This window comes from Pongo pygmaeus, chromosome 1, assembly GCF_028885625.2.
Source record: "Pongo pygmaeus isolate AG05252 chromosome 1, NHGRI_mPonPyg2-v2.0_pri, whole genome shotgun sequence".
NCBI classification, from domain to species: Eukaryota; Metazoa; Chordata; class Mammalia; order Primates; family Hominidae; genus Pongo; species Pongo pygmaeus.
In genome coordinates, this window is record NC_072373.2 from 119,227,159 (window position 1) to 119,298,432 (window position 71,274).

The following is a 71,274-nucleotide window of genomic DNA, read 5'->3' on the forward strand; positions in this document are numbered from 1 at the left end:
ACTGCCCTTTGCCAAGAAGCACTCCGTGGGATGCAGAAAGCCATTTTTCTCCCTCTTGGGTCCAAATAAAATCTTTCAAGCCCAGTCCAAATCCATACCCAGGCTGCCACCCAGTGATAGAGTGTCCACGGGGCACTTTCTGCACCAGGCGTAATCAGTTCATTCATCAGACTTTCAAGCCGAATAATAATTTCTGAAGATTCTCAGATTCCCTGTCCACTCTCACCCTGACTGGTCTGTGTCTGGGACTCCCAGGAAAAGTGTGGACTCAGGAAAGCACTTGGAGATTCTCTACTCTTTGCGTATCATCCACTCTACAAGGGGCATGAGCCCAGGTGGTGGAAGTCAGGCCAAGCATCCCTTCAGCTTGAGGCCACCTGCCTTCCTAACTCAGGAGCTGAGGCCGAGAGACTGGCCACCAGCATAACTCGGGAGGTCCCAGGGCACTGACTTAAGCCTAGGCATCTGGACAGCCAGTTTGCCCACATCCACCTCATTGCATAAGAGCTATGCTCTCGATGAGAAATGTGCACCCCAGGGAGCGGATATGGGGGTGTGGCTGAGATTTGGCACTGGACTTCCAAAGCTGCAGGAGGTTTGGCTGGCACCTGTGGGCCCAGGACCCTCCCTGACACATGGGAAGCCTGTCTCCAGAGGCTCCTTGTTCCCTCTTACAGGCCCTAAAAATAAAGCTACCAGGACACAGTTATTCTGGCCTCGATGTTAAACAGAGCCCTGGGAAAGAAAGGCGCTCTCAGGTTTCTTGGAAGGGGTTAGAGGAGAGAGCAAGGACAAAAGGTAGGGGAGGCTCAGTGCCCAGGAATGGAGCTTCAGCTTTGGCTTTGAAGATACAAGGCCACCAGCACAGAGAAGGTGGCCAGGGCCATGAGAAGTCCTCAAAAAGAGGCACAATTCCACCAGCCAGAATGGGGCGACAAGTTTGGTCTGCATGTTATCTAGCCAGCGTCAGCCTCAGCTCTGAAACTCCATGGAGTGCCTAGTGGACCAGAGCCTAGCTGTCTTCCAAGACCCCTCCACTACTACAGAATGATGGGCTAATCTGCTGACCTGGAAAGCTAATGCTGTTCCCAAGCCCCTCAGTCACACACAGCATGCACATCCTCACCCAGCCAGCCCTAGCTCAAAATGTAATTCCAGTATTACAGATGATCCAGAAAGATCAGAAAGGGGGGATTATCGGAGAGCAAAGATTGAGAAGGAAATGGTTAACCAGAGAGATGTCCAGTGAGTGAGGGATTTGAGGGCAGGGACCATATATCCTGAGTCTGCATGCTTCGTGTAGAAGCTGCCGCTGTGCCCTGCACATAGGAGACACTTAGTTAATTCTTTTTTTTTTTTTTTTTTTTTTTTTTTTTTTTTTTTTTTGTATACACATTTAATTGTTTTGTCCAAAGTGATATAGGGGATTTTTTAAAATTTGTATTGAAAAGCTTATAATGAAAAATAGGCAGTGGTTTACTTCATTCTTCCTACTCTCTTCTTCTCATAGTCAGCCACTTTTAACTTTTTTTAGTTCTTTTTTTTTTTTTTTTTTTTTTTTTTTTCTTCTTTTATTATTATTTATTATTATTAAACTTTAGGTTTTATGGTACATGTGCGCAATGTGCAGGTAAGTTACATATGTATACATGTGCCATGCTGGTGCGCTGCACCCACCAACTCGTCATCTAGCATTAGGTATATCTCCCAGTGCTATCCCTCCCCCCTCCCCCCACCCCACAACAGTCCCCAGAGTGTGATGTTCCCCTTCCTGTGTCCATGTGTTCTCATTGTTCAATTCCCACCTATGAGTGAGAATATGCGGTGTTTGGTTTTTTGTTCTTGCGATAGTTTACTGAGAATGATGATTTCCAATTTCATCCATGTCCCTACAAAGGACGTGAACTCATCATTTTTTATGGCTGCATAGTATTCCATGGTGTATATGTGCCACATTTTCTTAATCCAGTCTATCATTGTTGGACATTTGGGTTGGTTCCAAGTCTTTGCTATTGTGAATAATGCCGCAATAAACATACGTGTGCATGTGTCTTTATAGCAGCATGATTTATAGTCCTTTGGGTATATACCCAGTAATGGGATGGCACTTAGTTAATTCTATTGATTTGCTGGCCACTGTCCCTAAGTTCTCCTGGGGTGGGAAGGAGAAATGTTACAGGATGTAAACAAGATGTACAAAGCTGGCGTCTGAGATTTGGTCACTAGAGGGCGCTCCAGGACAAGAGCTGACTCCTGGGCAGCCCTCACCACGGCTAAGGGGTTTAGAGGGAGACAGTTTGGAGCTTGTTTATTCATTCAACATACATCTACTGAACAGTTATTCCGTGTCAAACACTAAGTGCTATAAAGGATGCAAAACGATTGAGATGCAACTTATCTTTCATTAGAAAGATAACCGGCATAAGCAAAAAATAATGTATCCATATGTATCCACCTGTAGCTTCTCTTTATTAAATGCTGATGTGTTTAGTCTTTAAACACCGTCCCTGCCCCCATATCTGCATGGCTGACCCATCTTTCGTGTCTTTTCTCAGATGTCACCTTCTCACTGAGCCTGCCCTTCCTACCTCATTTCAAAGCAAAGCGTGTTCCCTCACTACTCCACTTTTCCCATGTGCTTCTAACCACCCAGAAGCCACGTAATTATGCATCTATGATCTCATTGTTTGTGTCCCCCCAGGACATAAGTCCCATGAAGATGGAGGGTCTGTTTGTGTTCACCAATGGACACAGTGCCTAGAACAGCATTTTGCACACAGCAAGTATGCAATGCATATTTTTAATGAGTAAGATAGGCAACAATTCTAATTAGCCCCAAGTAAATCAAGGAACTAGGGATCAGCCAATGAGTACTCCTATGGTTTAGGGAGTTTGGGTGAAGCAGGCCTCATGTACAATAGGAGTCTTCTCAGAGGAGGTAACATATCAGATGGTCTTGAAGGATGAAGAACAGTTTGCAGGTTAGAGAAGGTGGAGTCATAACAGGCAAAGGAACAGCATGCACAGAGGCTCAGAGATGAGCCCCTGCAGGGTGTTGAGTACGGCAGCCTTGGCAGAAGGACGGATCAGATGTCCCTCCTGGTCTTCACAGACCCTACCTCCTCCAGACAGCCATGGTATGCTCTGGCCAGTCGGGCCCCAGCCATGACCGGAGCTACTGGACAGTAGCTAGGCCGTGTCCCTCTGCCTGTTCTGCAGTTTCCCCTCGCTCCATGTTCCCGGGGTGTTTCACCCGCACTCCTCGCCATCTGGGGCTTGCTGACATGGGCAGTCTCTGCCACTCCTGTCTCTGTTATACTCTCCCTTCTGCTGCAAGAAAGAAACAAACTGCACAGCTCGGAAAACAATCTATCATTTTGTCATAACATTTCCATTTCAAAGACTTCCTTTCCAAGCTTCTCTCTGCCCAAACGCTTCCTCTCATTAGCATAAGAACTGGCAAGGCGTTGAGTGACAGGGGAGGAGAGGGGCTGGGAATAGGGCTTTAGAACTGGGGCCTGGGTCTGTGTCTACTCAGGGAGGGGCAGGGCATGGGTGTGCATGTGTGTACTTGTGTGTACACGTGTGTGTGCTTGTGCACACATCCACACCTGGTCTTTGTGAGTTCGCATCTCTCAGCACTCATTACTTGTGCTGCATCGGAAAGCATAAGCCACCCTCGGGCACTGGCTGAGCCTCCACAGTGTTCTAGGAACTCTGCTGGGCGCTGAGAATTCAGGGAGGAAGAACGCAGGCACTGTTCGTCAGCAATTCAGTCAGAGAGACAAATGTGTCAGTGAACAACTACGACATGATAAATGCAATGAGAAAGCGGAGGAGTGGGGACCCTAGAGGAGGTGACATTTAGGCTGGCCTTGAAGGAGAAGGAGCACTTCACAGATTAGAGAAGGTGGAAAGGCATAGCAGGCAAAGGGAACAGGGGGCGCAGACTCCCAGAGGCGAACCCTGCAGGTGTTGGGTGTGGCTATGGCAGAAGGACAGATGGCAGGCAACACCTGCTGGGTGGACGTGAATGGCCACCAAGGCTTCCTTAGCTGCCCCTGACTGCTTGGAGCTTATCGGCAGATAGGGCTGGTGGGGGATCCAGAACAAGTCAGCCCCGCTCTGCAAAGGGGCCCCTGTAGACTTGCAGCTCCTCCCTGGCCTCCAGGTAGGCCCTCTTCACAAGCAAACCACCGATATGCTGGTGGCCCCTTCCCGAAGCCTGCTCACTCACCACCTAGCACAGCCCTCAGAAGGCCTGACCACAGAGCCCACTGTGGACCCCTTCCCAGAACCTTAAAGCCCTGGTGGCAGTTTGTCTTTCCAACATGCACAGAGGACTTCCAGGGGGACAGCAAGGGAATGGCCAGGCAGGGGAGTTCGAGAACTCCAGTCAGGAGTTCGAGACCAGCCTGGGAAACATGGCGAAACCCCATCTCTACTAAAAATACAAAAATTAGCTGGGTGTGGCAGCACACGCTTGTAATAACAGCTACTCAGGAGGCTGAGGCAGGATAATTACTTGAACCCAGGAGGCAGAGGTTGCAGCGAGCGGAGACTGCATCACTGCACTCCAGCCTGGGCAACAGAGCGAGACTCTGTCTCAAAAAAAAAAAAAAGAAAAGAAAAAAGAAAAGAAAAAGAAAAAAAAATGAGAAGGGCACAATATCTGTCCTCAGCAAGCTCACAGGCCATGATGAAGACCAACAGGGAAATAAGTGGTACGATACTAAGCCCCCAGGCTCGTCAGGAGCATCCTGAAGAGATGTGGACTGAGTTGAGGTTTGAAGGTTGATTGAAAGTCAGAGGAGTTGGAGAGTAGAGAACACTCCAGGCAGAGAGTTCTCTGCAGCCAGGAACATTGCTGAGGCCACAGGGGTGCTGTGCTACAACACTGAGTTAGCCCCAGTGGGGAGCTGCCCCACACACCAGCCTCGCTGTGCCCTCACTGCCCTCCCAGGACAGGGGTCGCCACCAGGGCCACCTGGGCAGGGGGTGAGACAGGACCCATTTGGTCCAAACCTCACATTTGTGAAAGTCATCATATTTAGACTTTCTACATTATCTCCAGTTGGGATGTGGGTGTTTAAAATACAGTTGCTAAATGTAAACCATTGAAATCTATAACCATTTTTGTAAGCCTATTTGGCATTTTTTTAATATACAAGAAGTGTAAAAATAATGAAAGTGGCCCAATTGTGTCTCGTTCTTGGCAAACAGGCAGTATTGGTCCTAGATAAAACAGCGAGGCTTAGAGAAGCCTCCCAAAGCCAGACTGACTCCTTGGCACCTCGCTCCCCTCGCTGGCCCAGTAAGATTCAAACGTCAAGGCCTGCCCATTGCTGGCACCACCCCCTGTCCTTGAAGTCCTGGGATATTCTCCTGTGGCCTATGCACCATCCCACACCAGGCTCCTCGGCTCACCCAGGAAAGGCAGCCTGAGCCTTCCTGCTCCGTTTCATCCCCACAGCCCAGTCTCTCCCCTGAAGGAGGCCATGGGCTGCCTCTGTGGCCAAGCTGGCTGCACAGCCACAAACCCAGACAGGCACCACAGGCAGCATCTCCACTGCCTGGGTTCCTCATCTCTTTTGTTCTTGGGTACCACTAAGAAAGGCCCCAGGAGATGCCCCCAGATGGCTTGTCAACCGGATCCCATTAGCAGCTGCCGCTGGGAGAAAGAAGTCAGAGCCCACTCTGCTCCTGCCCCTCACCTCACTCCTCATGAAGGACAGTCTCCTTTGTGAAGTGTCACTGCCAAACCTGCAGCTTCCGGTTCCTGGAGACATGGGCGTTACTCACCTGCTCCAGCTGTTTGCAGGGCAGGCCTGTGGTCAGCCTGAGGTAGGGGCAGGGGCTAGATAGCAAGATGGCCCCACCCCCTTCCCAAGGCCTTCTGAAGGTTGAACTACTATAAAGGTGTGACAAAGTCCGATCACTATATTTGGGGTGGGTGAAGCAGAGGGGACAAGGCTAGCTATGACATAGAAAACAAAGGCCTGGTCAATTGTCTTCCCCCTGATGGGAAAAAGACTATCTAAAGCGGGGGGTGCAAAGAAAAAGGGAAAAGGGCTGGAGAGCAGACACATGCAGCTCCCAGCAGAGCACTGTCCAAGGAGCCTGCCAAGAGGACTCCAAGCACTGTGATCTCCCCAAGAGCTGTCCACCTCCCTCCCAAGGTAGCTGAGGGGCCTCAAAGTAGCATCACCGAGAAAAACTTCCTAAAGCCACCTGAATCCCCTTGTGTGACCCGGTAATATTTGGATTTCCTGCGTGGCTCTCTCCTGACCACTGCCAGGACCTGAGCCCCTGAGCCTGAGGATGGGAGTCTGGACTGTGGCTCTCCCCCAGGGTGGATGGCGCCTAGGACTCAGATCTTTCCCCATGCTCTCTGCTCACTCTTTCATCTGGCTTCTTCCAACAGCACTGAGGCCCCTCTCTTAATACAGCTAGAACCTTCCTCTCCAGGGGCCAAGTGTTCTCTATACATCCCCACACCACCATGCCCTTACCTCTCATTCCCCAGAAATAAATGGGTCTTATCGTGCGAGGGTCTCCCCTCTTGTGCCCTTTGCCCAGAAAGCGCTAGAGTGAAGGACAGGTAGGTAAGGCATGCCTTGGTCTTCCCTGACCTGAGCTTGAAATAGTCATTGCCCTCCAGGTAGCCTCCATCCACCAACCCTTCCCACCATGTAGTTCCTGCTGTGCCCACACACCACCTGGCAGTCACATCCACCCCCACAACGGCGCAGAGCTTCAGCCCCAGTGACAACAAGGGAAGTCAGGCTTTGCAGAAATGCGGTGTTTATTGGGAACCATCTGCCTGCACATCTCATCTATGTGCGCGTGTGTGTTTGGTCACATTGAGGTCCATGGCCAGTGATGCAATCAGACAGCCTTCGCCAGCCCCACACAGTTATTGGCTCTGTCAAAGACACTGTAATACTCCCGGATGAAGACATCCCCCAGGATCCACTGCTGGGAACTATAGTCACCCTGGAAACCACTGGTGCAGAAGCCCTGGTCCTGGGGAAGGCAAGGCAGAGATGACGCTGGTCCCAATCCCATTTGCTGTGCCTAAAGATAGGCGTTTATACCTCACCCACAACTCCTCCTCTTCTATGATGTCATTTTATCCTTGAAATGACCTTCCCAGATAAACAAGTATTGGATTCATCTCTCAACAGATGAAGAAATTGAGATTCAAAAAATAAAATGACATAATCCAGGATCACCGGGTGGGGTTCTGGCATCCTGAGTCCTGTTCCCTGCACTGGACCCCACTCCCCATCCCTCATCCTCCCCAGCCCCTGCCTCCTGCTCTCAGTACCTACTGCCCTGATGACCAGCCAGAGCAGACCTGGGGGTGGAGGTCAGTGGTCACTGGGCCAAGGGCTGGGCCCCACAAAGCCCCGGCTAGCTAAGCGAACCCTGCACAGAGCTCTAGGCCCCGGGACTTAGAAGCTTGAGCAGCAGAGGGAGGTTCCCATAGGGAGATGTGGACCTGCCTACCCCACCCTCCCTGACACCTTGGCGCACCGCCCCTCCTGTTCCCCATTTTTCCCAGTATGAGGCTGAAGTGGCCACAAATGAGGCCCCAGGACAACATGGCCCACTCAGAAGGGCTGGTTGGTCCAAACGCATGCCCCTCCATTCTCTGTGGAGTCCATATCACTTCTTATCACCACCATCACTGCCTCACCAGGGGCCCAACTGGGGGGTGGGGGAGGAAGCTGGTGAAGCAGAAGGAGGAGGAGGAGCCCGGGCTTCCCCTCTGAGACTCATACCTGGCTGCTGTAGGCGGAGGGTGGCAGGGGGTACTTCTGGCCGTAGATCTCGAAGACAACCGTGGGCATGCTGCTCAGGCGCCCGCAGTTGATGTCAAACTAAAGAACCAAAGAGGGTCCTCTTGGAAGCGGCGAGTGAGTAAGCTGACTGGAGGGGTTCTGGAAGGGCCCAGCACCCCTCCTGCCAGCCCGTGAGCCATGGGGTAGGAAGGGGGCCCTGCCTACACCTAGGACAACAGGGAGGCTCTCAGGGTGAAGCCTGGTCCCAAGACACGGTTCTCAAAAGAGTCATAGCTGTCATCAACCCAGGGACAGACCCAAGCTTGGGACCCAAGGGGGTTGCCTCTGTGTCTCCCCATCTAGGCCCAGCCAGAGCTCACAGGGATGCTGGGAGCATTTGGCTGTGAAGGGGAGAGGGACAGACTCGGGGGTGGAGGAGGAAGAAGGGGCACAGCACAGGCCAGCGCGTCAGGGAGGGCACCCCTCCCAGAGGAACAGGAGGTCAGACGGCAGCCACTACCTGAGGCATGGAGGCTCCCACAGGAATGAAGCCAAAGCCAAAGGCCCCAGCAGAGGCCTCCGGAGAAACCCCAACCTCAGCTGGGAAACGGGCTCCCTCACCACCCCTGCATCATCTTGTTTGTGTGAAGGGGCCCCCACTTCAAGGCAACCTTGTGGGGCGGTGGGGCCTGGCCTCACCTCATTGTACTGGCCTGCGGTGGCATCCTGCTGGATGTTGAGGATGTTGCTGCCAGGCCCCACCAGCAGGGAGGTGCCGGTGTCCAGGATGGCCTGACAGCCACCGTCACAGGCCACCACCACGCCATCAATGATGACACTTCCGAGGATATGCAGGATGGCCTCATCCAGTCTTCCCTCCCCAGGTCCTTCCTACCCTCCCCTGCCAGGATCTGCAGTAGGGAGGGAAGGCCCCCAGCCCTCAGTCCCTTCCCTGGGGCCCCTTCCTGGAGGCCCCAGTACTTTCTGAGCCCAGAGAAAAAACCTAAAACCATTTTCTTCCAATTCAGTGGCTAAATTGAGGACATCCCACTTTCCATGGGACAGAAACTTCAATAAAACAACAAATTCACTCACATTAAGGAGTAGAGTGAGTACTATACTCATTGCCTGAGATCTGGTTTCAAGTTTTTGCTCTGCCATTTACTTGCTGTGTGTCTCCAGCAAGTTACCCAACCTTTGTGTACTCAGGCTTCCCATCTACAAAACGGGTACATTAATAACCCCTTCCTTGACTTCCTCAAGAGGTGGTCCCAAGGTTCAAACTCAATGTTAGTCCATTATAAAGTGGGGGAATAGTAGCACCCACCTCATGGTGTCTCAGTGAGGAATAAATGAGACAGTCATATAATCATCCAGCATAGCACCTAGCAGGGGGTAGATGCCCCAGAAAGGCAGCTGGTCTTGTTCATAAAGCGCAGGTGAATATGTGGCACTAGCACCGACAAAGGTCACCGACCTTGGAAGTGTCTAGTTCAGATTCTTATGGGTGGTCTTACGAGATACTGTGCTGCAGTCCTCAGAGTGTGGTGGCCTGATGCCCGGGCCCTCACATCCCCACACCTGGATCAGCCTCTGGCTGAGGCCCACACAGGGTGGCTGCTCACTCACCTGTCCACAGTGAACTATCGGTATTCTTGCAGTCATGGGTATCCAGTGCAGGGAGCCTGTGTAGTAGGACAGGTCAATGGCCCCCAGCGTGAGCATGCTCCCCTGGTCATTCCTGAAACCAAGGTGCAGCGCGCTGTTTCAGTGAGGCTCAGAAAAGTGGTGCCCAGCCCCACCCTGGGGTGGACACCACTGAGATCCAGCCCACCCTCCTCCGCCCCACCCCTCCCTACCCCATGCTTCAGATGAGGTCTCTAGCCTCCTCTGACTCCTCCTCCGCTGGGCTTGCTCTGATGTCAGCGGCAGCATCCTTTCTCCTGAGCGCTGCAGCCCCCACCCCAACCCCAGAGGAAGTAACCCACCCCACAGGTCCTGGAACTGCCAGGCTGTGCCCCAGCCACCCTGGAGTGTGCCCAGCTGTCTCCCTATGTGCCTACTCCCTGTCAGCCGCCACCCAGGGCTTTCTGCCTCCAGTAGCAAAGGGGGTCTTCAACAAAATCCACACTTCGGATTGAAACTGCCACCCAAACGCAAATCCCCTCTGTTCCTCCTGGGGCCGTGTCTCACACATGGCTGGGAAACATACACTGTACCCACCCACTTCCGGAACACTGCCTTGGGCTCCTAGAACTCATCCAGCCCATCCCAGCTCCCGGTTCTGGGACACGCTTTCTCCCCAGACAGCACCCACTCCCCCCTCGGCAAAGCCTGCCCTGGCTGCCCTCAGCTGGGGCGTCCCCTGTTATTCAGCCTCTGACACACCCAAATCTCCCCTGCTGCACCCTTATCACACTGTTTGATTACAATAGTGTATGTAATGGTGTGCTGTCTGCTTCTCCTGCTAACATGTTAACCGCCAGTTTGTCTTATCTGCTGATGTGTCCCCATCTCTGGCAGAGCCCCTGCACATAGTAAGGGCCCAGTAAGTATCTACTGGGTGAATAAATGCATGAGTGAATGCACTAATTAGCCTCCTAACTGCATTCCCCTGCCTCACCCTCCTAACTGCTTTCCCCTGCCTCCCTGGGGATGGTCCCTTTCTCTCCTCCCTGCCATCCTCCCCTCTGTCTGAGACAAGCTGCATCATCACAGGGTGCAGGGAGGTAGAGTAGGAAGCACAGGGCTGGGAGCAGAAGCCCCAGGCTCCAGGCCTGGCTCAGCCGCCACCACTCAGGGTGTTGGTCCCTCCCCAAGCCTCAGCTTCCTCCCTAGTGAAAGGAGTAGGTTGGACTCCTTTGGAGTCAGCTCTAAAAGTCTGTATATCTCAATGACATCAGCAAATGGTTATTGAGGCCCTGCCACTTTGGGAAAAAGAACTTGAAGTCTTCTGTGCAGAGGTGGGATTGGGCTTTGTTTTTTGAATGCCAGAAAGGAAAGTCAAATTTTGGTCCAGTGAACTCTGGCTGCATAAATGACTGTATCATGGGCCTTTGGACAAGAGGTTGGATGTGCCTGGAAAGGAGAAGGTTTGCTTGGATGCTGGCGACTACCCTTGAGTGTCCCCAAGGAATGGACGCTCTCCTCAGCCAACAGTCCTTACAAGGACATCAAACTTAGGCTCTGGCTGGGCACAGCTCGTACCTGCTCATGTAGACTGAGAACAGGTCTTGGGCCACCAGGTGCCTCTGCATCATGTTGTCAAACATGGGCACTGACTACTCAGAGGCAAGAGAGGGATAGGCCAGCCCCAGGATCCCATCAAACTCGGAGTAGGTGAAGATGTCGCCAGGTTCCTGGGTGCTCAGGCCCACAGTCTGGTGGGGGTCCACAATGTTGGAGACCTGCAAGAGAATCATGACCTCCACTAGGTCCCGCAGCCAGAGACAGAAACATCCCAGGCATGGAGGCAGCCAGTCCCAGGTCAGGAGCCAGTATCGCAGTTCCAGTTCCTTTCCTCTTATAAGCAACATAGTTATTTGCCCTTAAGAGACAGAAAAAAACAAAAACAAAAAACAACAACAAAAAAAAACCCACCTCTCCTTTCCCGGCAGTTAGTGCAATGATTTTGAGGAATCGTTCTAATGAGGCAGGGGAAGAGGGGAACGGAGGACAAGGTGGGCACAGACACTGGTGCTCGTTGTGCAAAAGTTGGGACTGAGCTCAAAGAAGGGGGCAGAATGAGGGATGCTCCAAGGCCCTCTGCAGGCCTGCAGACCTCCCACCAGCTGTGCCCAGAACACCTCCCAGCAAAAAGCCATAGAAGCAGCAGGAAGTCCAAAAAGAACATGCACACACTTTATATCTCCAAGACCCAGATGTAGGCTCCTGTTCTGCCATGTGCTAACCATGTGACATTGGACAAGTACCTGCCCAAGCTTCAATCCGCTTATCTGTTTAAGGGAATAATAATACCTACATCTCACATCTCAAGGCAGTGCTTAGACGAAATAATACTAACACTGAACATTTATTGACATTTATTAAGTGTTTGATAATTGAATATGGATCAGCACTATGCTAAGAAAGTGGTAACTCCAAAATATTTTCTTAATCTGCCCACTTCTTCAGATGCCCAATGTATCCACCAGCCTACTCTGACCACTACTGCCTCTTGTCCCAAAGTGGTCAGGACACCTGTCCTGCTTCCACATGAGACCCCTGAGGGAGGCTGACCCCGAGGCTCTTTCCCCGACCCCCTGCCCAAGGTAGTGAGTGATAGCAGCCCACTACAGCACTGCTGAGGTTCCAGGCACTGGGCCAGCTCTCCAGTGAAGACGCACCCAAAATAGCAGGGAAGAAAGTGAATGGTTCAGGCCAGCAGAGGAAGTAGGACCAGGCAGGGGAATTGGCTGTCAAAGGCCTGACTGTTTGCCAGCTCAGCAAGCAGCCCTGAGGCCTCTGCTGTCTGGCATGGAATCCTGAGGAGGCCTGAGCAGAGCACCCCGGTGGGCACTTGCCCAGTGAGGAAAATACTGTCCACAGAGAAGGACTGTGCCGTTCTGGACTCAAAGCAAGAAAGGTTTCAGCCAGACCCAAGGAAGAGACCAAGGAAAGTCAAGGTGGTCAGCACTGAGAGACACCACCGGAGTTTTCACGTCAGATGGTGCATGCATGCAGAAAGAAAGAAGCAAATATCCACTGGGTACCTACTATGTGCCCATCACTGTATTAGGTACTTTGGAGGCCAAAAAGAGTCAAGGAAAAGGCGAGCCCTTATCCTAGAGGGACGGGTGCTCTCGGACCTGAAAGAAGATGCTGCTCTGACTTATAAAGCGTGAGGTCAAACCAAGAGCACTGCTCAGAGAGCCAGAGGCGAGGTCCCACACTCAGCTACCCCAGGCACCAGCTGTGTGACTTCAGGTGAGTTATCAACCACAAGCCTCAGTTTCCTCATTTGAACAACAAGGATAATGACATCTTCCTCAAAGGGCTGTTGGAAAAACAAAATTTAAAAATAAGACTATACATAGGACAATGAAGAGCTGAGTCCTGGCACCAGCTCGGAATTCGAAACTAACTGTGTCAAGAATGCATGGAAAACGATCAGGGAGACGGGAACGCGGACCTGAGAGGGCCCTCAGGTGGGGCTCTGGGTGCTGCCATGGGAAGGAGAGGCAGGAGGAAGGGACAGCCGACAGCTGGCTGCTGGCTAAAATCCTTTTCCTTGCCTCCTGAGCCACCAGGGCAGGCAGCACCTAAAGGGCTCCTCAGCACAGTGGAGGTGCAGCCCACCGGACTGTGTGGGAGGAGAGTGGCTGGCGGGAAAGGCACAGTGAGCACTGGCCGGCACAGCACCACTTACGGTGACAGTGTCACAGCCCAGCAAGCCTGCATGCTGCCTGTGCCATACTGGATGGACAGGGACTTGCCCATGTTCTGTGGGTGGAGGACTTGGACGGATCGAAGCACTGGTGGTTTTCTGAAACACAGACCCAGAGTTAGGGGGGCCCTTAGAATCTTCTCACCACTCACGGTGCCAGCCAGGGCCAAAACCCTCAGCAGGCCTTGTAAGAATATGGCCTCAATACTGGCAATTCTCTCTATAGAGAATAAGCAGCCCATTCTCTCTAAAGCCTTGGCCCCACAGTTTAAAAAAGAACATGATTCTTTGCTGCTCGCCCTACCTCTCTGACTTCCAGTGCTACCTACATAGCTTCTACACAAAAATGAAAGGGAAAAGCCCCGTTGAAGATTCCGTGGATGTTTTGCTTTTACCAGCTGAGTAATCTTAGCCAAGTCCCTTTTCCTCTTCGAACCTTGATTTCCTCATCTGTCAAATGGGGATAAAAAGAGCACCAATCTCCCAGGATTGGTGGAGAAATAAATAATTAATGTGTGTTAAGCATGTGCTCATTATTTGTAATAGACCCTCTCACTTTACTCTCCCAGCACTCACTGGCACATCCTAGCCCCATTTTATAGAAAGGAAAATTCAGGATCCAAAATGGTAAGCAGCTTGCCTTGGCTCCCAGTAGAGACAAAAAAATAAAATAAAGGTCCCTAATTTTTAGCTAAAACCCATGATTTTCAAATCTTCCCAGTCTGTGGCCACCAGGAGGCTGGGAAGGTCAGAGCCAGCTGTCCTGCCACCCCACGTTTCCCCCCAGCCACCCTGACCACGCTGGCCACTTGGCAGGGGCATCCAAGCATGAGGGGCTGGGGCAGGAGAGGGCGGTCACTCACAACAGGCATCACTGTTGCAGTAGACAGAGGGCACCCAGAGATCCAAGGAGTCCTTATCAAACACCACGGTGAACTCCTGGGGAGGGGTCCTGACACTGAAGACAGACAGCACTGGGTCAGAGGTGGGAGCACCGGGGGCAGGAAGATATGGGTTAACGGTGGGCGGGGAGCAGAGGCACTTGTGGAGGCCCTGTGCTTTCTGCCCAGAGACCTGGGCGTCTCACGGAGGGGGAAGATACTGCAGAGGGTTCTTGACCTCCAGCCCTCACCTGGGCTCCCACCCCCAGCCACACTTGGCCTCATCCTTCCACAAGCCCTGCAACCACTGCTGGAATCAGCCTCAGAAGCAGACCTGGGTCCTAAACTTAAATCCTGCCTGGGTGGGACATGGGCCACCCCTGCCAGGGCAAAAAGAATCTGGACTGAGAGGTGGGGCATCAGCTGGTTGTGGACCCCATGTCCCGGCCCAAGTGGCTCCTGCCACGTGCGCCTCCCCGCCAGCTCTCCCCACTGTCGGAGCAGAGGCTGGGGGCGGGTGGTGAAGATGACCTAGATAAGGAATGAGAGCACAGAAGAGAAAAAAGGCTGGTTGTTTACTGGCAAGAGTGATGGCTGAGAGAAAGACAAACTCCAGGAAAGAACAGGCACCAGGGGCGCTCCTGCCTGGGTCCTGGGTAGGAGGAAGAGCAAGTTGGCGGCCGCGTCCTGGGCAGCTGCAGAATGGCACCCACTGTCTCCATCCCTGCTGAGCCAGACTAAGACACAACTTCCCTGGCCGAGAAGGCAGGTGCAAGGTTGGGATGGTTGGCGGGGGTGCAGTTCATGCACTCTTGGGGGATGTTGTGTGAGGAAGGCGCCTGAGCTCAGACTCTCCTGGTGGTGGCATTCAGAGCTGGCAGGCAGAAGCACTGCCTTTTCTGGGTTGGCCAGCCCCTTGTGGAGCTGACTGAGGGCAGGGAGACTGCCTCTACCACAGGCTCCAACATTTCTCGAAGAGAAACAGCTGTGGTGAGGCAGGGGCCTAGGGGCACTTTCCACTTCATTAGTGGAAAGGCTGGCAGAGCCACTCACATCCAGGTAGTTGGTCAGAGACTTGCTGGCCACCACTCCAGAAGTGGTCACCACTTCCTGCTGACTGCGTAATGGTGATTCCTCAGGAAGTCCTCCAGGAGCCTGCACTCCTTCAGGGCCCTCCTCAGCGACTTCCTTTTGTGCAGAGGAACCCTGAGGAGATGGGGAAGAATTCGTGAGGAGAGTGTGCATCTCCCACAGGCTGCCCAGCCTCCCAGAAGTGGGCTCCATAAACCACTCCGTACACTCTGTTCCCAGCCAGCCTTCTGATCAATGGCCCACTGACCCCAGGCCAATGGCTTTCAAACTTTTTTTAAATCATAACTCAAAGTAAGAAATGTATTTTACATCAGTTCAAAAATCAATGCCTATCCTTGCTAACTGCAGTGCATTCTCATGTTTTCTATTGCTTTCTCTTTTTCTAATGCTGGTGGAGACCCATTAGAGGCATTTTGCAACCCACTAATAAGTTTCGAAACCCATGGTTTGAAAGGCACCAAGCACATTATCACTCATTCAGTCACCAAATTCTTGCTGTGCCAGACACTGTACAGGGCACAGGGGACACAACACTGGAAAGGACACTGTCTCTGCCCGCCAAGAGCGCACTGTCTGCAGTGAAAAATGGTGTCTCCCACATGCTGACAGATGCTACGACAATGATCCTGCCCTCTGTCAATACCCTTTCTCCGCTCTCTGGATAGCTTTTTCCCTAAGATGAGTGGAAAATTCTCAAAGGGTTTCTCAGCACACAGCCTGGTCTCACAGGGGCCTCCTGAGGGAGCTTGAGTTTTAGATGATGGAGGCAGATCAACAGTGAAGAGCTCAAGAAAGGAAATGCAGAAACTGGTTCTAGACCTGGCGCTGCCCTGTCTGTGTCAACTTGGGTGGCTCCCCAAAGCCCTCTGAGCTTCAGCTCCCTTAGGTTAACCCCTTCCTTTCCAGCCATTCTCCTGGCCCTGCCTTTGACTAGCCCTATGGCTTAACCTCTCTGGATCTTAGTTTCCTCTCCTATAGATAGAAGTAGAACTCAGTGATTCCCACAGTCCCTTTTACCTCTAAGAATCATGTGGACCTCCTCTGTGAGACTGTTGAGATGTGCTTTGAGAGCCATAAATGGCAGCAGTGTTAAAACTCACAGAGAGAATGGATTTTCGCAGGCTGTTCACATCCCAAGTGCTGGGGCAGATAGCGCACCTGGGACCTGAAGGAACTTTATTTTCAGGACTGCCACAAAGATTCCGGGCCAGTTGAAAGCACCCTGACCCCTTTTCAGGGATCCAGCTTTCCCAGGGAGGGATTGGGGCTTCTCTGTGCTCAGGGCTTGAGCAGACTCAAACCTGAGCCCCTGCAGATTACCATGTGATGTCATGGCAAGAGTGCAAATCCACAGAGGCCAAGTCCTAGCTCCTCCATTACTAGCCATGCAGTCTCAGACAGCTCAGGGATCCTCCTTAGGAACCCTTCGTAAACAACAGTGTCTCATCTGTAAAATGCAAATGATAATATCTACTTAATCCATGAGGACTAGTGGCTTAGTGGAGTGCCTGGCACCTAGGAGCAAACAGCTCAATCAATGTCAGTTATTATCTTGGGAAGAGAACCTGGGATCTTCACCCACAAAGGATTAGTACAATAGGGAACTTTATTTTGTTTAACAAATGCATATATAGCTCTTAGAGTGTGCACTGTTTGAAGCATTTTTTAAATATTAACTCCTATAATCCTCACAACATCCCTATGAGATGGACACTACCATTATTCAAATTTTATGAACAGAGGAGGAAACTGAGGCACAGAGAGTTAAGTTAGTGATGGAGCTGGGGATCAAACCCCAGGCAGTTTGACTCCAGAGCCATGCCCTATCCTCCCAGTTGCCCGTCTGGCTCCCTGTTCTTTTCACCACACTGTGAAGTGCTGGGGTAAACAGAAGCAAAGGTCCCAGCATGCAAAGGCAAGACTGACAGGGAGCTATTGTCCTGGGAACTTGCAGCACTTCTCCCAAGACTCCCTGGGGGACCAATGGCTGGAAGACCAAGGACAGACCTCCCAGAGAGGACGATGAGTTGCCCTTGTCCTCCCCTGGGCTCTGACACTCACCTGGTGATGGCATTGACCTCAGAGAGAGCAAAGACTGCAAGGAACACCACAAGGCCCCTCATCCTGGAAAGCAGATTGGCCACTGCTCCAGCCAGAGCCCACTCCACAGCCTTTATAGAGGGAGCCAGGTGCCCTGTGGCTGGAAGCCCAGACTTCAAAGATAGCTCCTGACTGTAGGTCACTCCACAAATACAGTGAGATAACACTCAGGATGCCTAAGACCCATGCTGATAAGGACCACTCACACTGAGTGAGGCCACTTGTGGCCCTTATCAGCATGGGTCTTTGGTATTCTGAGTGTTGTCTCAGAATATCTGTATTCCAGGGACTTCAAAGTTGAAGGATATACATGCCTGGTCTTCAGGCTGAGAAATGTCAACATAGGCCTCTCTGACCTGCTCCCCACTTGCAGACAGGACTTCTCGAGCCAACACAGGAGAGGTGCTGCCAGAAATGTGTTCTATGTTCCACCTTATGCTCTGTAAGAGGCCTGTTCCCCACAGATCCCACTCCAACCTTATCTGCCTCACCTCCCATGATCTGACTCCACTGGAAGCTGGTAGCCTGCCCTATCCATGAATCTGCCCCCAGCCCAATTTTCTAATGGCGGGGGGACTCAGTCTTCCCCCAAAGTGACATCTGCGGCAGAGAGGAACTGTTCATTCTGTCATCCCTGTGAGTGGAGCTTGGGGTTTAGAGCACAGAGCAGGTGTGCCCTCCACTCCTACAGAGCACAGTCTAAGAGAGAAGGCAGGCCCGAGGCACGTGCACCCCTAGGGACATAGGCCCTGTTCCACGGTGGAAGGGTGCTGAGGAGGGGAGGGGTAAATCGATGCCAGATCACACTGGCATTGGAAGAACGGGGCAGGGCTGAACCAGGAAGGCAGACAAGTGCTCCCACATAGAAGAAGAAGGGAAATATGGCAGTGATACAGTAGGGAACAGCTTAGGCCAGGACTCAGCCTCTGAGTCCCATTGGAGTGTACAGAGACAGCCCCTGAGAAGCACATGTGCAGGGGGTGTGTTGAGTAGAGGTCCCTGGAGTCTAGGCCAGAGATTCTCTGAGGCTTGTCGCCAGAGACAGAGTCAGGATAAGAAGGAAAACAAAGGCTGTGGCCATGAAGCTGGAGGAGAAGATCATGTTCCAAGGACCAGGGGAGGCTAACGCTGGCAAATCAGGACTGTGTAAGGGTAAGGTGGGCAAATTAGGAAGGCAAGGGCTTCAGATCCATGGGAGAGCGGGAGAGCAGGGTGCCAGCTGCCCAATGCCTGGCAGGACAGCTGTCCACGTGGAGAGGGAGGCCTGGTGGGAATGTAAGAAAGGGCAGGCAGGAGCAGCCAAAGAGGCTGGCATGTGGTGGCACCAGAAACACTGGTGCCACGGAAAGGGACAGGCTCTGGAGTTGCATACATTTGATTTGCAGGGGCCTCAGGAGGGAGCCTCAGAAGGCCAGTAAACAGAACTGATATTTTGTAACAGAATTAGGAATGCGGCGAGATCTGATCCCCACCATGGCAATGCCTCCCACTCTGCCGCATCCCTTCACAAAGCCAATGGCCAGGTCCCCAGAAGGCCAGGACCCCAGAAGGCCAGGACACTGCCGCTCCTCATGCCCCGGGAAGTGGCCACAAACACATCCACCTGTCTTGTAGCACCCACCCTCCCCAGATGCCAGGAGCAGACATCAAAGTCAACGCTAAGTAGCACAACTTGCTTCCTGATTTCTTCCCTGAGGTGGCCGCCCTGCCAGGCCAGGGCCTGCATGCCCCATGCTGATGGCCCTGCCTCTGAGCAGTGCTCCCTGCCACACAGCACCAAGCGTAATGCATAGTAGGTGCACAAGGAATATTTGGTTAAGCAAATGAATGAGTGCATGGCCTTGCCACTACTTTTGAGAAGCAGCCAGAGAAGCAGCAAGCGACATCCTTATGATGTCCTGCAGACAAGGAGATGGAGGCCCAGAAAGGTCAAAGTGTTGGCCTGTAATGAAGACAGAGCTTGGAACTGTCCTGAGACTCCTAGTCTAACACAATGCACACTACACCACAGGGCCCAGTTGTTTACAAAATCAGGTGTGGAGGCAGCTCTGCTTCAAGCTCACTCCTCCCCACCTCTGGGCACCCCTCAGGATAGTAATATCCATGTGCAATGGGCCCTGTCTGCTGCATCTAGGGCTAGGGCTCTCTGGGATTAGCAAGATCAGGAGGAAGAAGGGCTGTACCGCTTTGCCTCAGGTCACCAGTGACCCAACCTGAACCCAGCAACAAAGTCTCCTGAACAATGACCCTGGACATCAGGCTCAGCCAACTCTTCCACTGGAAGGTGACTCTCAAAGCCAAGAATCAAAGATCCCTTAGCACTGGTTGCTCTGTGTTTGTTCACAAGGTTGGAATCAGTCTAACAGCATTCAAGTGCACACTATTAAGAACCCTGACCCAGAGGACACGAAGCATTAGGAGAGCTTATCCCAGCAGGCCAAGAACTGCAAAAAGCTTTTAGGGTGGAGGGTAGGTCATGTGATAGAATTAAAAAGAGTCAAGGAGACCCAAGTTTATATTCCAGCTCTACTTTTTATTAGCTGGGTGACTTGGAAACTTAGTTAAGCATTCTAAACTTCTGTTTGCTCACCTGTGAAATGGAGATTTTTAAAGAAGTAAATGCATAGTGTCTGACACTAAGTAAATATGCCATAAATATTATAGATTTTTAGTGGGCTGAATAATATTCCGAGAGTCTTACTTATGTAGAAAGTCTGTTTTCTGCTTTCTCTTTATCTCATGAAAGGAAAAGCCTGCTCTGCCTTTCTTTGCCTCACAAAAGGTGTGTGCAGAGCAGAAACAGAAGTCACCTGCAGGGTTTTCAGGGCACTGTTGCCTGAAACCTAAGCCCATATGAGAACCCAAGGCTCCTTGGAGGATGCAGAAGGAAGAAGCAAGAGAGACAGGCAGGTCTTGAGTGGCAGGGCCTTGAGCCCTGCTCCATGGTGGTAGCCCAGGGAAGTGGCAAGCCCAGAGAAGAGTGGCTGTGTGGCCTGTCTGGGGGAGTATGACTAAGGCAGCTTCCAGAAGATTGGGTTGGCCCAGACAGGGCATGGAAGCAACGGGGGCTGGGGCAGGGACAACAAAGACCTGGCATGCTGGAGAGTCACCTGGATCAAAGTACAACAATGGGGCATTGACAAAAATGACCAAGATTAATTTTCCCCTCAACCTTAGGGAGGAAGGCAGGGATAGGCAGGAGGGCCAGTGGGGGAGGAAGGGAAGGATGCACCACCAGCCTGACTCATCAGCAAACTCTCCTGGACAACGGCCCTGGATGCCAGACTCAGCCATCCCTTTCTGTGCTCTCAAAAGACGGGGGCACATGGCAGAAATTCAATTGACTTACAGAAGATGAAAAGACCTGCTGCTCTGTACACACCTGAGATTTGGACTAGCACCATAAGCTTGTAAATCTCACATTTTACAGATGAGGAAATAGAACCAGGGATTGAGATGAGTCATTCAGAGTCACACAACTGTAGTCATTTGTGAGTCACATTTGTAGAAAGCCAAACACATGCAAGCACTTGATACTCTTATCTTTGATCCTTACATGACCCTCTCGGTATCTCTGCCTCAAGCCTTTGGAAGAGGAAAATGAGACACGGAGAAGTAACTTGCTCAAGATCACACCACTTTGCAGTCAGCCCAGGATGGTCACACATGCACTCCCAGAGGCTATACTCCCCTGCCACCTGGCCCTCTGCAGCACGCGGTGTCATCCCTTTGGACTTCCTCCTGAAACGCTTTTCACAGTGGGGTCACACATTAAATCCTTCCATCTCCCATCCAATAGTAGGCTCCCTAGTCTCTGTGTCCATAGCAAATGCATAGAAGATGCTCAAGAAATTGACTTGAATTGGCTTTATTGGTGCTCATATCTGAGTGGAGATCAGAAGCTCATGTCAAGCTGTTACAGTAGGTAGCTAGCCAGGTATGAGTACGGCAGGAGAAGACTCTGCACACACATGTCAGGAGTGTTTGGCAACCATCAGGTGATGGTCAGGTGGTTGTTAAGTGTCTCTCTAAAGTAATAACTGATCACAGCCAGCACCAGCAAAAGGCAGGCTCCTAGTAGATAGAAAACACCTGGAACTGGTGATCAGCAGCTTCCCAATAAGATCTCAGGAGTCGGGAGAAATAATGTAAGATCCCAGAAGTATGCCAACGTATAAAACCCCAAGTCACGAGGTCAAGCCACGCACTTGGTCTCAAGTCGCCTGTTTGGCCCTCTTCCAAGAGTACTTTCTTTCCTTTCCTTACTGGACTAAAGCTTTTAATAAACTTTCACTCCTGCTCTAAAACTTGCCTTGGTCTCTCCTTCTGCTCTTTTGCCCCTCAGTTGAATTCTTTTTCCTGGGGAGCAAGAATTGAGGTTGCTGCAGACCTGTACAGATAACTACCACTGCTAACAAAATGGGGTGTCCCTGGGCACTGATTTGTTATAGCCACTTTGTGGGTCAGTCCCCAGGCTCAAGGAATCTAGACCAAGGGCAGTCATCCCCCTCCAGTACCAGGTAACCAGTGATGGAATCTTATCGTGGCTTTTCTAAAAACTTTTTAGAATTTTTAGAATTCTGCAATTCAGCAAAAGATGACTGAATCATGTCCACACTTGAAAAGCCTCAGAGCCTGAAGAAGACTAAGGGGCCCTGGAGCATTTACTGTAGGACAAATAGAGAGCAATGGCTCAAGTGGAAGAGATACCAGGAGGTGGAGACCTAACAAACATCACCCTGCACATTTGTAGAAATCCCCACCCTTCTTCTTCCTCCCCATAAAATGGCCCCTGTGCGTGGTGTAATGGCCTGTCCACATGCTGAGGTCAGCAGAACATTTGGGTGAGAATAACTCCCAGCCTCCATACCTGCACAGTTATTTGTTCTGCATAAAGTGGCCTGAGAGCTGGAAACCTTTCCCCAATGCATCATGGAATTGCCAGGTCTTCTTGGGAGAAAGAATGGGGCACGGGCCCCACCCTGCTCATGGAAGAGCATATTATTAGTTCTGAGAAATAGCAATAGTGAAACCCATTCCTGGTTCCTGAATGGGAAGGGAGAAGGGAATAGAAGGAAGGAGAAAAGGCAATTGCCACAACTACCATGCAGGCCTCTGGGCAGGGAGGACGGCACCCAGCAGAGAGAAGCCCATAGGCTGGTCAACCAGCACCTCAGCAGGCCACTGCCAGCTCAGGAGCCTTTACCAGCAGAGACCTGCAGACCAAGCTCCTGACCACCAGGAGTCTGGCCCCATCCACTTTCCCAGTCTCATCTCTGCAGCTTCCCAAACAGGAACCAGGCACAAACACTCATCATGCCTCAATCATGACACGTATGCCCGTCTCCACACTCTTCTCAGTGCTTCATTGAGATTGGAACACCCTCCCCACCTCCTCACCATCTTGGAGAAACTTACCTAATACTTTTTGATGTGTTTCAACATGACATGCAATTTCTCCCCTCACTGTGCTTTTACCTGTGTTATACCTCTGCCCAAATGCCCTTCTCTCTATTTTCTGCCTACCCATCTTCTTCAAGATTCTGCTCAAAAGATATGTCCTATGGGCTGGGCACGGGCTCAGTGGCTCACGCCTGTAATCCCAACAATTTGAGAGACCGAGGCAGGAGGATCACTTGAGCCCAGGAGTTCAAGACCAGCCTGAGAAACATAATGAGACCCCATCTCTGTTGTAAATAAATGAAGAAATAATTTTAGAAAATGATATGTCCTGTGTGAAACCTTCTCTTATATCTCCTATGAGATCAATTAGGAATGGGTTTGGCTGCAAGTAATTGAAAATCTGACTACAGTGGTTTAAATAGCAGTTTATTTTTCTCACAAAACAAGAAGTCCAGAAAAATACGGAATTGGTTCAATGGACACCACTGCAACTCATTTGGCCTTTTCCTTATGGCTGCAAATGGCTGTTACAGCACCAAACAGCGCATCCCATCCCAAAGCAAGAAGAAGGGGAAGTGGGAAGAAGCAGTACCAGCAGATTGCTCATGCCTGATGAACTTCATTTTATATCTCCCAGCTACAAGGTAGGCTGGAAAATTGAGGATTGTACTTTTTTGTCTGTACAGTGGAAGCAGACAATCAGGTGCTGTTGAGCCCACCCACATTGTCTGCAGTAACCACCCACTCCACCACCAGCACAGTTTGCTCCTGGGTCTGGGATGTTCTCAGAGTGCTTATCTCACTGCTGAGTGATGGCTTACACATCAGCCTCCCTCTGGACTAAGAACTCAAGGGCAGGAATTTTGTCTGAATTTTCTCTGTAACTCTAAACACTAGAACAATGCCTGACCTAAAATAGGCACTCGGTAAATGTTAAATTCATCCTCCCATTCACTCAACAGCTATATACAGAAGTAAGCAAATGAGGTCATGGGACTTCCTTCCCAAAAGAGGTCTCCAGTGGCTGAAATTGGGGAGTAAGTGCCCAGGTGACCCACATATGGACAGTCAGTGGCCTGTGGCCCACCACAGCTATACCTCCTCCTCTGCCAATGAGGTCACCTGGCCCTTGTGCCAAGCACTGAGCATGTAGGGGTGAGTAAGCTCCTCTCCCTGCCCTCAGGGAGCTTGTAGTCCAGTGGAACACACAGACATGTAGGCAACTAAGTATAATTCAATGCATGAGTCCTTTCCTTGGCTTACGGACCAGTGCTACTGGGGAAGGGAGAGTAGAGCACTCGCCTCTATGAGGAAGGGCAGGGAGCTTCATCCAGGGATGAGCTGGTATATTGACCATGTTCTCTGATTTTCCATATTCTTGATGCCCTGACATCTGGGGCCTTGATCCTTGAGAGACTGCCCTCACAGGACTAGCTAATTCCTAGGCATGGCGAAAGACTCCCCTGTGAGCCTGTCTTTGATATACGAACCAACCCACCCACAGCCCACACCCCCAACGCTCTCCTTTATCAAACTCTCAAAAAGCAAGCCAATTTTCTCCCTGCCGTAAACCACCCCAGGGTCAAATACCACTCCTTTAGCCCAGAGTCCACTGAAATTACTCAAACTATACAATTCTAAGCTTACTCAGAATACCTACCCTGTGTCACCCATTCCTTCACGTAACAATGCAATAAAGGCTCTATGTCACAATTTCCTTTCCCTTGACCACCCCAGACAACTCCCCCCCAACCTCCACCCCCTGACTGACCCCAGTGCTTCCCCATGTGGCCCTACATGCCTCCTATGTCTAGGGGTCTGTAAGTATAAACTTCTTCCTTCGTGACAATCATGTCCATGTCTGCATGTCCTACCATACCTAATTAAAATAAACCCCAGGTACAAATTTCAGAACAGCTGGCTAGAAGGGATATAATGGGGCTAGTCCTGGGAAGCATCTAGCACATCCCTGGGCAGATCTAGCCAGGAAACTCAGCTGACAGGTGCTGCACTGATCAAGGTAACACTGAGATGCCCACTTAGATACAGAGCGAGAGATGAGATGACCCCTGGGAGAGAGCCTCCTCCCCCTAGTCTGGACCCTCTTTGATGCTCCCAACTTGAGGACTAGACATTAGTTTCATGATGCTCCTGCCACTAACATTTCAAGATAATTTGGGAAGTGATGAGGAGAGATTCAGCTGCCCTCTTAGCAAAGCATCAAGCTTGATCACGTAACAGTGAATGTTGGCGAGCACTGCCGCTGATCAGGCAGCATCCTAAGCCCTTTACCTGTATAAAATCACTTCTTCCCAGCCACAGACCACCGCAATCCTGTAAATGAGGTACTATCTGTCTCATTTTAAGGGAAATGAAACACAGATCAGTTCAATAACCTGCCCAAGATCACACAGTCAGTAAGGGGCAGGACCAGGATTCAGACTCAGATAGCATGACTCTAGAATGAGTGCCCTGGATGGCGACAACACAAAGCCGGAGCTGACACTTGCATTTGTTGCTACAGTGCCCAGCAGGCACCGCAGAGATGGGGGCAGATGTCTGGAAGCAGAGGAGGTGCTGAGTGGAAAGCAGGGGATGAAGGCTACTTTCCTCCTGGGCAGCCGCCGGCGGGACCAGGCAGGCTTTGCTCTCTAGCCCAGGGTGCGGTGCAGAGCCTCCACTGGACTCCACCACAGGGAGGAAGACCAAGGCTACCCAGCCTCCTGGCTGCTGGCCGTGGCTCTAGCCCACCCTTGCCTGTGTGTCAAGAGAGAATCCAAAACAATGTTCCTTTTGCTGAAAAGCGCATGATTAGGACAATTGGCAAAATAGTCTAGATCAGATGATAGTATTGTTCTGATATTAATTTCCTGACTTCGATATTTGTAACAATTTTCATGTTAATATTTACAAGAAAATGTCCTTGATTTGGGGGGAATACTGAAGTAAAGAATATTATGTCAGGCCAGGCACAGTGGCTCACACCTGTAATCCCAGCACTTTAGGAGGCTGAGGCAGGTGGATCACTTGAGGTCAGGAGTTCAAGGCCAGCCTGGCCAACATGGTGGAACCCCGTCTCTACTAAAAATACAAAATTAGCCAGGCGTGGTGGTGGGTGCCTATAATCCCAGCTACTTGGAAGGCTGAGGCAGGAGAATTGATTGAACCCAGGAGGTGGAGGTTGCAGTGAGCCGAGATCGCGCCATTGCACTCCAGCCTGGACAACAAGAGCAAAACTTTGTCTCAAAAAAAAAAAAAGAGTATTATGTCTGCAACTTACTTCCTAAAAGATCCAGGGGAAGAAAAACATACATATATGTTCTATATAACTTATATAGATATGTGTTTTCTTTATACACATATGTTAAATATAGATAATTATATAATATATTTTACATATATTAGTTTTATTTGTATACATAAATATATAAATATATTATATATTATAATATTTATTTTAATACCTAGAGAGAGTGAGAGAGAGAAAAAGAGGGGGGAAGGGGAGAGGGAGGAATAGCGGACAGAAAAATAATGCAAATGTGGTGAGGTGTCAACATTTCTGATATTTGGGTTAAGGTATGTAGGAACTCTTTCTGCAAGTTTGAAATTATGTCTAAATAAAAAGATTTTAAAGACTGAGATAATCCAAAGACCTCTCCAAAACCATATTTATAAATTTGATACATGCCACTCCACATGTCCAGAGGAAGAAGGTGGAAACTAGACAGGGAGAGAGCCGGTTACTCACAGCCCAGGGCCCTGCCCCGGGAAGCAGGCATGTGGATTCAGATTCACTGGGGGCTGCAGGGAAGCGGGGTTACCAGAGAGGTCCTAAACCCCATTTCAGAGTATTTTTCAGGTAGGGAGGTAAAAAGAAGAGGAAAGCAGAGTGGGAGAGAGGAGGATGGGGTGAGAAGTTTCTCTGGTAGGAAACAGGCCCCTTCCAGCTCTGTCCCCACCACCACACAATACCTAGGCACCATGACTGGACAGGGCAGTCCTAAAATGGGATGACGAAGATGGACATGCAGAACACGAGCCCTCTGCAGGACAATGAGGCATTAGCACCGGGTCACACATCTTGAGATCATGATTGATTTGCTTTGTAAATACAGTTTGTGCTGGGCACGGTGGCTCATACCTGTAATCCTACCACTTCCGGAGGCAGAGGCAGGTGGATCACTTGAACCCAGGAGTTCAAGCCCAGCCTGGGCAATATGGTGAGACCCTGTCTCCAGAAAAAAATACAAAAATTAGCCAGGGTGCGGTGGTGCGCACCTGTAATCCCAGCTACTCAGGAGGCTGAGGCTGAGGGAAGATTGCTTGAGTCAGGGAAGTAGAGGCTGCAATGAGCCAAGATAGCACCACTGCGCTCCAGCCTGGGCAACAGAGCAAGACCCTGTCTCAGAAATAAAGAAAGAAAGAAAGTTGTAAGGAATCGCTTAGTAATTGGGAAGGAAAACTTGTTCAAAATTTAATGTTTAAGATCTTCATAATATTAGATTTGGTGAGGTCTCCTTGATATGACACCAAAAGCACAAGAAACAAAGGGAAAAATAGATAAATTGGACTACATCAAAATTTAAAACCTTTGTGCATGAAATGACACACATCAACAAAGTGAAAAGGCAACCCATGGAATGGGGGAAAATGTTTGCAAATCATATATCTGATAGGGGCTAATATCCAGAATATGTAAAGAACTTCTACAATTCAACAACAACAACAACAACAACAAAAACAAATAACTTGATTTATTCTTTTTCCTTTTTTTTTTTTTTTTGAGACAGTCTTGCTCTGTCACCCGGGCTGGAGTGCAATGGCATGATCTCGACTCACTGCAACCTCCGCCTCCCGGGTTCAAGTGATTCTCCTGCCTCAGCCTCCCGAGTAGCTGGGATTACAGGCACCCGCCACCACACTCAGCTAATTTTTGTATTTTTAGTAGACGGGGTTTCACCATCTTGGCCAGGCTGGTCTTGAACTCATGACGTCATGATTCACCCACCTCGGCCTCCCAAAGTGCTGGGATTACAAGCATGAGCCACCACGCTCAGCCATAACTTGATTTTTAAATGGGCCAATGACTTGAATAGAAGTGATTTCTTCAAAGAAGAGATACAAATGGCCAAGAAACATGTTAAAATATGCTCAACATCACTAATTATTAGGGAAATACAAATCAAGACTACAATGAGATATCACATCATACACATTAGGATGGCTGCTATCAAAAGAAGGGAAGGGGGAAGAAGGAAGGGAAGGGAGGAGGGAAGGAAGGGAAGGGAGGAGAGCAGGAAGGAAAAGGAGGGAGGGAAGGAAGAAGGGAAGGAAGGAAGGGAGAGAAAACAAGTGTTAGCAAATACGTAGAGAAGCTGGAAACCTTGTATATTGCTGGTATGCATGTGAAATCGTGCAGCCACTATGGAAAACAGTATGGCAATTCCTCAAAAAATTAAAAGTAGAACACTGTATGATTCAATAATTCCACTTGTGGGATTCTTCAGTTCACTCAGATGAATTGAAAGCTGGGTCTCAAAAAGATATTTGTATACCCATGTTTGTAGCAGCATTATTCACAATAGCCAAAAGGTAGGATCAAGTGTCCATCCGCAGAGGAATGGATAAACAAAATGTGGCATATGTGTGTATGTCTGTGTGTGTGTGTGTGTGTGTGTGTGTGTGTGTATGAATATTATTCAGTCTTAAAAAGAAACGACATTCTAACACGTGCTACAAAATTGATGAACCTTGAAGATGCTATGTTAAGTGAAATAAGCCAGTCACAAAAAGACAAATATTGTATGATTCCACTTATGCGAAGCACACAGAGGAGTCAAATTCAGAGACAGAAAGCAGAATGGTGGTTTCCAGGAGCTGGGACCAGGGAGAGAATGGGGATTTATTGTTCAATGGGTACAGAGTTTCAGTTTGGGAAGATGAAACAGTTCTGGAAATGGATGGTGGTGATGTTTGCCCAAGAACATGAATTTACTCAATGCTGCTAAACTATACCCTTAAAAATGGTTAAAATGGTAACTTCTATGTCACATATACAACACAGTAAAAAATAGGTTTACTTGTAAATAAAAATCAGAATACTCTTGTGAACCAAATATAAACTATAATCTAATGACTGGAATATGGACCTTTTGAAAACTCAGAATATAAAGAGGGACACCTTCAGGTTTTATGTTCCCTCTTTGAACATCTGCAAAACTCACTCCTCTCTGGCCTGGTCACTGTGAAAAGGAGAGGGACAGGGTCTCAGTCATGGGGTTTTCAGGACTAGAGGCGAACTTGGCAATGTCTCTTACACAGCCCTGGGTCCCTGAGTGCCCACTGTGTGCTCAGCGCCCCTGCTCTGCCCTTGTGACAGTCATCCCTCCCAACCTCGGCATCCTCATCTGGAAACATCTTCTACCTTGTAGGATTTTTGTGATGATCAGTGAGGCCATGCAAGGTGCCTGGCAACAGCAGGCACTCGATGAATGCAAGCTCTTATTATTCTCCTCTCATCTAATCATCACCAAGAGCGTGCAGGGTGGTTGCTATTATCTATATTTTACAAATGAGAAAAATGAAGCTTAAAGAACTTAAGTCGTTACTCAGCTCCAAGATCAGAAGATAGTGTTGCCAGGATTTCAATCCAGGACCAGTTCAACTCCAAAATCCATGATCTTTCAACCCTAGCCTCTCAGGCCTCATTTAACAGATGAGAAACATGAGGCTCAGTGACTTTGGCAAGAATGAAAGCCCAGATGACCACAGGGGCCAGGCAGGTAATGGAGAAGAATATGTTAGCTGATGTAAAAAAAAAAAAATCACCTACCAGAGATTCTACCAAATTGTATCTGTTTTTACTAAACTAAGGAGTAGGCATGTAACATTATATGGGCCTACAAAATACTAGAGATTGTGCTTCAAATTATGTTGAAAAATAATTTCAGGAGAAACCAGATCAAAAAAGAAAAAAATGCAATTAATTTAATTATCTTCCAAATTGTTTCATTTTAGATGTCTCACTATGTTGCCTAGGCTGGTCTCGAACTCCTGGCCTCAAGCAATCCTCCCACCTCAGCCTCCCAAAGTTCTGGGATAACAGACATGAGCCACCAGGCCCAGTGTCTTTCCAATTTTTTTTTCTTTGAGACAGAGTCTCGCTCTGTCACCAGGCTGGAGTGCAATGGCGCGATCTCGGCTCACTGCAACCTCGGCCTCCCGGGTTCAAGCAATTCTCTTGCCTCAGCCTCCTGAGTAGCTGGGATTATGGCGCATACCACCAGGCCTGGCTAATTTTTGTATTTTTAATACAGATGGGGTTTCACCACGTTGGCCAGGATGGTCTCGATCTCTTGACCTCGTGATCAGCCTGCCTCGGCCTCCCAAACTGCTGGGATTACAGGTGTGAGCCAACGCACCTGGCCCCAATTTATTTTTTAAGCATAATGCAGGCCAACACCTGCAGACCAGATTGTCTGCAGGTCAGATGCTAACCCCAGGCACCAGATGGCCACCCTGAGGAAGGTATAGTGGAGGCCAAGATCAATGGTGGGTTCAGGAACATTTGAAAAGAAAGATAATATCACAAGTTAGTGCCACTGTGGGAACCCACACTAGGGATGCCAGGATTTGCCACTTTCCAAGAGATACAGGAAATGTGGATGTGGGGAGAAATATACCAGCTTTGAAATAAGAGCAACCGTTTGTTTTTGCACTGTGCAGACAAAATAGCAGAGGTCTGTAGGGCAAGCCTCTCCTCCCACCCAGTGACAGTCTACAGAATGAGCCACTTCACATACTGGCAAAGCCCAGACTAAAGAAAAATCTCCAGACTCCCAGGCCATGATGGAACCAACCAGTGGCTTCTCCAGCCTGGACCAGTCCAGAATGGGAGCAGGAGGTCCCAAGGGGAAAGGATGGAAGGAGGACGGAGACTGGCAGATGCCCAACCCCGACAGTCCCAGCTGAAGGAGACAAGTGTACAGACACTGGGGCATCTAACTCTGACTCTGACTTCAGGGTTCAATTATTTTCTTCTGTCAGATTTTTGCCCAAAGCTATACCCAAAGATTTTCAGTAATCCCACATCAATGGAAGGACTGCACAATATCTAGCCACGTTAATTAAAGAGGATTTTTTTCCTCTGAGACGAATGTGTGTTAAAAATATCAAATATTAATCACTGGCAACATTAATTTATAATAACGCTTGTCTCCCTCTCAACTTCTAAGTTGACATCTGGCATGACTGCTTTGAAACTAACACCCGCTCCATTGCAGGAATTATAAATAGCCTGAGTTAAAATCTTCACCTTGAACTGAACAGACTGACTCCACGGGGTGGTTTACGAATGAAGAGGGCTGCAGCATGCAGTAAAATCCTGGGTGGGTCTACTTGGGGTAACAGTCAAAGAATTTTTTTAAGGCAGCAATCCTGAAGCAGGGAAGGGTCAGGGAGAGGGGTATGAGCACAGAGGGCCCTGCCCTGCCTCCTCCTCATGGGGCAGGGTGCCCAGGTGCAGGGCTGCAGGAGCTCAGCCTCACTCCCACTTGGCCTATTTCATGAGCCGTCAGTGGAGGGGCGGGCACAGGCTGCTCTATTCCACCCTGATTAAGTGCACAATCCAGTTTCTATACTTGACTTTTGAGGGTTGGTTGGTGCAGACACTGTCTTTTATTGAAGAGAGGGCAGAGCCCACTTTATATAAAGAGAAGAAAAAATTCATCTATCAGCCTACGAAGCACGTTCACTCCATAAGCCTATCTAGTAGTGATATTCAGTTACTGTGCCTCCTCTCTGTGCCAGCCTGGGGCTTGCTCCTCGTATTTAGTCCTCACAACAACCTCACAAGATAAGCTCTAAGGGGAACCTATTTTACCAATGAGGAAATTGAGTTAGAGGAGCAAATTCCCCCAGGTCCTGTAGTTAGGCAGTGGCGGATGGAGCAGGATTCAAACCAAGAAGAGTGAGTGAATGGGGCCTTTTTGCTTCACCCCTTTCCAACATTTCTCAAGCTACTAAAACTCTAGCTTGCCAGACTTCCTCTCCAGAAATCCAGATCCAGTGGCTCTGGGATGGAACACAGGACTCTGGGTACTTGACAAGCACCCCAGGTGAGTTTAACCCTAGGGGAGTTTGGGGGAGCACTGCCGAGGGTGCCCTCGTGACAGCCTGTGGGCAGCCAGGGGTCACTGTTACCGTTTACCAGACGTGGAAACAGACCTTGACTCCTCAGGGTGCTTAGATGAGACTTTTGGTCCCAGGACCGCCAAGAGGACCTCTGATCACCAGCCTGAAGGTCAGAGAGAGGACAGAGCTGGAAGACAGGGCGCCTTGTAGAGTGGGAAATAGTGGGGACAGAGTCTGAGAAATAGGGTGGGAGATGTTGGGGGCAGTATATGGTCCCACTTCTGATTGTACCCAGCTCCTCAAGGGCTCAGGGGACCTCTGGGGCAACCCAGAAAAGCCCCTTGTGGCCCACATGCTTTGTAGTCAGGCCACCTCCAGGGGACACTGGGGCCCCAACTTGTCCAACCAAGACTGCAACAGGGAGCTAAGGCAAGAACCCTCTCTCTCATCTTTCCCTGGCTGGGGCCAAATTCCCCCAGGTGCTTAGCTCCCCTGAGACCCCTCACAGGCTCCTTCCTCTGACCCTACCTCCCTGGGCCTGCACCAGAGCCTGTTCTCGGGCCCCTTCTTGAAGGCTAATGAGACCAGGCATGGCCAGCCTGACACTGCAGGCTCTCAAATGTCTCACTGTCCTCCCCTCACGCTGACAGTAAGCTGCAGGCTGCCTCTACCCATGGGGCTACTGCCACTAAGATACCACCCCCAGCAGCTCCTGGAGTGGGGCAGCTCCCAGGAGAGGGTCCTGGGCCCTGCCTTCTGTTGCCCTGACTCTCTGACACCCCCTGGAGACCCTGAGCGTCCCGTCTGGCAGCTCAGGTCCTTGTCTCATCCCTTCCCAGCTGAGCCCCAGATGGGTCCAGGGAGTGTGTATGTAGAACACATGTTGCCTCCTGGTCTGGGCCTCAGAGCAGCCAGCTCAGCCTCCTCACTTGCAAGGCTTTCCAGAGTCCAGGTGTGGGCCCAGCTGTTTGCCTTGAAGTGCGTGGAAATGACTGCCTTTCAAGGGACCTCCTCTCTCTCCTGCGCAACTGCTCCTCTCTTTGTATTCTTTTTCCCCCTTTGCACTTTGATGACTCAGGTTTTCACAGGCACAATAGTTCCCCCTTTGAAACCTAATTCTGGATGGGCACAGACCCAGGTACACACACACACCCTTCTTCCTTCCTCTCCCGGGCTTGCTAGTCCTTGCTTTAGCATGAAGACTACCCTCTATCTTAGCTGGAACTTCTCCTAATGGAAACTAACCTCTCTGCCACTTGGAAAGAAAAGTAGAATTTTCATTATTTGTTTAATTGATTTCCTTCAAAGTTTGGGGTGATGGGTTAGGGTAGTGTTTCTCTGGGAGTGGGAGGTACAAGGAGCACCTGCTTCAGAGTCCGAGCTGTAGAGGGGCTTGTTAAAGGTCCTACAGAAACAGAGTCCTGGCAGTAACGCCTTCCTTTGGTGCTTGGGAACTGGTGGTCTAGGGGGTGAGCAACATTCCCTAGCACTGCCTCCTTCTAGAAGGGAGTCGCAGCAACAGTGACGCCTGTCTCAGGGAACACACATGGTTTGGGAGATTTGATTTGGACACAATCTGAGAGGAGCCAGGACAGGCTTCAAAGCCCACTCTCCTTATGCTTTTTCTACCAAAAAAAAAAAATGAATAGCACAGTATTAAGATCATAGCCCATATTGAACAAATATTCCATTTCACTGTGAAACAGTGACTCATGTGTTTAAGCAAGGTATTAAGAAGTACTTAGATAAGATTTGCGTATCTATGTTCCCAGATGGAGCTGTTATTGAGCTCTGTCTACATAAACCTGTGCTTCCAAACTTCAAGATAATAACAGAACATGATCTGAACAAACTGATTTCTTCCTACCATGTTCAGCTTCTGGGGAATTGAAGCACATCCGAGAAAAGATTGTTCGTTCCTTCCTGGACGTTTTATTGGTTTACCTCACTGAAGAGATCCCTCCAGGTAATGCTAGTTCAGTGTGCTGGTTACAACATACAGGTGCTATTTTTATTATTGCCATTGTACAGATGGGGAAACTGAGGTACTGAGAGGTTTAGTAATTTTGGGTTCAAAGTCCCTAGTAAGCATCCAAACTAGGGTTCGAACTCAGGCAGTCTGTGCAGTGAACCACTGTGCTAACCCCCGTCAGGAAACATAAACAAGGTAGCTTTGTCACTAATTTGATGAGAAATGCCAATCGAGCAAAATGTAAAAAAACAAGAACATGTCAAGCTGCCATTTGACGTATTTGTTTACTTAATCTTTGGGGTTTAGCTTTGAGACAGAATTTCACAGGCTCCTCTATGACTCGTCTCCGTCAGAAATGTGCCCACATCTTCTTAATCACCAGTGTTTCTCTCTGTTTAGATCCAGTTAATCCTCCTCATTAATCTTCAGCTCCCAAATAAAGGCCCCTCTGTCCTCACTAGACCCAGAATATTTTCCTGCCCTGTACCAGGCCAGCCCCCGCAGGAGCTCCGAATCCTTTTAAGAACCACACTCGTGTTTTTCTTCCAAGGTACACAGAAACAAATATGTCTGTGACCGATGGGCAGCAGAGTCTATCGAGTAGGCAGGGGGCTGAGACAGGAAGGGATCTTTTGGACAAAAGGAGTGTAAATCATGTCCTTCCTGTGACCTGGACCAAGTGGTCTTCCCAAGACCCAAGCACTGCCCCTCAGGTAAGCAGAGAACTGGGACAGGACACAGCAGAGTGGCAGGGACCTAGGGTGTGGCTGCAGACCGTGGCTGTGTGCAGGCCCCGGCAGAGCCCTTTGTCATAAATATGGGATGGAAAACCTCAGCAGGGAAGCTGACTCTTTCGTTCACCTAAAGTTGTTCACCTCAGTGATTCTGTGGCTTTGGGCTTCTGAGTCTAGCCATGGCCCCAACCAGGGTTGGAGCAAGAGGTGGCATCCCATCTTTCAACCTTATTCCTAGTCAGGGTCAGCTGTCCAGGGTGTAGTTCTAAAGGGGGCACAAAACATCCCTGCAGTCAATAGAAGACTCAGAGCCAGTTAAGGCCTGTGCCAGATAACTCAGTCACTACATAGGGATCTCTCTGTTCCCACCAGGGTGGGCAGTGCCCTCCAGTGGAAAACAAAAATTCCTTGCACTCATCTTAAGATGCAGTCCCAGGAAACTGAAACCCCAGACTGCAGAGTGCACAGTATAGTGCTTTTGTTCTGCTCATAGGCAGTTTCTTTAATCATCTAAATTGAAAACAGTTTAGTATGCCATTGGTGTAGAAGATGTTTGGGGTAGAAAACCACATATAACAAATGCCTTATTTGGTACATTAGCAAAGAAATACACAGTTTGGGTTAATGTCAAATCGTTCTCTTCAGCCTACAAAACAAATATTAAATGAACATTTTTTAAAATATCCATTTGAAGGAATATTAAGTCACAGTCCAGCCCAGAACGCCCACCCTCCTCACTCCTGATGGGCCCCAGGGCTTGGGGATCTCCTGGGTCCCTGGAAGCACCAAAACTCAGAAACTGTGAGCCCCGGCCCCTTCCTGACCTCAACTTTTCGATTCTACAAACTGAAGTTGCAGAGCTATTTTTTTTTCTTTTTTGCTTTTTAGATTTTAGTATTTTTTAAACAGCTTTATGGTGATATAATTTACATACCAGACCATTCACCCATTTAAAATATACATTTCAAATAATTTTTAGGATACTCACAGAGTTGTGCCACCATGCCTACTAACTAATTTTGAACATTCTTGTGGCTCCAAAAAGAACATTAACAGTCACTGCCTATTTTCCTACCTGCAGCCCACCCCAGCCCTGGACAACAACTATTCTACTTTCTGTCTCTACAGAGTTACCTCTTCAGGACATTTCCCATAAATAGAATTATACAAGATGTGGCCTTCTGTGACTGGCTCTTTCACCCAGCATGATGTTTTCAAGGTTCCTCCATGTTATGGTGTATATCAATACTTCATTCTTTTTCATGGCTGCATAATACTCCATTGTGTGGATATAGTGTGTTTTATTCATTCACTTGTCATTCGATGGAGAAAACCTGTTTGTTTAACAATGGCTCTTTTTGTTTTCCTTTCCAGCTCCCAATCAGAACAGGTGTCCCCAAAGATACCCAGACAGAGAATGTGCCCCCAGGCCACCTTGTGCTTCCTTCCCCCACTGGTAGAATCTGATTTTTTGACAACCCAGGCAAATCCTCAAGGTTGACTCTTGGGCTAGACTCACAGGTCAAGGCCGACTAATGGGCCAGGCACAGTGGCTCACACCTGTAATCCCAGTGCTTTGGGAGGCCAAGGCGGGAGGAATGCTTGAGACCTGGAGTTTGAGACCAGCCTGGGCAGTATATGGGTCACATTTTCAAGTAGCAATTTCTGGAACTCAGTGATTGTCACTGTCAAGGGTATGAAGAAGTAGGAATGCTGCTGTGGTCTGAATGTCCCCCTGAATTTATGTGTTGAAATTTAACCACCCATGCAATAATATTAAGAGGTGGAGCCTTGGGGGTGATTAGGTCAGACTAGGATCTGCCCTTGTGAATGGAATTAGCGCCCTAATAAAAGGGCTCCAGGGAACTAGCCAGCCCCTTTTGCCCTTCTACCTTCTGCCATATGAGGATAAAAAGAAAGCCTTGAGCAGACACTGAATCTGCGGGTGCCTTGATCTTGGATTTCTCAGCCTCCAGAATTAAGAGAAATACATTTCTGTTCTTCATAAATTACTCGGTCACAGGTATTTTGTTATAGCAGCGGAAACGGAGTAAGACAAACATCAAGTGTTGCCCTCCATCGCTTGATGGTCTTGGCCCCACCTCAGCCCCTGCCCAAGCACAGCCACCCTAGACAAACACACACTGTAAGTAAAATCCGGCTGTCATTCGTTCTGCAAATTCAACTCTGAAGCAGGTCCCCAACCTCGGAGCCTCTGCTGAGCTGACCTTTCCCTTTGGCTTTGGGAGGCTTCCTGCTCCTCCTTGGGTCTCAGCTCTGGCCACTGCCTCCTGGGGCCTCAGAAGGGGATCACTGGACAGGAGGAACAGCAGTCAGCATGCACTCACCTGTGCCTGCTCAGTCATCAGCCAGTTGGCATTCTATGGACTACACTGTCCCATGTTCACTGTTAAATATTCAGGTGGAGTTGGGTTTAGCAGCAGATTTCCACTTAATCACCTTTGAGTGTTTCAGGCCCTCAGGAGAGCTCCCAGGATAACTGCTCTGGCTGCTACCCTCCTCTCGGTCTGCGTCTAGCCCTTCCTCCTTGGTGGGAAGGGCTCCAGGCTCTAGCCCGCCCCAGCCTCCCTCTGGATACCAGGGAGAGGGTGGAAGCCTTAACCAAGGTGAATGACAGAAATGCAGATTTGAGGAGGTGATCGAATGATGAAAAAGCCTCAGAGAGGCAGCTCTTGCCGTTCATGCTGTGTCTCAAGGATACACAAATGAAGGAAGGGGACACTCGATAGTGTTATTCTGACCCCTGCCCACCTCCACTTTCTCGATCCTGGAGAAGCTGTGGGAGGGGATGCCCTCAGCCTTACCTAAAATCCCAGCAGGAAGAGGACAGCAGCACTGAAGAAAGAAGTGTCCAGGATGGCACAGGGCCCGAGTAGCAATTAAGCATTTTTCATGTGGTCCATAGGGTGGCAGACTTCTTTCCACAAACGGAAGCGCCGTCCCTCTAAACCTGTTACTGAGTCTAACGTTTGAGGATAGCTGCAGAATGGTCCCTATCTGCTTTGAGGGGTGGCCGCTGAGTCTCCCATCTTTTCCACTTCGGCTCCCCGTGCTGTCCCCACTTTAACCACTAGATGGTAGCAGACACCACCAGTTGGTGAGGAAAGTGTTGGTGCCAAATAGGAGGTAAAGGCTGCAATTGAAGGCTCCTCCCTATCGTGAAGCTATGTCAGTTTCACCTGTTTCTAATTTAATTTAATTTAATTTAATCTAATTCATTTTTCTTATAGGTACATTCTTATAAGTAAATTATTTTTATATTTATGAAGAACATATTCCTGAATATAAAGAATACTCACAAATGTATTCTTCTTAACCTCCCCAGCCTCTCCTTTCTCTGCCCTTTTGTCTTCGGTAATAGGAATGGGGACCAATTCTACATTCCTCAAAATTCGGATAATAAGAAATGAGAATGGTCTTAGGCATTATACTACATTTGATCAAAGAAGACAAGAACTCCCAAGCCAGTAGAGAAGAACGTGAAACTAAGACACGGAAGACAAATACAATAAAAAATATATCTAAGAAATTGCAAAGGGGACAAAAACAAAAATAACAATAAATTAGCATTGATGTACAGGCGTCATGGCTCACTCCTGTAATCCCAGCACTTTGGGAGGCCAAGGCAGGCAGATCACTTGAGCCCATGAGTTCAAAACCAGCCTGGGCAAGAAAGCAAGACCCCATCTCTACAAAAAAAATAAAAATAAAAATTAGGAAGGTTTGGCCAGGTACAGTGGCTCATGCCTATAATCCCAGCACTTTGGGAGTCCGAGGCAGGCAGATCACTTGAGGCCAGGAGTTCAAGACCAGCCTGGACAACATGACTAAACCCCATCTCTACTAAAAATACAAAAATTAGCTAGGCATGGTGGTGTGTGCCTGTAATCTCAGCTACTTGGGAGGCTGAGGCACGAGAATCACTGGAGCTCGGGAGACAGAGGTTGCAATGAGCTGAGATCGTGCCACTGCACTCCAGCCTGGGCAAGAGTGAGACTGTCTCCAGAAAAAAAAAAAAAAATTAGCCAGTCTTGCTGGCACAAAGCTATGGTCCTAGCCACTCAGAAGGCTGAGGCCAGAGGATCGCTTGAACCCAGGACATCAAGGCTGCAGTGAGCTATAACTGTGCCACTGCACTGTAGCCTGGGTGACAGAGAAAGACCCTGTCTCAAAAAAAAAGAAAATGCATTGACTCTTAACTCTTAACCTTTCCAGTTGGTATGACATACAATTCCAAACTGCATATCAGGATTTGCATAATGGGCCAGGTGCAGTGGCTCACGCCTATAATCCCCTTAGGAGGCCAAGGCAGAAGGATTGCTTGAGCCCAGGAGTTTGAAACCAGCCTGGGCAGCATAATGAGACCCCATCTCTACCAAAAAAAAAAAAGAAAGAAAGAAAAAGAAAAATTAGCCAGGCATAGTGGCACATGTTTGTAGTCCCGGCTACTTAGGAGGCTGAGGTGGGAGGATCTTTTGAGCCCAGGAGTTCAAGGCTGCAGTGATCTATGATCATGCTCCTGTAAGCCTGAATGACAGAAAGAGACTCCCTCTCTCTCTCTCTCTTTTTTTTTTTTTTTTTTTTTTTTGAGACGGAGTCTCGCTCTGTAGCCCAGGCTAGAGTGCAGTGGCGCGATCTCGGCTCGCTGCAAGCTCTGCCTTCTGGGTTCACGCCATTCTCCTGTGTCAGCCTCCCGAGTAGCTGGGACTACAGGCGCCTGCCACCACCCCCAGCTAATTTTTTGTATTTTTAGTAGAGACGGGGTTTCACCGTGTTAGCCAGGATGGTCTCGATCTCCTGACCTCGTGATCCACCCGCCTCGGCCTCCCAAAGTGCTGGGATTACAGGCGGGAGCCATCACGCCCGGCCCCCTCTCTCTCTTAAAAAACAGAAAAGAAAATATGAAAATGGGTCCAATTAGTAGGTTGGTGCAAAAGTAATTGTGGTTTTCCATTACTTTTAATGGCAAAACTGCAATTACTTTTGCACCACCCTAATAGATTACGCAGCAGCAACTGGCATATTAGTGAGCACCACGGGGTGTCCTGGTGCCTGCAGCCACCTTCGCCTGCCCTCTGCTGCTCTGAGACAAGACCTTGCCTCATCCAGGATGGCTCTGCTTGCAGGGAGGGTCACAATTTAGAAAGGGCCCCACAAAAGTCCACCAGGCAGCAATCAATGGTACCTCGAGAAAAGCTATGAATGTCAAAGGACAAGCCATGGTCAAAATGGAATCCTGGACGTGGAAGGGAATTTTATATCCAGGGCCTGAGCCTGAAACCAAGGGAGAAAGTGATTCATGGGCTGCAAGAAGGCCCCAAGTCACCACAGCAGGTGACAATGTCCGTAAAAGGAGACAAAAAAAAAAACAAAACAAAACAAAGAAAGGACCCAGTGGGGGGCCTGGCCTGGCTTAAGTGGGTCCTGGAGTAAAGACTGTCCTGGGCATCCCCTGAGCAGGGAGGGTTGATGGATGGAGAACACACACAGAGCCAGCCCTCCAGGCCTCAGCAACCATAGTCTTCCTGGAGGCTTCTAAGAAATAGAATGTAACATGATGTGCTTTCCTATTGTATGTTACATTTTTCTGGACTAAAAATTGAGGAGCAGAGGAAACAGCAAGACCAGGAAGCTACATTTAGAGGAGGCTCCCAGCCTCTGGGTTAGTTAGGATGGAGGGCTCACATCTTTGCCAGCTCCATCAGTAATGTGGATTTCTTCACTCCAGGCACACAGTGGCCTGGTGGGGTCAAATATTTGACCTAAAACAAATGGGACCAAATTTCAAAAATGAGAGGTGCAGCTGGTCCCTGCTAAGCAATCTCAGCAATGGAATCTTTCCAGCCCATGCCAGCTCACAGCCCCTTCCTGTCCCCAACCCTTCCGAGCAGCACACCCCCTGCCCAGAGCCCACGAGGCTGCCTCTTATCCTTTCTTCAAAAAGACCCTGAAATCCACTCTCTCCAAAAAATAGACCCTGGCGGGGTTGGGGAGGGGAGGAACACCAGTCACACCCCTCCCCAACCTGGACACAACCTGGTCCTTGCCTTCCTCCCCAGGTTGCCACAGAGGCATAAGCCCTGGCTGAAACCGACAGCAGGAATACCACTCCACACATCTCTGTTCAGTTGGTGCTTTTATTCTAAAGCCAGCAGGTTGGTGTGTAGTTGCCTCCCTGGTCTGAAATCAGTGCCCCTTTCAGCCCCTGCCCTGCTCCCTGTCCCTTGCTCCCACCCCAATCTCGCACCCCAATCTGAACAGAGGACTGCCCTCCTCAAAGTCACCAACCTGCTCTCAGGGCTGATCCTTGGAAAGGAGTTGTTTAAGGAAACACCCTAATTGCCTTCTAATATGTCAATATCAGATTAGATTGAACCACTGCCATTTGCATTTTAATGGAAAAGCTGTGGGAATTGGGGGCTTCAGTGGTTAACTGGTAAAGTGTGGTAAGAGGGGGCCTCAGAGGCATGACAATTCTGGCAGAAGGTCACAGGTCACAGGTCACAAGCCATAGGCTGGCTGGGACCAGAGTCTTCAGGGGGCTGATTGACCTCCCTGGGCTCCCTACACCTGCCTTGGGGTGACTGTCCGCTGCCCTCTGGGAAGAGCCAATCTTGAGTCTGTGGTCTAAAACTAAGAAGTTAACCAATCAAGAGAAGATGAACTACCCACAAATTGGTCCTCACAGACCTCACGTAAAGGGCCTGAGGATCAGGCCAGCACCTGGGACTCTGAGCAATGCACCCAAGAGCCTGTGCCCAGGAATGTCTAATTCAGACTGAGGGATACATGTGGGGAGGGGGCAGGGCCCAGGAAAGAGAGCAGGTCACCTGGGGAGGGGAGGGGGAATGTCCTTTCTGCCATTTACCACCTCTCTGGCAGCCTGAGCAGGGAAGAGAACCAGGCTGGCCACCTCTCACACCACAGACTCAAGCTGGGACATCCTCAGGCCAGCCTGGGGACCATGTCATGATGGGAGGTGTGTCTGCCTGTGTGCATATGTGCGTACTAGGCAAGAGAGATCAGGGCAGTCAGCGTAGGGACAGGGAGAGTCATGGGAGCTGGGTTGCATGGCAGAAATAAAAATCCAGGCTGTGCTCAGGAAAAGGATGGTGGGTATCCTGAGACCGGGCAAGTGCCTAAAAATTGATGTTCTTCAAGTCCATGGAGCAGCGGTACCTGCCGTCCGGGAACCTGGAGCACAGCAGGTTGGGCAAGCAAGGACAGGTGTGGTGCTTGCGTTTCCTAAAGAAGGGGACCTAAGGAGAGAAGAAAGCAACACCTTCACCAAAGGGAGGTAGGCGGGCCTCCTGGCAGCAGTCTCTGCTCAGCCCAGCGCTGGCAAATGTCTCACCTCCACACCCTAGCCCACTTCTCCACTGCACCTAGCACAACAATAATAGCAATTAGAGATGAGGAAACCGAGGTATGGTGTGGCTAAGCAATACGCCAAGATCACACAGCTAATTTGTGGAGGAGCTAGGATTTGCACCCAGGCTACCTGGCTCTGGAGATTCAGCACACATATGCCTGCACACACACACACACACACACACACACACATGCACACACACTTCCATTGATTGAATGTTTGTTGCTCATCCATTATGGGCTCAACACCGTGGTGGGTGCTGCAAGTGTAGCCGTGAATAGGACAGCCACCATCTCTGCCCTGATTCACACCCCAGAGAAGTGCTAAACCAGTGGGGTGTCCTCAGGGAGAAGTTAGGAGCATGGGCCCATTGTCAGACTGCCTGGGTTCAAATCCCAGGTTTACCACTTCCCAGCTGTGTGACAATCAGCAAATCATTTGGCCTCTCTGTGCCTCAGCTTTATCATTTGTAAAATGGGTTAATAATAGCACCTACCACATATGGTTATAAAGAGGTTAAAATAACAAAAAGCACCCAGTGTGAAGGGTGGCATGTAGGAAGCACTCAGCATTAGTTTTTATTACCACTGTTGTCTGTATTGGGAATATGGATCTGGAGCTGAACCACCTCACATTCCCCAAGGTTACAAGGACTGCCACATTGCCCTGCCTCGTTCACCACTCCCTAGCCCCTCTTCATCCTGGGACAGGAGGTTGGACAGAGGCTGTGATTGGGAGAGAGACCTCTGGAGGATGCTCTGTGCCCAGATGAGAACCAAGCCGGGGTGCAGGCAAGTCCCTGAAGAGCAGGAAACATGCCTGAGTCCAGGTGGAAGACAGCTGGTAAGCCTGAGAGCCTGTGCTCAGGAATGTCTAATTCAGACAGAGGGGTACATGTAGGGAGAGGGGCAAGGCCCAGGGAGGAGAGCAAGTCACCTGAGAGTCTGTGGAAACGCCCTAATTGCCTTCTAATATGTCAATGTTAGACTAGATTGAACCACCACCATTTGCATTTTAATGAAAAAGCTGTGGGAATTGGGAGCTTCACCAGTTAACTGGTAAAGTGTGGTAAAGTGGCTCCAGAGAGGGAGTGCAGCAGGGAGGCTGTGGCTCCAGAGGACTCTGGACTGGGAGCTGGAGGACAAGGAGTGGGAGCAAGGCAGGAGCTATGTACTTAGGGCATAAGAGAGTGACTTCTTAAAGTGGGCACCTCACTTGACTCACTGTAGGCCTGACCAGGTGTGGAAGGTGATTTTGTGGGTCTACTTTTGTGTCCCTGAAGGGAAGTTCGTACAGAGCAAAGGGCATGTGAGATCCTTCCCAAATCTGAATTCGTCAGATCCATAAGGGACATTAGAGGTAGTGAGTCTGCTCCACTCATCGTATAATTGTGGCCCAAGAGCAGGTGAGGTAATTTGCCCAAGTCCACACAGCAAATTAGGGGCTGGGAATGCCCAGCTTGTCTAACAGCCTATGACATCAGTGGCACCCCTCCACCCGAGGCTGCCCCCCAAAAACAAGGAGGCAGTGCCCAACATCAGTGAGGTATAACTAGAGGTGGCATCAGAAAACTGCAGTTCCAGTCCCAGCTCCGTCTCACTGGTTGTGTGCCTTGAGCAAGTCACATGACTTTGCTGTATGTCAGTTTCTTCAGCATTCCCCAGGGTTGCAGTGAGGATCAAATAAAGATCAGTGGTTCTCCAACCTGTGCTAGAAGTTTGTAGATGGATCATGTCAGGCCCTGTATAAATAAATGTACAAATATGTTATCTGCAGGGCACTAAATAAGGTGGATGCCTGTTGGTGGTGGGGGCACAGCAACTCCATAGCCTTCTGCTTCCCCTTGGACATTCAGGGCCTGGATCAGGGCTGGATCAGCTGTCAGAGGAGGGTGAAGTCCTCTGGAGCCACAGCCTCCCTAGACTGCCTCTCTGGAGCCAGCCTCTCTAGTCTTCCTAGCTAGAGCAAGGCCCCAGGACATCATCACCCTCTGCTCCCCGCATGGCCCACCCACATATGTGCACCCATGCAGAGTCTGCAGAGTACCTTGTGGCTGCCAGGGTGGCACTCCTCGCCTTCCCGCCCCAGCGGGGTGCACATCCGCAGCCCTCGAAGCCACAGGCTGATGGCACAGCAGGTGCCTGCCCCACACTGGACATCCCGCTCACAGGCCTGTAGAAGGGAGAGAGAAGGGAACAGTCCATTAGTGCACCCAAGAGAAAGCAGAAGGGAAGGGTAGATCCAAAAAGCCCTTATCAGGATGGAGCAAGAAGAGGCTGAGAGTATCACCCCTAGCCTTAGCTTAACAGAATGCCCTGGGCCACACCTTATTGCCTTGCTCCCCTCATGGGGAGGCTCAGGGCTCAGGGGGGCATTGGATCTGGATCTGAGGAAACTTCCGAGATCCTGGAGGCCACTCAGAAGGAAGACAGTCCTCCTTTCCTGACAAGGCTGGAGGTTAGAAGGCATAGCTTTTCTAGGGCTAAGTAGATGCTCAATGGATGCTGGTGGAATTGAATTAATTAGAATTCTCAGAGATGGGAGGGATCCTGATGGCCCAAATTCCTGGGTGGTCAGTGCTGAGCTGCCTTGGACCAGGAGTCTCCAGCCCTGACTCTGCACTGTGGTCAGTGCCTCCCCTCCGCATGGAGGCACCCCCATCCTGGCCCTCAAGAGGCCCAGCCTCAGCCGAGGGGCCAGCACCCCAGTGAACAGGTGCCTCTCCCAGGGTTTCTCTACTGACTTCCATGATCCCCAGAGAAGATCGCAGAACGGGGGCTGAGCGGCCCTGCCTGGTTTGGGAAAGGTGCCATTTGTAAAGAAGGCCACATGAGCACACGTTAAATAAAAGCCAGGGCCAGGGAAGACAGAACTCTTAACTGCTCCAGACTCAGGTGGGGACCTGCTGAAGAAGCATCCACACTTGCCATTCTCTGAGATGCTATGTGGCTTTTCTGAGCTGAAATGCAAAGCTGGGTTTTGGATCACTCTTCTCCACTAAAAGCCTATGGGCACCTTCAGGCTGCTGTGTGGGACGTGGCAGGACCTGGAAGCCTCCTACTTGCTCAGACCCAAGAGGGAAAGAGTGGATGTCAGCTCCACTGATCATGCAGAGGAGTTACGAGTGGTGGGCACCCAGCTGTGCCTGTCTCCAGCCCAGCAAGGGCACATCTCACACCCAGCCAGGCCGCAAAAGCTTGGGGTTGGGGTAAAGGAAACCCCAGTCGACTCTTCTTCTCGCATAGAGATGGGGCATCACTGTCCCACTCTCAGAAGAAGGATCGTAAAGCCTTGGGTGTGGGACAGTTACAGTCCAGGGAGCAGGGGAGTGTAGAGGTGGTGGAGCCTGGGCTCCTGCTGAAAATCAGAAGTGGGACACCAGCAGGACATGGAGGATGTGGGGAGCCTGGGGGTTCCTGACTTCCCCTTACTGCCCTGTTCTCACCACTCACCTGTCTTTTCTGGGTTTCCCTCACCTAGGGAAAAGTGCTCTCTATTGTGCTTTTCACTGTGAAAATGTTTGCTGCCACTCTCAGATCTGCCTGCCCTGCTGTCACTCTGGGCCAGTGCTGGAGCTGGCACAGGTGGTGAGGCAAGCCTGGTATTCAGGCCAACCACTCTGCTCCTGCCCTCACCGCGCAGCAGCCAGGGCTTCTCTCCATTGTTCTTGCCCTCCCAGATTTTCAATCTACCCCACAGAAGGGCAGCCTACAGTGTAAACACTTCATTAGGTATAATTCTGCTTTCACAATTATTTTTATTTTTGTTTTGGATCTCAAAAGCATTTGACTTGCCTTTAATATTTGTTCTTTTGAACTCAGTGTTTTTCCTTTAAAAGAGAAAAGAAAGAATTTGTCCTTTCTGTGAATGGTAAAATTAACCCAATTCCAGGAATTCTTTGGTATTTCTCTACATTTCCATTATCCATGTAAAAAGCTGGTGGAGGCTGAACTAAAAGTTAGTTTCCCTGCTCCCCCCCCGCTTTTTCTTCCAGTGGATTTTATATGGAAAGCTCTCAGGTAAAGCATTGCTTTCTGCTTCAATAAGAATTGTCCTGCTACCATAACACATCATGTGCCCCTATTTGAATGTGGTTTGAGGTAAAAGCAAACTTCTGAGAGAAAGGCATGATCTGAATATTTTGAACCAATTGTACAGTGCCCATATGCTGAACCTCTGCTTTGAGACTGGATTTCTACTTGTTATCTGGATGCTTGCTTTGGGCTACACTCAGCTAAATGTTAGTGTCACCCATATTCCTCTCAGAACTAACTAGGCAGACACAGAGTGAAAGAGTTTCAAAGATATCCTTTCTAAGCAGAGGTTAAATTTATACAATAGAAGTTTATAAGCTTACCACCTTTAATTAAGCTTACTGCCTTTAATTAAGTCAACATGCTATGTAAATTAATATTAATATTAATATGTGAATCAGACCATAAGTAAAAATTAAAATTCACACAAAAGATAAATTAAGGTTTGCCAATCCACTTTATAAAGGAATTCCTTATTACTTAATAGGAATCTTCATTTTACCAAAGGACTGAACTTCAAAATGTTCAATGCTCCACTAACGCATTTAAAACAGGATTTGATTCACACACAGCTTCTCAAAAGCAGATCCCATTTAGTAGAGTGAGGTCTAACTAGTCCGAAAATCGCATGCAATCCCTTTAATGCATAACTCCCCATTCCCTTTGGTTCACAGGGTGTTGAGCCAACAGAGCCTCCTACATGGTTCCTGGGCTCACAACCCGTGCAGACCCTGACATCTTCCCAAAACCCAGGGAACAGAGAATGTTAGGCGACTTACCCCTGTGATCACAGCACAGTCAGACACAGTTACTAGGAGGAGCATGATTGAGACTCGCGTGGCACCTCTCATGGTCACTTGGGGTGAAGGCAAAACACTGCCTGCTTGGATGCCTCTCGCTTCCTCCCGCTCAGCCTTGTGCCTGGCAAGCTGGGGAGGCCAGGCTCTCCTGCATCCCCCGCCTCCTCCCAGATGTTTACACTCAGGATCCAGGGCTGCATGTGGATGCCTCAACTCTGCTCTTCCCTTCTCCAACACCGATGTTACTCAGATGATCTCAGAAGCGAAGATGAGACCTGAATCTCTAACAACATCAAATCAACATCAAAACCAATAAAAATGGATACTTCGGGGGCTTTGACAGTTGCTCTAACTCTCCCAAGAACACAGTGATTCAGACAGTTATGTACATTTCACTCAACGTTCTTTTCTGCCTCTGGGTATCCTTCTATCCTACTTGGGGCAGATGAAAGGCTCTGGTAATGAATTAAGGGATTTGCAACATCACCATTTATCCTTCCCTGCAGCAAACTATACAACATACAGGATTATTGCTTCCCTCACACTCACTCCAAGACTTATCTAGGCATTTACCATGGGCTCAACACAGAGGTAGCTGAGAAGACAGAAGAGGGTGAGGTGGTATCCTTATTTCTCTAAAAGGTTAAAATTATAGTGAGGAGCCATAAGACAGTGAGGAAAAGAAGACCAGACTTGTGGGGCTGATGTTCCTAAGTGACACACACATAAGGATTTGCTCTCTCATGGGCTCAGGATGAACACCAGCAAGTGTCCCTTGGTACAATGACCCAAGGGCAGAAAGCCAGCAAACACACAGGGCACATACTCTCTCAGTACCCTGCAGAGCCGAGCTGGTATGGGCTGTGGCTGAAAGGTACTAGAGCCACACCACTGGCCTTCCAGTTTTAGGGGTGAGCATGAGAGTGGCCTTATCCGTGAGTGTATAAACCCGGTGGGCTCAGATGCTAGTCTGGTGGGAAGTTGACTTTGGGGATGGCCCCTCTGCCTGTAAGGGAAGCCCCTGACCCCAGCCCTCTCTGTGTCATACGACCCAGAGAGAGCTCCCAGTGCTTTGTCAGATGATCTGCATTCTCTCCACAGTAATAAAAGCCAACATTTCCCAAGGTATGTGTTGCAATATGTTAATACACAAATAAACAAATAAAAGACCTCTACAGTCAAAAATTTGGGAAACAAAAGCCGGCTTGTTTTTTTGCAGAACTTTTCAGGGCCTTTCATATGCTAATAAGTGTTTGAAACACCAAGTGGGAAATGCTGTTTGTAGTATTTCACAAGCAGATTCATCCACAAAACCTTTCTCATCAAATGTCACATGGGTCTAGGGTTTCCACATCGAAACGTTGATAGGCATTTATGAGTGCAGACAGGAAGATTAACTAGCATGGGAGCTGGGAGGTAAGCCCCCAGAGGCAGATGCTTTGATTCAGATCGATGGCTTCATGACCTTGAAAATATTGCTAATCTCTCCAAGCCTCAGTTTTCCTATCTATAACATGGGATAAGAATAGCATTTACATCATACGATTTTGTGAGTATTCATCTATTTATTTATTCATTGACTGTATTTATTGAGAGCCTACTATATTGAAGGCACTGTTCTTGGCACTGGGAATATAGCAGTGAACAAAACAAAACCCTGTCCTCATGTAATTTTGACTATAGTCAAGGAGACGGGTAATAGACAAATAAACAGATTTGTAATAAAATGGCCAGTTGTGTTGAGCACTGTAAAAAAGGAAGGCCAGGCGCAGTGGCTCATGCTTGTAATCCCAGCACTTTGGGTTAGAAGGTAGAGGCAGGCGGATCACTTGAGGTCAGGAGTTCGAGACCAGCCTGGTCAACATGATGAAACCCTGTCTCTAGTAAAAATATAAAAATTAGCCAGCTGTGGTGGCTCATGCTTGTAATCCCAGCTACTCGGGAGTCTGAGGCAAGAGAATCACTTGAACCTGGGAGGCAGCTGTTGCAGTGAGCCGAGATCGCGCCACTGCACTGCAGCCTGGGCAACAAAACGAGACTCTGTCTCAAAAAATAAAAAAAGGTGGTGGGGGGATAGGCAGGGAAGGCAACAGACCTTGACAAGTGGTGATATTTTAGATGTGGTAAGGGTCTCTCTGAGAAGGCACTTGTGCAGATGACTGATAAAGTGAAGGAGTGAGCTGGACAGAGCCTGGAGGAAAAGTCAGTGCAACAACCCTGTGGCAGGGCTTTTTGGCCAGTTCCAGGAGAAGCAAAGAGCGAGGTGAGGCAGGGGACGGGATGGGAGGGGATGCAGTTGGAGCAGGAGCCAAAGGCCAAATCCAGCCTGCCTTGTGGGACACGGCAGGAACCTGACTCCAGGTGTGATGGGAACCCTTGGAGAGTTTGGAGCAGGGGAGAGGCAGGCTCTGGTATACACTTAGATTTTTTTTAGAGACAAGGTCTTGCTCTGTTACCCAGGTTGGAGTGTGATTATAGCTCACTGCAGCCTGGAACTCCTGGGCTCAAGCGATGCTCCTGCCTCAGCCTCCTGAGTAGCTAGGACCATAGACACGCACCACCGCACCTGGGCTGATTCACACCTTGAAAGATCCCTCTGACTGCAGATGGAGAGTTAAGTGAGATGATGCATATGAAGTGCTTACCACAATGCCCGGCACACAGCAGCATTTGCTACCAATGGCCAATTTTTACTATAAACATATGAACTTGTATGCTTTAATATAAAATTCTCCTGGGAGGTGAGAATCAAAATAATGAGTCTGTAAGGCCCACCTGTACACTGTGACACTGGGCCGGGCTGGTGATAGAAGAACCAAGAGACCATCCGAGCCTTGGAGGACCTTCCGCTCTGGGAGAAAAGCTACCTAGGGAGGAGGCAGCACTTTGCTGGGGCTTGGAACACCTTACAGAAGTGGTCCTGTGGGCTCTGCTTGCCCTGCACACACTACCCCACCTCACAAGCTTGCCTTCCAAGAGACAATGTCAGATCAGGTGATTCTCAGGCTAACACCCGTCCCATTCGCTCCTCTATTCTCACTCCCTCCCTCCCCACTGCTCCAAACACACAAAACTAATCATCTCACAATTGCAGTGAAGAATGGTAGCAAGACATGCTGTTGCAAAACAAAAGCAATAGCATTGATTAAAAACATTTTATTTCTCTTGAATGCTAGTGCTTGAGGAAAAGCCATTTTAATTAGAGGAGGGCAAGGGACAGAGGGCAACTTGGTGGAAATCCCAGAAGAGACTCTGAGGAGCTCCGGGGATAAGCAGTACTTGTTCTTTATTCAATAACTCAATTACACATTCATTCAGTTCCTTCCATGTGTCAGGACCAGGAACTCGCACTTCTAGGGTCTAATTTCCCTCTAGACCTTAGAGCTCTCCTGTTCCCATGTCTAGGTGGATTTCAACAGTACTTGATTCTTTTTCGCCATGGTTAGGGTTACTTTTTGGCTGACAGATGCAGTGTGGAAAAGGACAGTGGAAAGGAGAGGAAAACCCTAAACTAAGCAAGCAGGAACTGGGGGAGACAATGGAGGGAAGCCGGAGGGGAGGTGAGTCAAGAACGAGTGGTAAAAAACGGAGGGGAAACGGTGAAAGTGCTAAAAATGGACTTGGTTCCCCTGAGGGAGGAGAGAGCTAGTGGAGAAGATGTGCTGGGCAAGCCTTTCCCAGACTCCTACGCACCTGCAGAGAGAATGAGGGCAGGTGGGCAGCATGCCATTGAGTGTCTGTGTAGGAGGGCTACGTGCAGGTCACATCTCATAACTTCAGCCTGGCCCTTATTTCTCTGCTTTGGCTGATGTCATTGTCACCATGGACCATTTATAGAGACGTGTGTGTGTGCGCGTGTAGCAACAGCCAATCTCAAGGCCTACCTTGAGGGGCCCCTCAAGATGTAGGGCGACCTTCTCATGGAGTGAGACTATGGAGTGGAATATTCCCTGACCTGGCATAGTCCCCTGAGACTGTTTACCTTCAGGCATGCAACAAGTCTCACCCAAGCATGGGGGAGAGGTTGAGAGGCCCCTTTCCACTCTACCTTAATATCATCGTTATTGTTCTGCAAGCTAGAAAGGGAGCCCATGTCCGGGGTCTCCTTGCTCCTGCCTGAGTGGGTGGATCTTGTGTTAATGTTTGAGCACATGTGTTAAAATATGCTCCCTTTGGCTGGGTGCAGTGGTTCACGCCTGTAATCTCAGCACTTTGGGAGGCAGAGGCAAGTGGATCACCTGAGGTCAGGAGTTCGAGACCAGCCTGGTCAACATGGTGAAACCCCATCTGTACTAAAAATACAAAAATTAGCCAGGCATGATAGTGTGTGCCTGTAATCCCAGCTACTCAGGAGGCTGAGGCAGGAGAATCACTGGAACCTGGAAGGCAGAGGTTGCAGTGAGCCCAGATCACATCTCTACCTGGGTGACAGAGTGAGACTCTGTCTCAAAGAAAAAAAAAAAATGCTCCCTTTATTACTGGTTTGTTGCTAATGATTAAACAAGAATTAACTCTGATCCATTTCAAAAAGAGACAAAGAAAGGAATAATAGAATAAAGGAGACCCAAGCATCCAGGCTGGGGGTTGTTAACTTGGAGTCACAGCCCTGAGGAGCTCATGAGCAGAATTCAGAGAATCCATAAACTTGGTAGAGAGAAAAATTGCATCTTAATGTTCACTAACTTCTAACTGAATTTTTAACATTTTCTTTGAACCATAGGCCACAAACTACAGAAGTTTTAACAGTACCATGATTTTGTTGCCAGGAGAAATTACAGATGTTTTTATGTCATGTTACTATTGCTGCAAATAGCTCCAAATATCATTCCTGCTCATCACTACCTTGAAATCACTGTAGTTACCAGGCTCCTTGCTAGATTGTTACTTGATCCATTAATAAAGAAGCGCATGTATTACCATGTCACAAATTTGTTTTTAATAAATATCTTGATAACTTTATTTTAATAAACTTTATATTTTTTATAATCTTACATATTGTATTTTATACATTTGTAGTCACTATTCTGAGCCATAGGCTTCAAAGGGGCCTACAGCACAATAGCCAAGAACTCCGGGGGTGAACTCTGGAGACTAGGAGCAAAGGAATGATGCGGCTTAGTACAGTGCAGCGTCGTAAATTCAGGCCAGCTGAAAGCCTGAATTTAAGCTGGACAAATCTGAGAAGAATTGGAAGAGGAGGAGGAGGAGAAGAAGAAGGAGAAAAAAGAAGAAGAAAACAAAATATAAAGAGAAGAGTACCATCCTAGCTAACATGGTGAAACCCCGTCTCTACTAAAAATACAAAAAAATTAGCCAGGCGTGGTGGCGGGCACCTGTAGTTCCAGCTACTCGGGAGGCTAAGGCAGGAGAATGGTGTGAACCCGGGAGGCAGAGCTTGCGGTGAGCTGAGATCATGCCACTGCACTCCAGCCTCGGTGACAGAGTGAGACTCCAACTCAAACAAAAAAAAAAAAGAAAGAAAGAAAGAAAGAAAGAGAAGAGTACAGTCTCGGGGTCCAGAGAACAACAGGGACCTGGGGAATGTCTTAGGCTGCTTGTGCTGTCGTAATAAAATACCTTAGACTGGGTAATTTATAAACAACAGAAATGTATTGCTCTGGAGGCTGGGGAGTCCAAGATCAAGATGCTGGCAGATTCCATGTGTGGTAAGGGCTCATTCTCTGCTTCCTAGAGGACACTTTGTTGCTGTGTCCTCCCATGGTGGAAGGGGCAAACAAGCTCCCTCCAGCTTCTTTTATAAGGAAACTAATCCCATTTCTGAGGGCTCCCTGTCATGACTTAATCACCTCCCCAAAGGCCCTACCTCTTAATACTATTGCATGAGAGATTAGGTTGCAGCATATGAATTCTGGGGGCACTCCAACATTCAGACATGGCAGAGGCTATATCTGCATGGAGGGATCACAGGAAACATTGGCCCCTGGTCTGCATCCAGGTAGACTCCCTCCCAGGTCTCTGAGCTTCCTTAACCCATAGATAACCTGCGCCCCATATACTCTCATCTTCAGAACTCTGGATTTTAAAAAACAAGGCCTAGGTGCCCAGTAGTCCTTAAAACTGGTATCCTCAGCTGGGTGCAGTGACTGACACCTGTTATCCCAGCAATTTGAGAGTCCAAGGCAGGAGGATCGCTTGAGCCCAGAAGTTCAAGACCATCCTGGGTAACAGAACAAGACCCTATCTCCATTTTTTTAATTAAAAATAATAATTTCATTAAATGGCATCCTCACTCAAGTGATCCCTTTAACTGGATTTCAAGTGATTGCAAGACTTTTTTATTCTACAACTAGAAGATGTAATTCAAGAAAAGATATCGTAACGACAGTGTCAGACTATCTAGTACCTAAGGATAAACAAGCTGTCAACCCTGGCATCTCCCCTAGTCATCCCCGCACAGACCACACCGCTACCTCTCGGCCACAGCAGCTCCTGGCTCAGCCCATGAGCACAGCACAGGCCTCTCCTTTCACTCCTGCCTGCCCCTCTTCTTCCCGACACAGTAAGTTGTAGGAGAGTTCTGCATTTCCTCTTCTCCCACACCCTCCTCAGCCCACTCCAGTCTCACTCCTGTTCCCATCGTGCCAGTGGAACTGCTTTCTCCAAGTCACCTTTATCCTTCTACTGTTCTGTTTTGTTTTTTTTTGTTTTTTTTTTTTGGTTTTTTTTTGAGACAAGGTCTTGCCTTGTCACCCAGGCTGGAGTACAATGGTATGATCATGGCTTGCTCCAGCTTCAGGGTCCAAGGCTTAAGGGATCCTCCCACCTCAGTAGCTGGGACTACAGGTGCACACCACCACGCCTGGCTAATTTTTGTATTTTTCATAGAGATGGTGTTTCGCCATGTTGCCCAGGCTGGACTTGAACTCCTGGGCTCAAGCATTCTGCCCACCTCAGCCTCCCAAAATGCTGAGACTACAGGCATGAGCCACCTTGCCTGGCCCATCCTTAGCCTTTTCAATGTCAAACACAAGGCATCGTTTTTTCACTCCTCATCTCCCTTGCCCTTTTGTGCCTTTTTGGCCCAGGCACTACTCTTTATTTGAACTCCTGTCTTACTTTTCATGACACCATTGTGTCTAGATCCTCCCCTCTCAGTCTCCTTCTAAGTCTCCCCTGCTTCTTGCTATCTCTTAAACGAAGCTGTTCACTGAGGTTCCACACTTGATGGTCTCCTGTCCCTCCACACCTGTCCCAAATAGGCCTCACAGCCACCTACACATTCATGATCTCACACCAGTGTTCCCAGCACAGGCCACCCCACACTCCTGGCCCATAGAGCCAATAGCCCCTTGGATATCACCACATCGATACCCCACTGGCACCTCACATTCAGCATGCCCCTGTCCTTTCACCTCCTTTTCACTCTCACTGCTAAACCCACTTATATTGTTCAGGGTTCTTAGTTGTAAATAACAGAGTCCAGCCTGGCTGGCTTCAGCAGAAATGGAATTTAATAAAGACTGTTAAGTAGCTCCTTGAGTTGTTGGGTGTCTTGAGAAACAGGAGGTAGCTGAGTGTCCAAGAACAATGTCCAGAACCAACCACAGTATTGCCTAACGAGGAAGGCATCTCCCAAATGCAGCTCCTCTGCTGATGAGACCTGGCCCAGCTCTCCATTCAGCCTCCTCTGCGATCATCTGCTGACGTCCAGGCCCCTGTAGAGCCCCTTTCTACGAGTTGCTTCTTTCCTGTGAAAGGATCATGTGGGCTGTCCGATCGCACAGCCCAGTGCTCACACCTGCACCTCTGCAAGCGCACTGGGAGATAACTGATTCAGACCTGAGTACAAGGAAACTGTCCAAGGATCTTGGGCAGCTACAAACTATGGTTGCCCACTGCCACATCCTTCCAGCGTTGTGAGAGGCACCACAATACACTCAGGAGTTGAACCTGGGAACTTCCTAGATTCCTAAATTTATCTGAATTCATTGGTCTTTTAATCCTGTCACTTGGACCTCCCCTTAACTTCAGACTCTTCCTTCCCTTTCCATCTGCACTGGTGCTGTTCTTCCCATCCTCCCAACAGGCCCTTCCCTCCAGGTTTACCCCTCTGCAATCCATCTTCCATCCAACCCAGAGGTCTGCTCTTCACCTGTGAGAGCTCCAAAGTCTCCAAGGATCCTCTGTATCCCCAGGTCAAGCCCAAACTCCTTAGCCTGGGTCCAAGGTCTTGAAAGACATGCCCTGCTCTCCTTCAGCCTCCTCTCCCGTCATTCCCACCCTCACACACCCACCACTGCAGCAGGATGACGCTGCTCACAGCTCCTCCGTGGGCCGAGCTTGCATTCCTCCATACCTTTCCACAGGCTGGCCCCTGCCCTCTTGTCTGGGTGGTGAAGCCCTCAGTTTCCATCCTAGTCCAGCCACTCACTGATGATATGAACTGGTACAAGTTATCTCACCTCTCTGAGCCTCAGTTTTATCTTCTGAAACGTGGGAATAATACCCTCCTCTCAGGTGTATTACAAGTACATGACAGAACTCTCGGAGTGCTTAGACACACTAGTGGGTTGAACGGTGGTTCCAAAAAGATATGTCTCTGTCGCACTCCAACCTGTGAATATGACCATATTTGGGAAAAAGCTCTTTGCAGATGTAATTAGTTTAAGGATCTTGACATGAGATCATCCAGTATTACAGAAGCAAGTCCTAAGTCCAGTGGCAAATGTTCCTATAAGAGAGAGAAGAGAAGGCCATGGGGAGCAGAAGCAATGATTGGAATTGTGCTGCTGCACGCCAAGGAACACCAGCCACCACCAGGAACTCGAATAGGCAAGGAAAGATTCTCCCCTAGAGATTTCAGAGAGAATGTGGCCCTACTAATGCCTTGATTTCAGACGTCTGGCCTCTCAACCTATGAAAAAATAAATGTCTGTTGTTTAAAGCCACTAAGTTTGTGGCAACTTGTTACAGCAGCTGTGGGAACCAGCACTGGCACTCACAGCATATCTGCCCGTCTTCCCACATTATCCTTCTATCAGGTATGATGTGGACCTGGGACCAAGAAAACCAGGCCCTGGCCAGCCAGCACCACAATAAAACCCTGTTTCCTTAAGTAATCATTGCAGAGAAGGCCTCCCTAAAGAGCAAAATCTGAATGATACACTGTCCCTCCCTCACCCCAGCTGTTTAGAGGGACTAGACCCAGGGGACCAGAAGCAAGGAGTCACTCCCTTCAGGTCTCCCGGTGGCACTGCTTAAGGCCAGAGCCACTTTATCTTGGCTTCCTTTAAAGACACACCCAGAATTTACAGATTGTGTGTGTTTGTTTCTTAACATATCCTAAGAAATGCTAGAACACTTCTTCCTCTGGGGCCCTGTGGCGTTTGGTTATTTTGACTAAGCTCCCCGGTCGCAATGCCTAAGGAGTCTACAGAGAAACTGAGAGTCACAGGCAGAGTAAAAACTGCTTCACTGCCCAGAGGGGAGATGGCCCAGGCTGACCCAGGAAGCCAGGGAGAAGCCAGCCACAGAGGGGAAAGGGCTTTCTCTCCACAGCTCTCTCTCCTGCCCGCTGCTAGGGCAGGACTTGGCATTTTCACCCTCAAGGTTTCATCCCAAGGCAGTCTGGTCTGTTTCTACCCCCTCACCACACGGAGAAGGAACCTGAACCCATAAGTTCCTGAACCCAGAAGGAACCTGAACCCAGAAGTCATGAAAGTGCCTAAGTCACATAGCTAGACACTGGCAGAACCCAAACTCCACCCAGCTATGGCTCAGGAGGAGGAGGCCTGGAATGAAGAAGCCTGGGTTTGAGTCCCAGCTCTGCCACTGAGATCAGCTGGATTCCCTCACTCCTTCCAGTCTGTATCTTCAGGACCTGCCTCACCTCCCAGATTTTTAAGGGAACCGAAGGAGAGAGGGTGGGCTAACACACCTGTGAACTGAGATATCTTTCATGATGGGACATTGCTCTTCTGCCCCACTGGAGCCCTCATCATTTAGCTGGAAAGGTGAAAAGGAGAGTTGTTCTAACAGAACAATCTTCTCAGGCCACAGGCTGGGACTATTGTTTAAGAACATTCCATGATACCTTGGCAGAGCCTAGGAAAGGAGGTGCAGCAGCAGGATCTCAGGGTAGGCAGTATTTGCACCTCCTTATGCCTGGTCAGCCTTAGGCACAGGATGGGGGCTCACTTAGGAGCTGTCAAGTTGGCTGACCAGTCAAGAAGGACTGGAAAAAAAGGCACAAGGGGCCTTTTTCTTTTTTAGACAGAGTCTTGCTCTATCACCAAGGCTGGAATGTAGTGACGCAATCTGGGCTCACTGCAACCCCCACCTCCCAGGTTCAAGTGATTCTCGTGCCTAAGCCTACCAAGTAGCTGGGATTACAGGAGTGTGCTACCACACCCAGCTAATTTTTTGTATTTTGGGTAGAGGACGGGTTTTCTCCATGTTGGCCAGGCTGGTCTTGAACTCCTGGCCTCAAGAGATCCACCCACCTCAGCCTCCCAAAGTGCTGGAATTGCAGGTGTGAGCCACTGCCCCTGGCCACAAGAGACATTAATAAGCTCCACCGTCTCCTCCTACCATCCTGCCATGATGCCCATCCCATCCCACCTTCCCCTCCTACTCTGGGGCTTCTCCCACTGGCCCCCACACCAGGTTTGTTAATGCTCTCCAGTCTCAGCCCCCTGCTCTGCCCTTGGGATGGGGTCTCCCTGAAGGCTCATATTTGGGGGAATATGGCGCACAGGAGGGAAAGGCAGCATGGGGGCCCTGAGCCCAGAGGCAGCCTTAACAGTCTGGACCTGCTGGAGCTTTTCGCAAAAGGCCCCACCCAGAAGAAAGCTTGGGGCCCTTCTCTCTTAGCCTGTGTTCCCAAACTTGGAGCCCAAGGCTGAGTTTGGGGGTTAGGTTGGAAGCTTAACAGGACAATGTCCTATCCCACCTGCCTTACCAGCCTTAGGTCCCCCCACCCACACACCAAAAAGTCCAGCCTGCTAATCTTCTGATCATCTTCTTCCCCAGCAGCCCTCAATTTCCACCTCCCACCACCCTGTCACCTGTCAGCTTCCAAACACTCTAACCCTATATATTAGTCCATTCTCACATTACTATAAGGAAATATCCAAGAATGGGTAATTTATAAAGAAAAGAGGTTTAATTGACTCACAGTTCCGCATGGCTGGGGAAGTCTCAGGAAACTTACAATCATGGCAGAAATCACTTCTTCGCAGGGTGGCAGGAGAGAGAATGAGTGCCAGCAGGGGAAATACCAGACACTTATAAAACCATCAGATCTCATGAGAACTCACTCACTATCACAAAAGCAGCACGGGGGAAACCGCCCCCATGATTCAGTTACCTCCCACTGGGTCCTGCACTTGACACATGGGAATTATTACAATTCAAGATGAGATTTGGGTGGGGACACGGAGCCAAACCATACATCACCACCCTATAAGGCAGAGTCCCAGGACTGCACTCTCTCTCTGGCCCACTGCAGGCCAAGTTCCAGAGCCAGAGAGTGGGTGCACTGTTTTAGGGTAGGTCTTGAAATGGCAACCAAGCTTGTGAGGAAGAAGAAGTGAAGGAATTGCAGATGCCTAGCCTGAAAAAGCAGCCATGATGGCAACCTTCCACTGCAGTGATCCATTAGTGGGCAGTCTATGTGCGTTATCTGATGTCCTGAGTAGACATCACTACCCCATCACTACTCCAGCTGAGGAAATGGAGGCTCCATGATGGCCCAAAGTCACACAGATAGTAAGTCACAGGGCTAAAACCTGACCCCAAATCTAACTCTAGATGCTCACACTTCTGATTGCTGTGCCGCACTGCCTCTCACACATAAGAGAGTTGTGTTGCCCCAAAAGGCAAAATAGGATCAAAGTGTGGAAGGTACAGGGAAGAAGATTTTAGCCCAGTATAAGGAAGAATATCCCAGCAGACAAGGGAATTGGCTGCTATGGAGGTAGTGAGCTTCTCATTGCTAAATATGTTCAGAAAGAGGCCTTACGGCTGACCCTCTGTCAGGGAGGATGTGGAGGGGATTTTTCTCCTTAGTACCCTTTAAGATCCTAAGACACTGAATATACAAATGGACAACAGCCAGACCATATCTAAAAACAGGGGTTGCACCTACAATCTGCAGCAACAAGTCCGGGAAACCAACCCCTTATCTACCATAAACAATCCAGGAAGCCCGGCTACCATAAGTCAGACTTGCAGCAAATCATGCTGCTATCTCTCACAATAATCCAGAAAACCAAAAAATAACCCCTGTAAACAATCAGCCCCAAATGGCCAGGACTTGATTAATAACCAACAGCACCCGCCCCCCCTAATTTTTGTCCCCACTTCCAACTTAGGACAAACCAGAGAAAGCTAAATATGCACCCCCTACCAATCACATAGGGAGCCCCGCTTCTAGTGAGCCCACCTACAGCTTCCCCAGGCCAGCAGCCTCCAATCAGGAAACACCTGAAGCCTTCCCTTTTTCCCACTGTAAAGCTTTCCCACTCCTCTGCCTGCCTTTAGGTCTCTGTCAATACGCAAGTGAGGGTGGCTGTCTCCCTTGCTATAGCAAGCTTGGGCCAAGTAGCTTTTGCTTGTCTCATTTGGTCTTCGTTTACTTCCACAATCCTTCCAAATGCTAAGATTCAAATGAATGAGTGTGTGTGTGTGTGTGTGTGTGTGTGTGTGTGTGTTTCTTTCTATACCCAGGTGCGATCATGTATACCCACGTGCATAAGTATACATCTCCTGTGGATCACTGGCATCCTAGGCCCAGCTGATGGACTTTCTGGACCTTGGGTAAGTTCCTCATAGCAGGTTCCCCTGGTGCCCCACAACATCATGTCCCCTGGGCCCATCTTTGATTTCAAGAACAGCTGAGATAGAAAATTCCATGTGAGCTCAGATTCACTTTCACTCGCGTGGGTGTGAAGAGACCACCAAACAGGCTTTGTGTGAGCAACAAGGCTGTTTATTTCACCTGGGTGCAGGTGGGCTGAGTCTGAAAGGAGTCAGCGAAGGGAGATGGGGTGGGGCCGTTTTATAAGATTTGGGTGGATAGTGGAAAATTACAGTCAAAGGGGGTTGTTCTCTGGTGGCAGGGGCTGGGGTCATAAGGTGCTCAGTGGGGGAGCTTTTGAGCCAGGAGAAGGAATTTCACAAGGTTTTCATCGGTTAAGGCAGGGACTGGCCATTTTCACTTCTTTTGTGGTGGAATGCCATAAGTTAAGGCAGGAACAGGCCATTTTCACTTCTTTTGTGATTCTTCAGTTACTTCAGGCCATCTGGATGTATACGTGCAGGTCACAGGGGATATGATGGCTCAGCTTGGGCTCAGAGGCCTGACATTCACCTTGTGCTAACAGGGTCAACCTGGAAAACCGTTTTTTCCCATGTGATGCCCACGGCCTCTCTACTGCAGGAGCTCAACCCACTCATCAGCACAGCCTGCAAGTGCAGGAAGTTAATCCCTCCCCACTGGAGGAACCCTCAACCAGAGGGAGTAGGAACCAGTGGGTAAATGCTCCAACTCAGAGGGCCTTAGACCTCTTCTCTGGGGGCTATGGAAGAATCCAGCCTGCAATCTGGAGAACACATTATTTCTCAGCATTCCTTCTTTCCTTGCTTCTTTCTCCCCACTCTTTCTTCTATTTTCTGGAATCACCTTCAAATAAACTACTGGCACCCAAGCCTTTGCCTCTGGCTCTGTTTTGTGGGGAACCCAAGCTAAGATGTCACCTCAACATTTTAGGACTTTATTTTTCTTCTCTACAAAATAAGGGGCTTTCAGACACAGTGCCTCGGGGGCTATCCTGGGAGGAAGGGTATCCTCCTGTGGCTAGAAGGGTCCAGCAGAAAGCTGCCCACACCACTCGGACAGAGCAGCTCCAAATTCAGCAATTTCACATACTTGGGGTCTGCGTGAGTTCACTCTCTGAAAGGACTTGTGCTTTGACATCTTGGAAGACCAGTGCCTGAGCTCATCTTTGATTTCAGCGGCAGCTGAGATAGAAAATTCCACCTGAGCTCAGATTCAGCCAGGTTTTTGGCAACTGCCCTTCTTCCATCCAACTCTGAAGGCAGTTTCAGGAAGAAGAGCCCAGGCTCCCAGCTGCTCCTGCTGAGGTGGAGGCCGTTGTCTGAAGCTGCCTTACAGGGCCTCCTGTCCAAGGACATAAGGTCTCATTAAAATGAAGCATGGGGTTAGTTAGTATGCACACTTGGCTGGATATTTCCAATACATTTCTGGACATTCCTATGTGAAATACATTTCTTCTTGTAAGAGGATCCCTCAGGCACTAGAAACCTCTCTGGTTTATTAGCTTGTTGACCCTCCTATAAATGTCAAAGCCATTCCCTAGATGGGAGCCCAGCAATGTCTTTGAAGTGGCAGAGGCCATAAACATTCCAGGACTGCCTTACTAATGGCAGAGGCTCTCACAGACAATCAGGGCCCTTCAGCCTCCTTGCACACTAGTGACTCCCACACAGGCAGGAAGATGCCAGAGTTGGAGGGAAAGGAGGGCAATTGCCAGAGGCCCAGAAATGTGGAAAGCTGTGGTCGGCAGGACTCCCTTCCCTGAAGGAGTCAGAGAAGATGTCTTCCCCTTTGTGCTGGCAAGATCAGAGTTCTCAGGAGAGGAGAACCCAGGAGTCAATTCTCCCAGCTAGTCTCCATCTGGTCTAGCTTCTCTCCAGGCATAGTTGGAGCGTGGGCCAAAGAAAACTCACAGTCAGGGGAGGGCAGGCAGAAAGCCACCAAAGGGCCAAAGCCACTAGTCCTGCCCCTGAGTTTTCTGTGTGTGGTCTCCTCTGGCCTTGATTTTCCACCCACAGAATGGGGTGAATGCCCCTCTGAAAATCACAGAATGTTAGAACCAACAAAGGCTTAGATCTTCCAGCACCGTCTCTTCAAGTCTGACCTTGGCTGGTCCAGCTACCTCCTGGCCACATCCCTGCTTATCCTATACTGTTGCTCACTCAGCGCTCCCAGGTCACCCCCCAAAATTGTTTCATGGCCCTTTGTTAACTCAAGGCATCTTCCCCAGCACCCAACCTTTTAGGTACAGAGATCACATGTAACCCAAAGGGCAGCACTATTACAAATAGGCCTTCTTAAGAAGCTATTTCCATGGCAAAAAATGAGTGGTGCTCTAGTGCAATTTTTCAAACTATTTGACTATGACCCAGCATAAGAAATAAACTAGAGCCCAGCACCCACAAGCACGAATTTATGTTTATGTAAAACTAAAATCAAGGGTTTATGAAATAATACTTATCCCTATCACAGGCAATGCACTCTGATATATTTTCTATTCTTGTCTGATCTGTTTCATCTTTTAGTACTGGTTGCAACTCGCTAAACCAGGGATCAGCAAATATTTTCTGCAAAAGGCCTGAGAGTAAATATTTTAGGTTTTGATGGCTATATGATCTCTGTCCCAAGTAATTAAATTAACTCTGCCATTGTAGTGGGAAAGCTGCCATTGACAATAGGAAATGAGTGGGGGTGGCTGTGTTCCAATGAAACTTCATTTATACAAATAAATAAAGGCTGAATTTGCCCCATAAGCTGTGATCTAAACTGATTTCATGAGCCACTAATGGATCTCAATCCACAGTTTGAAAAACACTGCTGTAGGGGACCACTCCCCAAGTCTTTTCTTCTAACAGAAACCAAGTTTTGCTCAGTGTGTACCTCTCCTACATGTAATGCAATTCCCCAGGGTACTTAGAAGCTGTGCTTCAGGGGAAGCTGACCATATTCCCAGCACTAGCACTGAATCTTGAACAGTCAACCCACCACATTGTTCACCTGTAACTGCGGATGATCCGGGGGTGTACAGGTGAGCTATGCTGGCCTGATTAGTCAGAAGGGAAGGCCATAAAGTCTATGCTTGGGAGAGTGGTTTCTTTCTTTCTACAGCTGGGTGAATCAAGGAATCATGGAGCCTTTCTCCTTCCGCCATCGGTAGTTGGAGAGTCGGGACCATCGGGGTAACCAGTCTTAGGAAAAAAGCCAATGCTGAGGATGACAAAGCAGAAAGATGAAAGAACCTGGATCCTTGATTTGACCACATGTTAATTGACTTTAAGCCAGGCTCTCTATCTCTTGTACCCAGAAGTATTCTGATACAAACACAGTACATCAAGATGCAGCCTCCTGCCCAAAGACAGCACATTGGCTCTATCCCAAACAAATGCAAGCTTCTGGGGAAAGATCAGACAAGTCCTCATTCCAAGCAGCCAGGGACCTGAGCCCTTCACCAGCTGACTGGAGTCCCTCTCCCCAGTGGTGCCAGCCCCACAGAAGCCAGCAGCCTTTAAGGTGTTCTAAGCTCTGGGTCCAGTGCTCTTTCCTTCCTCACATAGGCTGGTAAAAGTAGGAGTAAGTGAAATCAGGACCAACTCACTCTGTTTTTTTTTCTTTTTTTTTTTTTTTAGATGGAGTCTTGCTCTGTTGCCCAGGCTGGAGTGCTGTGGCACGACCTCGGCTCACTGCAACTTCCACCTCTCGGGTTCAAGCGATTCTCAAACCTCAGCCTCCTGAGTAGCTGGGATTACAGGTGCACACCACCACACCCAGCTAATTTTTGTATTTTTAGTAGAGACGGGTTTTCACCATGTTGGCCAGGCTCGAACTCCTGACCTCAAGTGATCTGCCTGCCTCAGCCTCCCGAAGTGCTGGAATTACAATCGTGAGCCACTGTGCCCAGCCAACTCACTCTAATTTCTTAATTTAAAAAGCCTCCCATTAGTTTTCTGCTGAAGGAAGGCAGATTCCATGGAAGTTTACATTTTTCAAATGGGTGGTTGTCAGAATAGAAACTTTTCATCCAAATGGGAGATATTGGGCATCCAAGTTGACCCCTGACACCCACCCAGTGGCCTGGGGGGAAACAGACAGGACCACCATTTTATTGTTAAGGCTGGCAGGAGCAAAAAGAAGGGAAAATACTTAATGCCACTGAATTGTACACTCAAAAATGGTTAAAATAGTAAATTCTAAGTTATTTGCATTTCACCACAATTTTAAAAGACTGAAAAGAAGGAAACAGAGTCACATGAGTAGCTCTGAGGGCAGCAGGGCAGGAAGATCACATGTTGAAATCCTACAGAAACTCCTTAGAAAGACAGGCATGAAACACTGTCCTGAGCGTGAGACTGTACTTCCAGGAAGGTGTGGGTGCAGGTTAGCTCAGGGGTGTGAGTCTGATGGGCTGGTCACACTGGGAAAGGCCTGGGGCTGAGTCAGTGGCAGCAACAAAGCCAGAACCTCCCAGCAGGTGGCTTTCTCTCGCTCCCCAGCCTTTCGGCCTGCGCCTGCCCCCACTGTGGGCTGAGAGTGCAGGAGGAGCTTCTGTTGGGCAATCACTCTCAGCAGGCGCTGTGACAGGTCCCTAAAAGGGCCAGGAGGCTGGAGAGAACTAAAGAAAATGACAAGTTCACCAAGGACTTGGACTAGTTGGTTCCAAGTGCACTTTGTAGGCCCCTGGCCAGCGCCAGGAGGAGACACAATGGGACAAAGATGCCCAGGTCCCCAGCATCTGAAGCAGAGACTCTGGGTTTCACTCAGAGGCCAATGCTTGTGCAGACAGTAAGAAGGCAGGCAGGCAGGCATTATCTCCACTCCCTCCACCCAGCCCAGCTCAGCCTGGCAAATGCTCAGAAAGGGCAACATGGCTCTCTGAGGAGGTTACTCTCCAGAGGAGAGAGACAAGGCTGAGCTCAGGAAGTAGCTTCTCTCAGGAAGCTTCTTCCTCCATTAGGGTGGAGAGGGAGGAGATGGGGTAGATAACAGTTGTTCTTTTTGTCAACTGTAACCCACTAGGCTAGGAGGAGAAGCCCTATAACCCCATGTACCCCCACATGACTGGATATCTGCTCCTTCCTTCTGCTTCTACAGGTTGAACTGTAGGGGATTCCCCTAATAGTGAAATTCCACCTCCATGTAACAAAACCTTGTAGGGTAGCAGGGCCTGTGACAAAACAGAATTTTGCCAGGTATGTGGGAAATAAATGAATGTTTTAAGTGGTCAAGATCTCTCAGTGCTAGTCAAGTAGAGTCATAGAATTAAGGTACTCTACTTAAATTTTTTTTTCCTGATCCTGGGAAGGTTCCATGTGAGATTTCCAAAGCAAGTAGAAGTTTGGAGATATGGCCTGATAAGACCTGCAGATAGACAAGACTACTGGAGAAGCAAAATCCATCTTCCTGCACCCCATGAATAGCACGTCCTCAGCACTCGGACACAATCACGCACACACACACCTGCCTATAACATTTTTCTCTCCGGGCTAGGCGCAGTGGCTCACGTCTGTAATCCCAGCACTTGGGGAGGCTGAAGCGGGTGAATCACTTGAGGTTAGGAATTCGAGACCAGCCTGACCAACATGGTGAAACCCTGTCTCTATTAAAAATATAAAAATTAGCCAGGTGTGTTGGTGCACGCCTGTAATCCCAGCTACTCAGCGGGAGACTGAGGTACAAGAATCACTTGAACCTGGGAGTCTGAGGTTGCAGTGAGCTGAGATCACACCACTGCACTCCAGCCTGGGCGACAGAGTGAGACTCTATCTCCGGAAAAAAAAAAAAAATTATATATATATATTTCCTTCCTTCCTTTCCTTTCCCCTTCTTTCCTTCCTTCCTTCCTTTCTTTCTTTCTTTCTTCCTTCCTTCCTTTCTTTCTCTCTTTCTCCCTTTCCCTTTCCCTTTCCCTTCCCTTCCTGACCTAACAAGCTGAGCTTCTTGACAGCTAGTCTGATATTCAGTCTTCGCTAATGGGATCTTCATCTCTAACTGGGAGCCTCAGCAATTTGTAACCCCCAGAAACATACTCTGGTTAGAGGAGGCAGGAGATTCGAAGGACTGAGAGATACACAGGAAATAGATAAGGCGGGGAGCTCCCAGCCTGGTCGCCCATTTATAACAGTATTTATTGAGCACTTACCCTGTGCCAGGCACTGCCCATGCATTATCTCACATGATCCTCCCACCAACCCCAAAAAATAGGTATTCTTGTGGGGAGCAGGGTACAAGACAATGGAAAGGACATAGGCTTTGAGATCTGCTCTTAGATTCAACTACTCCTTGCCATATATCATTTGGGGAAATTGATGGGCAAGCAGATCATTTCAGTCCAGTAAATACAGGCTATCTCAGGATAGCTTTCACAGGTCCTGCAGTGATCAAAAGAAAAGGCTTTGTGGAGGAAGGATGCTTGAACTGCAGGGGGAGTGAAGTGCACTCTGCAGACACGGACAGAAGATGTTCAAGCCAGAATAAATTATGTTTATGGCAGCAGAAACACAATGCAGTCCACTTGGGGAGTGGCGGAGACAGAGACTGGCCTCTGGGAGGCAAGGCTAGAGTCTTGTCTACCATGCCAATGAATTTAGGTTTCATCTTGCTGGTGATGAAGGACCATCTAAAGGAATCGTGTGTTACATGAGGAGACCTTCGGCAAGAGAGAGATAGATGAGTGAGGCCATGCCTGGAGATGCTGGGCCGGCTAGCAGACAGTTTCAACAGGCAGAGTCACATGAGGAGAGCCCAAAGGCAGCAGGAAGGGAGTGGGGCCAAAGGAGTGAACTTCATAGGCATTCAGGTCCTAGAGTGGGATGAGAGAGAAAGAAGAATAGGAGATGGTTAAGGTTGGGGCCTGGAGAACTGTGCAGATATTGATGCTATTCGCCAATCCAGGACATGCAGAAGGAGGAGCATGCATCAGCCCCGGGCCCACAGGAAAGAGGGAGCCACTCAAACTAGGATAATGCACAGAGGGTGTTTTCACAAAGGTGTGAGCATGGTGTCAGGTAAAGGCAGGGCTAATGCAGTAACCTAGAGCCAGTAGCAGTGGAGTGAAGGAGCTTCTCCCATCACCCAGCCAGAAGACCAGGAGGAGAACAGCTACCTGGACCAGACGGAAAGGGTCTTGTAGAGAAGCTCCCTTGAGAGGATCCCCTTCTGCCAAGGGACAGCCAACCTAGGTGGTCTCACTGGGAGCATGACAGAGGAGTTAATTCCCTGGTTTCATGTTCCTCTTTTCCTCCACTCCTCTGAGGGCTACTAGCCAAATCCACCGAAGGCAGCCAGGACAGGAGCCCACTAAGACATCCTCACAGATCAGCCTCCCTGGACACACAGCAGGGCAAAGAAGGTGGAGATGGATGGGAGGGGAGCAAACAGCAGATTTGGAGGAGTGCAGCATGGTCCTAGGAGAGCGCCATCCCTGCTGCCCCTAGATGTGTGGCCTTGGCCAGGTTACCTAACTTCTCTAATCCTCAGAGAGAGGTTGGGGCTGAATACTCAGGAGTCTTCAGTGGAAAGGTGGATGCCATGGGTGTGCTGCGATTTCCTGGAGAAGGTGTAGCTTAGCGGGGAACTGGGGCAGGCTGAAGAGTGAGAGTCAGGGTACGAGACTGGGGAGAAGCCACCACACAGTCAGCAGTGGCTTCTTCCTCTGGGATCCTCTAGCATTTTATCTTTAACTTCTCACAGAAGACTTTACAGATTTTATTGCCACTGCTTCCGTGTGCCTCCCATCAGAGCGTGAGCACCTTTGCTCCTCAGTCCCTCAAGGCCAATGCATGGTCAGCCCTTGTTAGTTGAGTGAATGAACAAACAACACTGAAGAAGCTGCCCTTGAAAAATTGGGGCATCGGTTAAGGGGTTTGAGCAGAGGATAGAAGACAGTGGAGGAGGCTCTGGAGGAAGTGGGATGTCAAGCTGTGGGGCAGCTGCAAGACCTTGCATGCACTTGGTGGAAATTTCCTAGGGGCTACCAGGTGGCAGGCTGTGCTTGGGACTAGAGGCTAGAGAGGTGGGGAAGGCTCAGTCTCTGTGCTCAAGAGACAGCCCTCTGGACAGAGCACGGCAGCTCCTCCATGACACAGCTGTCCACAAGCTTCGGAGCACAGCTCCTTGTTAGTGAGTGGTGGTGTTAGGCAGGTGGGGAGGTGGGGGAAGTTGAAAGGTATCCTGGGAATGAGCAAAGTCTGATTTGGGGGTGAGGGGGAATATGCAACAATGAACCCAGTTCAATGTTTAGGGCAAACGTTTAATGCAGGAAGCAGTGAGAGGTAAGACTGGAGCCATAAGCAGGCAGTAGCTCGTGGAGACCCAAGTGCCCAGATGTGGACTTTTCCTTACAGGCAGTGGAGCTCCCTGAAGGGTTCTGAAGCAGAGAAGAGCACACATAGTCAGGTGTGCTTTTTACCTGGATTACTGCTGAGGGATATTTAGGATGCAGCATCCTCTGGATGGTTGCTATAATTATAACTATTGTGACAAAGCTTCTTCATATGGAGCTGTTGTTTGCAAATCGGACCAAGGTCCCAGGCATCCAGGCTGTGGAGCGAAGTTCCTAGCCCAGGTCTCTGGTCAGGACATAAGTCACTCAGTGTGCCAAACCTCTGAAAGGTAGCCCAGCCCCTTTATTTACCATACTACACACAGCCAGTTCACCTCCTCCTGAGCACCTGGAAAAGCTAACAGACGTGCCAACGTTCAACATAGCTTTTCTGTGCTGCTATTACAAACCCACAAGATTGAGTGGGGATCATGGTCTGTGAGTTGCCATGAAGAAGCAAATAATCAGCTGGGCGCAGTGGCTCACACCTGTAATCCCAGCACTTTGGGAGGCCAAGATGGGTGGATCACCTGAGGTTGGGAGTTCAAGACCAGCCTGACCAACATGGAGAAACCCCGTCTCTACCAAAAATACAAAATTAGCTGGGCGTGGTGGCGCATGCCTGTAATCCCAGCTACTCGGGAGGCTGAGGCAGGAGAATCGCTTGAACCCAGGAGGCAGAGGTTGCGGTGAGCTGAGATCATGCCATTGCACTCCAGCCTGGGCAAGAAGAGCAAAACTTCATCTCAAAAAAAAGAAAAAAAAAAAAAAAAGAAGAAGAAGAAGAAGAAAAAGCAAATAGTCATTTGCCAGAACCTGAAAAGAAGCCACAGAGCCACTGAGCTCCATAATCCCTTGCATAGGCTGAGTCGTGCAAACACTTGGGGGAAAAAATCAGGATGGTGTGAACATAGTGTTGAGGGAGCGTTAGAGCAGAGAGCAGCCTGCCCACATGGCCCGTCAGGACACAAAGCCAGGATCTCGCAACGTGAATGGAATATTACCTCCACCCTGTGTTGATTGAACAAGGCAATCAGCAGAAGCTGCTATGGGAATACTGATGGCCAAAGCTATATATTGGGTGATAAATCTGTGCTGGCTAATTTTTCACTAAAATAAGTCAGCCACATGCTCCTGGGAAGCCCCTGGGAACCCCGGCCCAGTTCCGGGACTTCATTGCTCTATTCTTCTCATTAAAGAATAGGCCAGATGCAGTGGCTCATCCCTGTAATCCCAGCACTTTGGGAGGCCAAGGTGGGTGGATCACCTAAGGTAAGGAGTTTGAGACCAGCCTGGGCAACATGGTGAAACCCCACCTCTACTACAAATATAAAACTTAGCCGGGCATGGTGGCACATGCCTGTAATCCCAGCTACTTGGAAGGCTGAGGCACGAGAATTGCTTGAACCCAGCTCTGCCTCTTGCCTGCCTCAGGGAGAGGGACAGCCCAGCCCCTGCTTCAAGGGACCCTGACAAGAGGTGAGAAGAGTCCCAGGGCTGGACTAGGAACAGGCAGGAAAGGAGGCTACCTGTGGCAATGTCAGGAGAAACATATTGAGTCTTAAATAAGAAAATGGGGCTGGATATGGTGGCTCATGCCTGTAAACCCAGCACTTTGGGAGGCTGAGGTGGGTGGAATGCTTGAGGCCAGGAGTTCGAAACCAGCCTGGCCAACATGGCACAACTCTTTCTCTACTAAAAATACAAAATTCAGCAGGCATGGTGGCACACACCTGTAATCCCAGCTACTTGGGAGGCTGAGGCACGAGAATCACTTGAGCTCGGGAGGCAGAGGTTGCAGTGAGCTGGGATAGTGTCACTGCACTCCAGCCAGGGTGACAGAGTGAAGAAAGAAAGAAAATGGTAGGATCAGAATAAGAATCCTTGACTCTCTTCAACCTAACTTCCACCATCTGCTTCCACTTCTCCCGCCACCTCCTGCCCTCACTCTTCATTTTATTTTTTTAATATATATTTTGTAGAGATGGGATCTTGCCATGTTGCCCAGGCTGGTCTCAAACTCCTGGCCTCAAGCAATCCTCCCATCTCAGCCTCCCAAAGTGCTGGGATTACAGGCATGAGCCACCATGCCCAGCTCTGCCCTCATTCTTATGAGAAAACAGGCAAACGAACCAACTTGAGGGCCTTCTAAGTATTCTATCTAATAAGAACTTAATATACAATTCCTGCTTGTGATTATAAACTAATTCAGGAATGTCAAAGGATTTCATTCCAGGTCAGTGCTGACTGATTCGTAATGGCTGCCTGGAGAAGTATGTTGAGACTGAGTCTGAAGCTGCTTCTAGGCTCAGTGGGGAGGGTGCCAGTGTTGATTGTTGATGTCTGCCATGGGTGCAGGATGGGAAAATGCTGGCACACATGCCATGTATTTTCTAAATTGGAGACTCTACACTGAAATAATTCACCTACAGTGGAAAATATCAATGAGATAACCACAGGCGCAGGATAAAGGGAGTTTCAACTCCTCATGGGAGGTCCTATTTATGTTTTTGCCTCTGATCACATTGCACTTTGGCAATGCAATTATAAGCCTCCTGATTCAGGTCACCCTTTTGGAGTCACAAATCTTCTTTGAGAGTTATGGATTGTTGGTGTTGAGAATTGAGTTATAACCCATCAATGCTCTCCCCATTTCTAGAGGTCCATGGAAGAAACTTTTTTTTCAACATTTTGGTAAAGAGTCCTGGGGCTGAGCCCTGAAAAGGCCTGCCTCCCAAGATGCCAGTCCCTTCTAAGGAAGTCACCCCATCCTGGCCATCCTGGACAGAGGCCATGTGACCATGCACATGGGCTAAGATGACTCCTATAGGCTCACAGGATTTCCCTAAACAATGAAATATTCTTCATTTTTTCCTCAATGTTTGTCCTCTCAAAGTGGCTCTTTTCAGTTCTGAGCAAAATAAGACCTAGCCCCTTCAGATTTCTAGGTCAATGGTTCCCTTCACATCCGTGGAAGTTCACTTTGAAAATTGTCTCCCAGAGCCCAGTAACTGATTCCCTTCAGGAAGCAGGGACTGAGATGGCTGCAAGGGCACAGCCATTCAAAAGGGGATGTGCCTCTTCCTCCACACAGTTCCTGCTAGTTCCAGATAACTGTGGTGGTGAAGGGCCACGCTGCCTCTGGGGCATCCTTCTACAAATGGCACTCTAGTCACGTATGGGTGGTGTCTCTCTCTCTCTCTCTCCTGCTCGCTCCCCAGCCCAGGATGGGCTTTAAACAAGACAACAGATTCCCCCTGAATAGAACTTCTTTTGGAAAGGAGACTTCAGTGTCCCCCTAAGATGCAGGCCAGAAAGGAGACATTCAAACAGACACAGGAGAAAACAAAATTGGGCAGAACATGCCTTGGACAGAAGAGTTAAGCATGGGATTGAAGATCATTTGTTGATATCAGGAAATGGTAATATTAGATAGCTAAGTGG

The 71,274-nt window shown here is 49.2% G+C and overlaps 1 protein-coding gene and 1 pseudogene across 1 annotated transcript; both read right to left on the bottom strand.

Annotated features, from left to right (window-relative positions):
* Positions 1 to 6,790: 6,790 nt before the first annotated feature.
* Positions 6,791 to 17,269, bottom strand: LOC129014411 (chymosin-like; annotated as a pseudogene).
* Positions 17,270 to 40,627: 23,358 nt separating this feature from the next.
* On the bottom strand, positions 40,628 to 46,879 carry PROK1 (prokineticin 1). Its single transcript, XM_054451957.1, has 3 exons — positions 46,694 to 46,879; positions 43,927 to 44,052; positions 40,628 to 41,767 (listed from the first exon to the last, which is right to left on the bottom strand). The coding sequence occupies exons 1-3, from the start codon at positions 46,763 to 46,765 to the stop codon at positions 41,648 to 41,650; spliced, it is 318 nt and encodes a 105-aa protein (XP_054307932.1). The 5' UTR covers positions 46,766 to 46,879; the 3' UTR covers positions 40,628 to 41,647.
* Positions 46,880 to 71,274: the final 24,395 nt, after the last annotated feature.

What these genes read in the sequence shown, in the direction of transcription:
- PROK1 (XM_054451957.1), bottom strand. Translation starts at nt 46,765, where the DNA reads ATGAGAGGTGCCACGCGAGTCTCAATCATGCTCCTCCTAGTAACTGTG. An exon ending in ACTGTGCTGTGATCACAGGG is followed by an intron (nt 44,053 to 46,693) that starts GTAAGTCGCCTA and finishes TCCCTTCTACAG; the next exon opens with GCCTGTGAGCGGGATGTCCA. An exon ending in GCCACCCTGGCAGCCACAAG is followed by an intron (nt 41,768 to 43,926) that starts GTACTCTGCAGA and finishes TTCTCTCCTTAG; the next exon opens with GTCCCCTTCTTTAGGAAACG.